The sequence below is a fragment of the Lycium barbarum genome, chromosome 12, assembly GCF_019175385.1.
Source record: "Lycium barbarum isolate Lr01 chromosome 12, ASM1917538v2, whole genome shotgun sequence".
Classification (NCBI taxonomy): domain Eukaryota; kingdom Viridiplantae; phylum Streptophyta; class Magnoliopsida; order Solanales; family Solanaceae; genus Lycium; species Lycium barbarum.
Window position 1 is genome coordinate 70855066 of NC_083348.1, and position 70609 is coordinate 70925674.

General features: G+C 31.9%; 5 protein-coding genes across 5 annotated transcripts in view; 2 read left to right on the plus strand and 3 right to left on the minus strand.

Moving 5' to 3' along the window:
• The window catches only part of LOC132622311 (ras-related protein RHN1-like), a 6798-nt gene extending 5506 nt beyond the window's left edge, over window positions 1-1292 (plus strand). The window contains exon 7 of the mRNA XM_060336896.1: window positions 846-1292. Coding sequence (XP_060192879.1) covers window positions 846-943 — 98 coding nt within the window. The 3' untranslated portion in view covers window positions 944-1292. The remainder of the gene's footprint in view (window positions 1-845) is intronic.
• A 16186-nt stretch (window positions 1293-17478) lies between these two features.
• On the minus strand, window positions 17479-19679 carry LOC132623922 (trans-cinnamate:CoA ligase, peroxisomal-like). Its single transcript, XM_060338736.1, has 2 exons — window positions 19387-19679; window positions 17479-19184 (listed from the first exon to the last, which is right to left on the minus strand). Exons 1-2 carry the CDS (start codon window positions 19582-19584, stop codon window positions 17646-17648), a joined length of 1737 nt encoding a protein of 578 aa, XP_060194719.1. The 5' UTR covers window positions 19585-19679; the 3' UTR covers window positions 17479-17645.
• Window positions 19680-34692: 15013 nt separating this feature from the next.
• Window positions 34693-37328, plus strand: LOC132624005 (trans-cinnamate:CoA ligase, peroxisomal-like). Its single transcript, XM_060338820.1, has 2 exons — window positions 34693-35224; window positions 35406-37328. The coding sequence occupies exons 1-2, from the start codon at window positions 35027-35029 to the stop codon at window positions 36942-36944; spliced, it is 1737 nt and encodes a 578-aa protein (XP_060194803.1). The 5' UTR covers window positions 34693-35026; the 3' UTR covers window positions 36945-37328.
• A 9094-nt stretch (window positions 37329-46422) lies between these two features.
• On the minus strand, window positions 46423-51143 carry LOC132623500 (glutathione S-transferase F11-like). Its single transcript, XM_060338264.1, has 3 exons — window positions 50832-51143; window positions 50628-50676; window positions 46423-47126 (listed from the first exon to the last, which is right to left on the minus strand). Exons 1-3 carry the CDS (start codon window positions 50976-50978, stop codon window positions 46630-46632), a joined length of 693 nt encoding a protein of 230 aa, XP_060194247.1. The 5' UTR covers window positions 50979-51143; the 3' UTR covers window positions 46423-46629.
• A 4590-nt stretch (window positions 51144-55733) lies between these two features.
• On the minus strand, window positions 55734-59768 carry LOC132622287 (phytoene synthase 2, chloroplastic). Its single transcript, XM_060336873.1, has 7 exons — window positions 59443-59768; window positions 58303-59039; window positions 58164-58214; window positions 57204-57376; window positions 56885-57120; window positions 56523-56715; window positions 55734-56105 (listed from the first exon to the last, which is right to left on the minus strand). Exons 2-7 carry the CDS (start codon window positions 58790-58792, stop codon window positions 55926-55928), a joined length of 1323 nt encoding a protein of 440 aa, XP_060192856.1. The 5' UTR covers window positions 58793-59039; window positions 59443-59768; the 3' UTR covers window positions 55734-55925.
• Between the last annotated feature and the right edge of the window lie 10841 nt (window positions 59769-70609).

Below are 70609 nucleotides of genomic sequence, written 5' to 3' on the forward strand. Positions count from 1 at the left end.
AAAAGCTAAATAGGACATTGTCTCACTTGCAAAATCAAATGCTGTAGTTGGAAGTTGGGACACTATTTTTCAGTGTCTCCTGAATGAGATAATATAAGTGAAACTGTTGATTTGTGAATTAACATAGAGCAATTGCCAGTTGCTAGCAGATATTTCATTCCAAAGTAGACGTATGGTTAATGCTCCCTCTATCCAACTATAAAAGATTACCCTTTTATGTGATATTTTTACTATAACATCAACTTTCACTTGAATGTATTTTCTACTACAACATATAATATTCCATTTGTAGCCAGCTTGTGTATTTACGATATACATTATTAACACAAACGGTTTCTTTTTTTTTTTTTTTTTGGGGGGGGGGGGGGGGGGGGAGGGGGGGGAGGGGGGGGGGGAGAGAATAAAGAACGTAGCTATCTATTTATATTCCTGTAATTACAATAGGGGTGTAAGTGCATCATGAGATTCGGGGGTGAAACTGCAGTTACCTGCCATAAGGATTATACCAATTCTCTAAGAGGGGGTTGTAACCTCTAGTAACCTTGGGATTGAGTTGAAGGGGGTAGCAGCTGAGATCAACTGCTGTAGAAGATGCTAGTTTTTTTAAAGTTATATAACTTGTTGAACTTTAGAAGAACAGTTTAGTATATCTTATTGAATTATTAAACTTCTATGTGGCTCTTTGGGAGCTCAAGGTGGGACTAGCAGGATGGATTTCTTAAATTTTTGTTCTTTCAGGGCTTACACTTTATGTATGTCTTTCATTTTTGTTGTGTCAGAACAGTTGAATATGTCTTTTTTATTCGCTTCGATGCCCTTAATCCTTGGAGTTTGTGGTTTTGCAGCTAAACGGTTGCCTACAGCTCAACCCCCTCAAAATCCAGCTGGAATGGTTCTTGACAGACAAGCAGAAGGATCCCGAGCTGCATCATGTTGTACTTGAAGATCATTGTCGTTCATAAATTCATTGAACCTTTTCCTAATCCTTGTCTGGAGTTCACTTGTTCTTTCATGCTGTGCTTGTACTGAACATGAAGTCTGGAAATGGGAGTGGCATGGTTCATAGGGAGAGAGATATAGAGAGTAGAATATGTAAACCATATATTCAGAAGTTCCCTTCATGGAGCAAGCTATTGTATGGAGCACCTGAATTAATGCACATTGGTTTGGTCCTCGCCTCATGCTCCTTGTTTCTTTCCTGTTCTATTTTGTAAATGATTCTAATTTCCATCGACCTCTTCATTTCCAACCTGATCATTAATATTGATAAATGGACGCTGTTACTCCTTAAATTCTGTATAACCTGCTTTGTTTTTTGTTTTTTGTTTTTTGGGCATAATGTTGTGGAACTTGTAATTTGCTTCAGTATAAGAAAAAATATGAAGAAAATGCACTATCTCAGACTATATAAGAGCTGGTCTTATGCACAATGGTTATTATTTCTTAAAAATATGTAAAGTTAAGATGGAAAACTAAAGCAGATTATCAACAAGCTTACACAATTATTATTCATATTGCTCCAATTTTTATGTATAAATTTAACCTGAGATATACGTTGAACTAAAATAAAACCATGGTGGAACAGTGCCTTGGGAATAAGACGGTAGTGTTTTATGTTGGCCATCCCAAAGTAATGCGTGCGATTTCTCTTCTTAGAGGAGAAATGTGACATGTATCTATTTATTTATTCGTCTCATTTTAACATCCCTTTTAGCTTTTCTCTTGAAACAATACTTATTTGGGTTAATTAATACGTCGTTGATATTTATAAATCTACTAGTTACACGAGGACCGTGCTTACAAACTCATGTTACAAAAGTATTAGATTTAATTTTTAAAAAAACACTTGTGTTACATTTTTTCAATTGCATAATTAATTTAATCTATTGGCACATGTATCATTATCTTATTGGTAAGTCTTTATAATTATTAGAGTTTTTCAGTCACATAATTGAATAATTTATAAAAAGTAAATTATTTATGAGGAAGGAAGTTTGGAATGAGAATAAGTAAATACAAAGAAATACAAGATTTGATATTCACTAAAGAAGCAAAACTTTGGAGGTTTAAAACAAATAAAGGGTGGGGTGCTTATCGGTCGGTTTATCGGTTTACGGTTTATAGACACACTTAACCGATAACCAAACCAATAAGATATTTGTTATCGGTTTTAATAAGTTTAGGTCCTTAAACAGTTCAGTTTTCGGTTTAACCGATAAGAATTTTTTTTTTTTTTTTTTGTCTTGTTTTCATTTGTTCATATACATTGCCTTCATGCATAAAAGTCTACACAAATTACAAGCAGAAGCAAATTTCAAGACGTTATTGCTAAAACAAACTTGTGTTCTTTCTGGTCAAGTTTGAGAGAACTAAAGTGTCGCTTACAGAAATACGGTCCTGGAACGAAAGTAAGAATTTAAGAAATAGAGTTTGTATTTAAAAGCTAAAGTCACAAATATAATTAGAGATAAAAAGGTAATTTTAATATAATCTTATTGGGTTATCGGTTTAACCTTTAACTAAAACCTCAAAGCCTAAAACCAGCCCGATAGTCCAATAAAAATATTTACAAAAGTACAAAACCATTTAAAAACCGTTAACCCAATAATCCGATTCGATAATCAATAACATTTTTCTTGGTTCAGTTCATCGGTTAAACCGGATTTTGCACACTCCTAATGTGTTCAGTATAGAGGAAAACATTTCAGAAAATGTTTTTTCAATTTTTTCATGTTTGATTTTGTAGAAAAATAAGTTCCTTAAAAATTAGAAAAATAACTTTTCTGGTGATAGTAGAAAAATCGGCAAGCTAGCATCAACAGGTTTAAAACCCCATGATAGCAATATTGTTTCCGTTTAGAAGGACAAAAATCAGGGGATGAAGAGATAGAGATCAAATTAGGTCTTCCATTGGATATTCTTTTTCTTTTAACAACACCCCCAACCCCTCAAGGCCAGGGGTCCCCCCTTTTGCTCCGTTGATGACTCGACCCACAACCTTCGAGTTGGAGGTGGAGGGTGCTTACCATTTAAGCAACCTCGTATCTTCATTTGGATATTCAATGTTGCAGTTAAAACTTTTTATGTGTTGTACATGTGCTGGCTAGGTGTTGTACTTATTGGAGTGACTGACTTTTAAAAAGATTGGACAAATTGGTCGTGAAATGAAACGGAGAACCACCAAAAGATGTGGTGCAACGGAAGGGGCTACTCCTCTCTTAATTAGAGGTTTCGGGTTTGAGCCTTGAGTATGGAAACATCTTTGTTAGGGAGCGCTTCTCCTAAATGGGCCTTACGCGGCGCCAATCTAAATTTAGCAAGGTTCAATACGGATACCGAACATTGAGTGAAAAACCAAAAAAAAAAAAAAGGAATAGATAATGGGACAACTGTTGTTTTTTTATGAAATGGACAGAGGAAGAAATACACAATAGTGATTTCCTTAGTAAATACACACGTTTATTTAGAAGCTAATGGTGATAGTATTAGACAAGACCAAGTACAAGGTACCATTTACATAGCTCATTGTACAAATCTTCACAGCCTAAGTTGTCTTTTTAAGATAACATCACAACCTAAGCTTTGGGATATATTAGGAATTTCTCCTAGGAGGCCCCACCAAAGGTTTGTGAGGACGACAAAAACTACATGTGTTTATTTAGAAGCTAATGGTGATGGTATGAGATAAGACCAAATACAAGGTATCATATACATAGCTCATTATACAAATCTTCACAGTCTAAATTGTCTTGTTAAGATAACATCACAGTCTAAGCTTTGGGATATATTAGGAATTTCTCCTAGGAGGCCCCCCAAAGGTTTGTGAGGACGACAAAAAATATACGTGTTTATTTAGAAGCTAATGGTGATGGTATGAGATAAGACCAAGTACAAGGTATCATTTACGTAGCTCATTGTACAAATCTTCACAGCCTATGTTGTCTATTTAAGATAACATCACAGCCTAAGCTTTGGGATATATTAGAAATTTCTCCTAGGAGGTCCCACCAAAGGTTTGTGAGGACGACAAAAAATACATGTGTTTATTTAGAAGCTAATGGTGATGGCATGAGAAAATATCAAGTATAAGGAACCATTTACATAGCTCATTGTACAAATCTTCACAGCCTAAGTTGTCTTTTTAAGATAACATCACAGGCCTAAGCTTTGGGATGTATTAGAAATTTCTCCTAGGAGGCCGCACCAAAGGTTTTTGAGGACGACAAAAAATACACTTATTTATTTAAAAGCTAATGGTGATGGTATGACATAAAACCAAGGACAAGGTACCATTTACATAGCTCATTGTACATATCTTCAGCCTAAGTTGTCTTTTTAAGATAACATCACAGACAGCCTAATGTGAAATAGTCCCACATCGGGGCCATCATGGGATGGGTGGTCTCTTTAAATGGCTTGGGCAATCCTCCTCCCTTTGAGCTACCTTTTAGGGTTGAGTTAGGCTGAAGATCTATTTTTAACATGGTATCAGAGCAGGACCCATCCCAATTACTATTACCCGATGTTGGGCCCTGTATCAAATTGCCCACGCACCAAATGTCCAGTCCTGGGAGTGAGGTAGGGTGTGAATTAGTCCCACATTGGGGCCATCATGGGATGGGTGGTCTCTTTAAATTGCTTGGGCAATCCTCCTCCCTTTGAGCTAGCTTTTGGAGTTGAGTTAGGCTCAAGATCCATTCTTAATACCTAAGCTTTGGGATATATTAGGAATTTCTCCTAGGAGGCCCTACCAAAGATTTGTAAGGACGACAAAAAGTAAGGATTCACCCTTATATTAAGTAGTAATTCTTTACTATTAATCATAGTACTGCAATATTTTTATATATCAGCAAATATTTTGATTGATAAGTACACAAATTGGTTTACTCGATCGTAAGTAATATACGCCAAGGACATTACTGGAATATATATATATATCCGGTTCTAAACTAAATGCAATTCAAACAAGAGCAAACATTTGATAACAAACGCACCTCACTAGATAATACAGCATAATGGGGAGAAATTGGCAAAAAGGTATTTATTTGGACCACTAATTAAGTTTTAGCCAGTGTTCCAAAATTATTCGGTATTTAGTCACTTTTTAATGTGGAAATAAAATATTGATAATAATACTCCTAGTTAAAATACGAAAAAAGTACTTTAGGAAACTCGTACTGGAGTTCAAACATTTATTAGCTTGAACTCCATGAATCAATAAATATTTGAATTTCATGAACTGTTCATGGAGTTTGAAACTCCAGCAAAGTTTCAAATTCCAGCACATTGAGTTGGAACTTGTCAAAGTTTTGAACTCCATGTGTTAGAGTTATTGTGTTTTAGCTAGGAATATTTTTATATAAATATTATTTTCGTTATAAAAAAAAAGGCTATTTCTAAGTTACATTTAAAGGACTAAATTGCGTCCGAGCTAATATTTACATCATAATGTCATTTACGTTTATGCATGTACAGCATCGCCCAAAGTCTGATAAATATTAGTCGACCTACTAATTATATTGCGGTAATGGGCCAATGCCTATATACCCAACTTTTTTTTACAAGACATCAATTGTTATGCTTGAAATTCATTTCTCATAGATAAGTGGAAGGTGCTTGTTCTCCATTTGCATGTACTTATGCACTTCATTAACATGGTGGCTTTCACATGCTTTTGAGTAAAGGGGCCAACTCAAATTATATTCGTTGCATTTTATTTTGACAAGTTATCAATATCTCTATCTCTCGAATGACAAAAAGCTTACCTAACTGTGTTGTCTCTTCTTGACCTTTTTCATTATGTATAACAACCATGAAATATGCATAAAAAATGACCCACATTGACAAGGACCGATTTCCTTCATTGGGTTTATTATGAGATGTACTAATCAATGTACTATGTACACACAAAACATCAGTCCTTTAGTCCTTTTGATGAAATATCAGTCCTTTTGATGAAATATGAGTAATGTACTGTGTACACACAAAACATCAGTCCTTTTGATGAAATATGAGTCATAGAAATCAGTGACGTACAGCAGGATTTTTGATAAGTAATGTCACATTTTATATTGAAAATAAATAAATAAAGCACTATAAAGTCGTATTAAAGAAAGAGAGTACAATATAAATAAAACACAGCTCACGTATATTACTATAACTCTTCTCATGAGTATTTACTTTTTGATTATATTTAAAATGACCTCATTAAAAATAATATTTTAATGCTTTTTTTATGTATATAATGCACCAAACTATCACTAAAAAACTCATCATTCATTTGATTCCGCAATCGTTTTAATCAATTTTGTTGGAAAAAAAATGAAAGGAAAAGAAAAAAGAAAAAAAATAGCACAACAAATAGAAAACAACAGCATAGTTTGTGAAAAATATATAATTATCGCCAAAGAAGACAAAAATATTTATAGACTGAATGGTATAGTGCTTTTTTAACTTCTAAGAGGTTGGTGGTTCGAACCTCTCCTATTTAGATGGGGTGCAAATATTTTAAGTTTTAAGATACCAATCGCCAAAGAAGACAAAAATATTCATAGACTGAATGGTATAATGCTTTTTTAACTTCTAAGAGGTTGGTAGTTCGAACCTCTCCTATCTAGATGGGGTGAAAATATTTTAAATTTTAAGATAGCAAAATAAAGCTATGAGGTTTCGAACTCAAGGCCTCCAATCCAAAATAGAGGTGCCAGACCAGCTAACCTATTCTATGTCTAGTAGTGTCATTTTATTCAATAAATTCTTATTTCGTTTCTGCTTTTTAGTTTTACTAGTTTCTGGATACGCACGTTGCGCGTGTAGTTCATATAATGAATATAAAATATTTTAATAGATTACAGAAGTTATATAGTTAAACTTAAAAAGTATGTTCAAACGACTATGATTATGCAGTTTTTCTAACATATCAAATATTTAGCTTGACTATTTTTGTTCTTTTAATTTCAATAACACGGTTTAAATATGAAATTTAGTAACGTTGACTATGATTGCAAGTACTTCACATCTGAAAGACTGTCTTGTCTTCAAGAAAATGTAGCCTCTGCTTTCAGTATATGTATCAAGAAATTGTTGTCGAATAAAAGTCAGTCTTTTGTAAAATTTGTACAGTAATTAGGTCAACATATGTCTTCCTAAAAATGGCTGGTAGATCGTTATCAATTTTACTATTTACACGCGCAAAGAAATATTAGGTAACTGCGATAGAGATACTTAATATTTACCGACATCAAAATCATTGCTGCACGTACATGTGCCTTTTGTCTGACTCAAAATTATGAGTTATGTCATCTACAATTATAAGGAAGAATATTAGTTAATCTGGGCAAATAATAAAGCATAATACTCATTGTTAGGTTGAAAGATTATTTGACTGAAAGAAAACTTAAGGAATGGTAAAAAAGACATCGAACAAGACCTCACTACAACAAAATTACATCTATATATATAATAAAGCTAGGCATAAACAAGATGATGTGACACCTCTCTATGACTATCATTCTTATTTATCTTTTTTCTCATTTTTTTGGACTTTTAACCTTATTTTTCTGATTAAAAATATAATTACTATGTATGTATGGGAATAGAATAAAAGTTAATGTATGGGAATAGAATAAAAGTTAATGTTTACCCCATGACCTTAAAATTAATAGCAGCAATGGCCAATAAAGGCAATGAATAATAATCCAGGCAATTAAGAATGGTAGTAAAGGAGGACACTGAAGAGACATAGCAAATTAGCAATAATATGAAGAGTCCTCTTCCACACGAAGCAGTTGCTGCTCCGGAACCTTTTCTTTTTGGAAGTAAGGAGATCAAGTGATATCAATTACGAGTACTATTGAACTTGCTTTTTCTTCTTTTTCTCTTTTTCTCTTTTCATTAGGAGTATATTGAACTTCTGATTTTAGTTTATGGTGTTTTCAGACGGATCATGGATGCTTAAAGGTATACAAAAACAACACTATAGATACGTTGAAGAAAGAGATGATAAGTTTTCTGTCTTAATTGTCTTTCTTGAAAGCTTCAATTAGGCATAATTTAGTCTTGTAGTTGAATGCAACGTTTCTTTTGAAAGCAATACTAGACATATATAGTGAAAAAGAGCTTCGTGTTTTGGTGATAAATGATTGAAGTTTATTCGTACTTGTAATTTAAGAAATGTATTGCAGGAATTGTTTCAGAAAATACGACACTTACAAAGATCGAAAATTTATAGGTATTTATTTATTATATTTTCTCGCTTCTTCTTGTAAAGTTATGATTAGAAAATATTTTTATTCATGAATATGTGTGAAAAATCATTTTTTGTTAAATTGACGAAATTTTGATGAAAAGTTATACATACATATATATGAACACCCATTTGAATTTGTGTGAGCGTTTGTTTTCAATATTTAAAAAATGATATTTTCTCAGTTTCCATTTAGTATTTGAAAATAATAATTTGCTCTCATTTATTCTTTCATCTCATACATTATTTTGGAAATCCAAAAATTATATACACACAAAAGAAGAGGAAAAGAAGGATGATACAAAGATTTTATAAAAATATAGAACTAAACCTTATTTTGATTGTTTTATATTTATTATTTTTGAAATTAATGTCATATAATAAAAATATTACTTTATTACATATATTAATATATATTGTGTTGGTTTCTAATTCAGTATCTTACATGAAATATATTACATAGTTTGTTTTCTAAATGGAAATATTTAACCATGTTAAAATCATTTGTAAGTAAGATATGTAGGAATGTCATCCAAGTTTGGCAAATGGAAAAACAACGCACCAAAATTAATAGTTAATAATACTTCATATTCATTAAAAATATATTGTCTTACTTAATTATTTAATCTTATTTTTATAGATCAAGAAAGACACTGCACTACAATCAAATTTTTTATATTGGCCGATAAAGTTCTTGAGAAAGAATATGATGTACGCTGTGAGAAAATCTATTCTTCCATGTACAGAATAAAGAAGTGAGGCTGGACAATATAAGAAAATACTACCAACTTTGAGAATGCAATTATATCCAAGAACAATAGATAGTAATATGACTAAGGAATTTAGAGAGATAAAATTGATTAAAAGGTAAAATATAATTTTCTAATAGTATTACAATTATAACAAAAATGAATAATAAAGCTGGGCAATAAGAGAGTGATGTGCCACCTCTCTTAGGTCAGGATTAGTATTTATCTTTTTTCTCAATTTTTTGAGATTTCCCCCCTTCTTTTGGTCTAAAAATTCTGCAAAAAACTATTAAAAATACCTTATTCATCTCTCCCCTCATTATTACTACAATTAATTACTTTTCCTTAAGTTCTTCCTTCCTTCTATACGCGCCGTTTTCTTCTTCCTATTATAGAGTGATTCTCTTCTCAATTAGTCTCATTTAATTTCTTCCCAAAAATCACATCCCACAATCTCTTAATTACACCTCCACCCAATACTCCACGTCCCCCAAATTCTGTTTTCTCTGATTTTTTTTTCCTTTTTTTATTGTTTTCATACATCTACTATATTTAATGTCCACATATTTTTATTGCATTAATAAGGTCCAATCTACCATTTTCCCCTAATTTATATATAATATAAAGCTAGGCATAGACAGGGTGATGTGACACCTCTCTATGATCACCATTTCTATTTATCTTTTTTCTCCTTTTTTTGCTTTTTCCCTTCCTTCCATCCTATTAATTTAATTTAACTTATATTAAAAAGCCTAAATGTCCTTATTAAATTCTTTAAACGTATTGTTCTTCTCCCTTCCCTCTAATTAATTTGTATTTATATGTAGTAATGTGCAGAGGATAGGAGATTAAAAACGTTATGGTTCTTCACACTTCCCTCTAATTAATTTTCATTAATGTGGATTAATGTGTTAAAGATATATAGGAGATAAAAGGACAAGAACTAATTACCTATGCCTATTTTTTTCTGTAACCCTGCTCTTTCTTTGTATGTAAACCTATGAATGCATGTATGAGATTTTTTTTTTTTTTTTATATTGAGAATTAGCTGAATTTTTGTAAGAAGCTACCACAAAAAGTAGTTGTTTACTTTGCGAATTTGATGTATCTACGGGAAATGTTGCTAATTTTATTGTATATTCCTGAAGATTATACGTATTGTAGCTCGTAAGACTTTTATTTATATATGATTCATCCATTGCAGTTAAGGTGCATTAGGAATTTCAGCATGAGGTTCACTGTACCTTTTTTTTTTACTTTGAACAGTAACAATATATTAGTGAGATTCATGTGTTAGTGGATATTTTATTTTGGTTAAGCTTATTTGTATGTGCTATCTTCCGAGCAAATTCAACTGGACCTACTTCTTCATAGGCAAAGGCTAGCCAACATTTTGATTGAAAAGTATACACTTTTGCGTCTCATAATTTTTTACTTAGTATTTGCTAAATTTTGGTGATTTGTGTTATGTCATCTACATCGAGGAGCCTGGTACAATCTGTAGTATCTACCTCAGTGTTGGATGCATCTCAGGTAATTATACACTTTCTAAATTCATAAATTTTTTTCTACTCCTATTAATTTGTTTTAATTTCTTTATAATGCATACTTTTGTTGATTAGTTTTTTCTGAGAAACCCAAAATATTGCATTAATTAGCTTTACCCATTCGATGTACTTATTTAGGCTCTCTAATATTTTGTTTAGCAAACGAAATGTAGTTATTCCTTGATTTTATGCTTTAATTATATCTTATCTTTTTTTTTCTGTTGTTGTTGATACTTGATAAAAGTTTGGAATCTTTTTCATTGTGTATTATGTGTAGGGGAAAGGTGAAAGAAAAATATTCAAGGGAGGAGAATTGAGAACCGTGAAAGTTATACCACTGCGGTAAATTATTTTGGATGCCATCATATGGATTAAAATCATAAACTTTTTAATAATTATTTTTTGAAAGCCAAAATAACGACTACGTAGGGTGAAACCTAACAGAATTTTTTATTTTTTTTTAAAAGATAACTTAGTTTATGTTTCGAAAACATACTTTGTGATTATTTTAGTATTCAGACAACTGGAAATTTATAGTATAAATTTAAGGAGGTTTTATCACCGCGCGAAGCGCGGATAAATTCACTAGTTTTATCAATAGTACGTACCTGCCGCCAAATAGGAGCGTTCCCTTTTTATGGCAGAAACAATTTAATTAATGATAAATATTTGACACATAGAAGGTATTATAGAAGTGGAATGAAATGACAATATACTAAGCAGTTTATAAAGAATGCACAGAATATGAAAAGATTGTGAAACGATACTTTAATAACTAGTGGAAGCTCAAAGGAGAATCAAACCAAAAACGTGGTATTCAGTTACAGAAAATGAATAGAAATTTAATTAGGATTTGATTCAATGCGGCTGAAAATTCACTACTGCTCTTCAACATGTAATTCAAAATATTACTACTTAATATTTAATGAATTAGATATTTTATTACATTTTAATTTACAGCAAGGGCAAATTTATAATTTAACTTTGAGGGTTGGAGCTTCCCACTTTCAGTGGTGGACCCAAAATTTTATGCAAGCGGGTTCAATAAAAATGATGTTTATCGACAAATAAATATCGTACTGGCATGTGAAAGTTTTGATCTTTTGCAGTGATTAACCGCAGATAAATTCCTATTGAATTTTGAGTGAAGAAACCAAACATAAAACAAAATAGAATACAAAGCAGATCATATTTATTTATTCTTTGTAACAGGAAGAAGAAGGATATCCTAACTACAGGTGAACAGAAGCACATTATGATTATGACATTAACTATGCACGTGAAGAGAATAACAACTATGCAAAATGCTAAAGAATAAATGCTGCAAACTGGTATCGAATCCCTGACCTCTAACCGGATCATTGAACCCACTTGCCCAATGACCATCACTACAGGACATTGCTTTGGTCCAAGTGTATTCAAAAAGGTGTATCACCATATTTTTCAATGAAGTGGTTTCATTTGAACCCTCTTGCACCTATGTGGGTTCGCCCCTATTTTAGTATTATATGATATACATGTTTAGTGAAATTTTCTGACAAAGTAGTGTTACGTGACATCCCTCGACGAATGGTAAATCCGCCCCAGATAGGAATTGAAGCGCAACCCTATTCTACATCTAAATTATCAAATCTCCAAAACAATGATCTAATTCTTCTTCCAGAAGACAAAAGAGAAACAAAAATTCTCCCGTAAATATAGTTCAAGCTAGTTTAATTTATCTACATCAACAATCTAAACAAATATTACATTCCAGGCCGGTCACATTACATATGTAGCTGTACAATTTACCTTATTTTCAAGATTACCTAATTTTTATTGAGGATCACATATAAATTTCTTTCGACTGATATGATGGGATATAATTATTTTACAGTACTATGAGTATAAATAAGTTTAACATTATATTTGTGATTGCAAACCAGCGCGATTGGGCTACTCTTCGAGTCTATTCATGAAGAAGGAAGCATTTGAGGAGCTAGAAGAGAAGATCTCAAGAGTCTGCAACATTTGAAAGGTGGCTTGGGAAGATTTGGAGAAGACATCCCAAAGTGGCTAAAAGTGGCTATGAACATGATTTTGATCCTGAATGGTTATATATTTTGATAAGTTCTAACAAATTTAAGGAAGAAGTTCCAAAGCATATGGCTCGTCTTCGGTCTAACTTCATAAAACCTAAAATCTCACCCCTCGCCTTCTCCTTCCGATAGTGTCTATACACTTTATTTAAATAGATAATTGAGCTTTCATTAGCAAGAGCAAACATAAACGTCGAATCAGTCGAATTAATCCTTCAAGTTTGAAGTTCAACTTACTTGTACGTGGATGTACATTACGAACAATAACTCATTGTGCATCTACACCACGACAAAATTAGTTAAAACAAAAGGATATGCTTTTGTACAGTCTCATGCACTTTTTTTTTTTTTTTAATTTTAAATTTGGTTAAACAAGATAATATAATATGCGCCATTAGAAAATGTAGGGTCCTCGTGGGCAACGGAGTCACAAGCTATGTAGCTATTACAGTTAATTTTAATGCTTGCACCAAAAAAAATGATTAATGCGATTAGCCCAAATATTACATAATTGAAATAAGTATATAATTATGTGGCAATTAATAGTTGAAGAATACTCCACTAATTGATATCTGATTTGTCTATTTTTTTATTATTTTTTTATCAACCTCACCAGTCACGCGTCCAAAAGATAGTATATTCACTCTCATTGGTATGTCAATGTCTAGGGGTATAATATACACTAAATAATTTGTGTCAAGTTTAGGAGGAAGTCTCAAAATATTATGCCTATATAATTAATATGCATCATTACAAACACGTAGGATATTTGTAAACAGTGGATTTACAAACTACATAGCTATTACAGTTAAGATAAGTACAATTAGCTGAAACGTTACGTACAAAAAGAGTTCCTAACATATTTAACCATACCGCTTTACTAGCAAACACCAGAGGAACTGATAACAGATCGATGTAGCTTATCAAAAAGTTGTTTCTTTGCTCTTTATTTAGCTAGTAAATCTATCTTTTTCTGGTCCCTCTCTAACAATGTCAGATCTCAGGGCCTCTGAGATGCATCATTAATAACTTGTATTCAGATAAAATAGTTTGGTAAGTATCATTATTGTGTTTAAGTAAGTTAATTACCTCCTTCGAATCTACACATATCTGCAACAGTTGGTAATTGTTCATCTAAGTGATCCTGATCAATTCTTGCAGTAGTGTACACAAACTTTTTTTCCCTATTTGGGACATAAAACGTCATCAACCAAATTAAAGAATATTGGAGACAAAAAAAAATTTCGTTTGGAAATTGGATTTGAGATAGTTGTGTCGTGTCAGAATAAATTCATAAAGAAACTTTTGGAAATTTATTTTTTAAGGCTGGAGATCAGAAGCAACTCCCAGTCACCATGTGGTTTCAGCTTTTCAATGTCAATTCACAATCCCAACACTGGATAAAAATGTGGTCCAACTTACTATACTACTAGTAAAACAGTCCGCGCTTCGCGCGGTCGTGAAGAAATAGACATTCAAAAATACTTCAATTTATTCCGCATCTTAAACATATTAATTCTCAAAAATAAAAATACTTAAATTATTATTAGCCATTTATTGAGAAGCTATAAAATTTATTAGAAACAAAAAATCAATAGGAAGACCAACACCTCGTACCCTTGTAAAATGAATTTAAAAGTTCTATATTGAAATCATTTTTTTTAAATGTGTTGAAATCTTATTTTTTAAGTGTGTGTGAAAAATAAAAAATAGATCAATTTATACGTGTATTATTTTCAAATTTAAAACTAATCGAATGTTAGAGTTATGCTCATTAAACCTATCTCTCATGCTGACTCATCCAATTAAGCTTCTTGTCTAGATTGAATTATACAAATCTTGCTACATATGAAAAGATTAAAAAGAAAGCATCTTTTGCTTTTGTGAGGGTTCTTGCTCATAAATAATGGTGACGATAATGACTAAAGTTAATCCTCATCTTCACAAGAGTAGACATTCTCACCGTTTTAACCATAGATAGTTAGCTTCCCTAATTGTTCGGAAAGAGTGAAACGTTAATTAGTAGTTTTTTCTCTTATTTTAATAACATAAAAGATCTTCTTGAATACAAAAAGTACCACAAGTTAGAAAGAACGACTTTCGAAATTCTCAAAATAAGAATGAGAAATAAACTAAAAAACAATTAAAAAGTGACAGAAAAGATAAATGTGTGTAAAATAAAGAAAAGAAACAATCATTAACAATATATTGCATGATATTTTACGAAGTGTGGTTCTTTGTAAATCGAATAAGTTATAAATTTTGAGATAAGATTATAATTTTGCATAAGTTTATGTGCAAATATATTGCAGCATTTCTACTTTCATGCATAAAAAGAGGGGGAGGAAAATTAGAGCAACATTTCTACATTTTTTTTCTTTTTGCCTAAAGAGTGGATTATCATTAAGCAACAATAACATCAAAACAAAAAGTGCAAAAGTCATTTGAGTTTTAAAGCTACCCAAAAAATAAACAAAAAAGGAGCAAGTATCATGGGGAAAAGAAAGAAATCATATATAAATATATCTAAGATATTACACAGCTTCCCCACCATTAACAACGTCCTTCGGCCATCATCCTCCTCTTCCTCATTACTTCCGCCTTCCTCGTGAGCTTCATACTTTGACTCGTCAAATCCCTCATCTTCCTCAGTACTACTATAATCGGTTGTTCTTGTACTACTATCATATCACTATATTCAAAAAGAGTGATATTCTTAACTAATGTGATCATTTCTTTTTGCAACAAAGTTTACAATGTCTCTATTTATAAGACTACAATATGGAATACCAAATGGTGTCATGAACATGGCTATAAATTATTTAGGGGTTATGATAATAAAAAGTTGTGAGAGTAATGGAAATAAAGACCATTAAATTTTTACATTAAAAAATATGAATGAATAGAGGAGTAGTAATTGACATATAAACAAACTATTAGTTTTCCTCTAATATAAACAATTTAACAGTTGCAAGTTGCAACCATTCAACTAATGAAAAGTATGCTTACGACGGTTAAATTGACATTATGATGGTATATCAATTAGTTCCCTATTTTTTTAATGCACACGTTCCTCTTCCTTCCCCCATTGAAAGCCATTACTTCCGGTTATCACACACTGCATCGTTATTGATTTTGCAAAAGGTCTAATTAAGAGAATTAAGAGGTGTAATTAATACAATTAAGAGAGTGATTTTTTTGCTTTTTAATTAATTTTAAAATGAGGAAAAATTTTAAAAAAGGAGAAAAAAGATAAATAGCATTCTAGGCGTTAGAGAGGTGTCACATCACCTTGTCTATGTCTAGCTTTATATTATATATAGATATGATAGATGAAACATTACAACACCAAGTAGGTGCTCCTCGCTTCAAATAAGTGTCCATTTAAACTTTTTTACACCCCTAAAACATTAACTATTCCTAGAAAAAATAAGTATTTTATTTAAAATACTCTTAATTAATAAGATTCTTGCTTAATTATTGCTTTGATTAAAGAGGGGAAAATCTGAAAAAATAAAGTTAATCTCATCTTGATTTTGTAAGTTAACACTTATTTTGAACCAAAATAAAAAATCTAAGTGAACACTTATTTTGAACCGGAGGAAGTATTTTCTTTTCTGATTCCTAGTAGTTAATGTTGCTACGTTCGAACTTGATTTATAACCTTGATTTTAAATATTTAACCATGTATATAGCTGTACGTGGGAGTGAAAACATTGAATTACATCTTCTATATAGTGACGTGTGCTAGATTTTGCACAAGCAATGCCTATTTATTGTGACTTGTAAGTGAGTATGGCTCTTGAACTATGATGGTTTTAAGACTACTTCTCATCCCAAATTGATATTTAATTTATACTATCATTTTCAAGCGGTATTATTTGTACAATTTCAACGTGGTCCTGGTTGAAGAATCAACTTCCAATCCCCAAAGGTTCATCGTTTTAACCTGCAACAATAGCACTCCATCCGTTCGTTTGGCCGTAGAAACCCCAAAAAAAAAAAAAAAAAAAAAAAAACACTTTTTAAGGAATTTTTGAAGTTGGAGTTCGAGTTATGTTTGGTCATAGTTTTTGCAAATAATATTTAGTTGTTGAAATGTACCTTTCCTAAAAAACTTGAAATGTGATTTATATCCCCTAATTTCTAAAAGCTAGCAAAACCACCCAAACCAATTAATAAACATAACCAGTGCGAGAAATATAGCAATTACACTTGAGATCAGCACATGGAGTGCTCAAAACTAATGATTTCTTTCCATCAAAAGGTTGCAATGGGAGTCTTACTGGTGAACACAAAAAAAAAAATATAACATCCCTAAATATGATTTTGTTGTAAAATTCTCACCTACTTCTTTTCTTTTAGAGGCTTTTTAGCACATGATGTTCAATGCGATTGGAGTGGAGAGCAACTGAGTTGCTTGTGACTAGTCAAAAAAGTTGTATGAACTTTTAGGGTAAAAATTGAGCAACATAAACTTTTGGGGTAAAAATTGGAAACAAAAAACAAAAAAAAGTTGTATTTGAGATTTTTATGGCCAAACACCATAAAGTGAAAAAAAAAATCTGGAAAAAAAGGACTAATTCTGTAGCCAAACGGGTCCTAAGATTGTGACTTGACAACCTTTTTCTCGTCACACGCCAAAATTACGCCAACCTTTTTCTCGTCACACGCCAACCTTATGGTCTAAAATAAGTCTTAACTCTCATTAAGGATAAATTGAGAAATTTCAAGTTAAATTATTTTTAAATAAAAAAAGGTTGCATTCATTTTAGAACATACTAAAAAGAAGTGAGTCACATTAATTGAGATAAAGGAAGTACATATTTAATATTTGGAACTGTGAAAAGAAAATGAAATGTCTTTACAACTATTGTATATAGAAAGCACGTAAGGGTAAGATAATGCATACAGTAAAACTCCAATTAGATACTACTATGTAACTAAAAATTGATTTCGTTAAAAAGTAATCCTTGTGGTAATATTCAAACATTTGTAGGTCTTTCTTTAAGCATTTCTACAATCACTAAAGACGAGACATAGCATGAATCTGCTCATGACTTTGATCGTAAACCCGAGGCTTTTCCCTGTTGACTTGGCTTGATTTCTTGCTTGTTTGATTAGCATTTTCCTTTATCACAAACGTCTTTGCAACTGCTCTCAAAAGATGCTTCTGCACTTTCCCTGTTCCAGTTTTGGGCAACTCTTCCACAAATTGAACCTTCTTTGGCACCATGAATCCCGGTAAGTTCTTCCGACAATGTGCTATGATGTCTGATTCTTTAATCGTGGAGTTGTTCCTCAAGATAACAAAGGCACATGGACTTTCACCCCACCTAGGATGTGGCATGGCCACAACAGAGGCCTCTACTACATATGGATGTTTCGTTATTGCACTTTCTACTTCCACGCTGCTTATGTTCTCTCCACCTGAAATGATCACATCTTTGCATCTGTCTTTGATTTCCAAATACCCATCTGGGTGAATCACTCCCATGTCTCCTGTGAAAAACCAACCATTCTTGAATACTTCTGAATTCGCCTTTTCGTTCTTTAAGTACCCTTTCATGATACTGCTTCCCCTCAGGCATATCTCCCCTGTTGTTTTCCCGTCACGAGGCACGCTTTCCATAGTCTTGAAGTTCTTCACATCAACATCAGCAAGTGTTAGTATGCCCAGGCCTTGTCTTGCTTTTAACTTGGCTTGATCTTCCCAGGGTAATTTGTTCCACTTGGATTGCCACTCGCACACCAGGGCTGGTCCAGTGGCCTCGGTGAGCCCATAGGCGTGGACCACGTGGAAGCCCAGCCTCTCGATTTTCTCGAGGAGTGGTGCTGGTGGGGGGGAACCTCCCACCAGTATTTGAACTGGGGTTGTTATCTGGCGCTGCTCGTGTGGCTTGGCCTCGAGGATTATGTTGAGAACAATAGGTGCAGCACACATATGTGTTACTTTGTGTAACGTTATGCTGGAGTAGATTTCGTGGGCTGTAGTATTGCGGATGCAAATATTGGTCCCACCCCTTGCAGCTATTCCCCATGTGAAAGTCCATCCATTGCAGTGAAACATTGGGAGGGACCATAAGTACACAGGCTCAGTGCCCATTTCCCAACCCAAAATCAAACTCAAAGTGCTTAAAAAAGCACCTCTGTGGCTGTACACAACTCCCTTTGGCTCTGAAGTTGTACCTGATGTATAGCTCAAAGTAATCGGATCCCATTCATCATCAATACTTTCAGGGACATATTCGGGGTTGCCTTGGTACACCAATTGCTCGTATTCGAGCTCCCCGAACCGAATTCCAGTAGGGGAGTCGAGGTCATCAATGACAACAACGAGAGGCATCGGCATTTGAAAGTCTGCCATTAGAATTTCAATGGCCTTTTTAGCTTTGTCGACGTATTCATAGTCAACAAAAAAGATCTTGGCTTCCGAGTGTTTTAGAATAAGAGCAACATTTCTTGGGTCTAGCCTTGTATTGATGGCGTTCAACACTGCTCCTGCCATTGGCACAGCAAAATGCATTTCTAGCATGGCCGGTACATTTGGTGCCAGGACCGAGACCTACATGATCATAAAAATAAACCAAATAATTAACATAGGAACATATTCTCAATTGTTTAATGGAACCAAAAGTCATGTACTTTCTATAACATGTCAATCAGGCAACGAATTAAGAATGTCAACAACTAAGACATACTAATTAATCACGTTAATTAAAAGGTTGAATTGATCGTTAATTAAAAGGTTGAATTGATACACTTACCACGTCGTTCTTGACAATGTTTAAGGATCTGAGGGAGGAAGCGAGGCGACAACAACGCTCGTAGGTTTGGCGCCAAGTGAAGCGGACATTGGCATAAATAATAGAGGTGCGTTTGGCATAAGAATTGGAGGCTCTGTTTAAGAAGGTAAGAGGAGTAAGAGCCACATAATTAGCTCCACATTTAGGTAATTTGTCCATGGGATTCAAAAGGCAAATTGAATTGTTTTCTACTAGTAATAAAATGCTCTGTTTTGGAAAATGTTTGCTACTTTGTATTTGAAGAGCTAAAGATAGGTTATAGAGTTTGTGTAAGAGATACCGTTATTTGGTTCTGTTTATATAGAGAAAATATCAAAGCCAAGAGCTATTAGTCTCCCTGTCCATGTGGACCCCTAAATGGTTGTTTAGATGGAAATAATAGGGAAGTTGCAGTGAATGTGTAACGCTAATACCATATGTTTAACACACATATTTCATAGTTCATACAAGGACTTTGACATTGACTATTCAAGTACTGTGGTGGTTATCACACATCAGCTCAACAATTGAACAATGGCGCATAACCTACAGCCACTTCACGTGTCCCTTTCTCCCTTAAATTTTAACAAACAGAGTAAAAGAAAATTGAACTCTTACTTGTGGTACAAACAAATTTAATGAACATCGAACACCATGCCAAGAAAGGTTGTTAGTATACGCAAAACAAAAAGAATTCTAACGTTACATATAACGTGTGGTGGTTATACAATATGTCTAAAAACATTCAATCGAATTCACATAGCATGAGAGAGTGATAAAAATTGTCCCTTTTGTCTTTGGGGCGGGTTTAAAATACTCCCCGGTTTCAATTTAAGTGAGCTTATTTGACTTAGCAGAAAGTTTAAGAAAGAAGCGGAGATTTTTGAAACTTGTGGTTTAAAACAAGTCGTAGATATTTGTGTAACTATAAATCATTTCAAAAAGTGAATTTGCTTCTAAATTTAGAAAGGGGTCATTCTTTTTGACATTAACTAAAAAGGAAATAGGTTCACATATATTGATAAAGAGGGGGTAGTTTTTAAAACATATTCCTAATAGTTTTGGTTCGTTAAGTTTGTCAAAAGTGATCACTTTTGATTTCTGTCAAATATTTAACAAACTATAGTTGTTAGATTTAACGAGATAAATGAAAAAAAAAATCTTGACAAGAAATATCTGGAGGTCACGTCAAATTTCAAAAACTTCAACATCAAAAAGTGCACAACGACAAAAAATAGCAGAAATTGCACATCAAAAATTTGTACTAAAATTAAATTAAAAAATGGCAAAAATTGCAAAAACTTCACCTTTAAATATGAGATCCCTCAATCTTTCACGGGTTTCATTGAAATTTAACAATAAAAATTTGTTTATTCAAATGTGATGACGTTTGTCTGACTTAAAGGATAAAAATTATTTAAGAGTTTATTTCAAACCTATCTCCAAACATAAGAGATTATTTTTGTCATTTCTCCCGCACTGTCCAAGTGTGGCGAAACTACCACAAGACCAAGAAAGAACAAAACAAATAACAAATTAGAGTAGGAATAAGGATGGAACTATATAGATGGCTCTATTTGAAAGCATTTGATTTTTAATATATTTTCTTTAGTGCGACACTAATTCAATGATAAATTCCCAATAAACATGCTGGATGTTCTTCCGGGAACAAGATACTGCAGACTTTTAAGTTTTCTCATCCATTTTCTAGAAAGGTACTTTTTAAAAGAAATCTTTTAACTAACTTATACTGATCAGTATAAACATTTTTTTACGCTATCTTCTTAATTGTAATAAGTCACTTACCATCTTTCATGGAGTTATCAATCTATGTTTGTCACAGAGAAAACTACTTAGAGGCTGGTTGGATGGGCTTATGTCTATAAGCTGCAAATAATTTATAAGCTAAAAAAAATAAGTTGGGGTAGTCTAACTTATTTTTTTTAGCTTATAAGCTGTTTTCAGCTTATAAGCTGCTTTAGATAAGTTAAGTCAAATGAGTCCAATTATTTTTTTGAGCTTATTTTAAGCACTTAAAAAAGCTGAAAACAATTTATAAGCAACTTATAAGTCAATCCAAATGGGCTCTTACAATTTACTTTTATAGTATATTTTTTGATAGTGTATAGATTTTTTCCCATCAATATATACTACTACTAGATAGACCTTTTTCTTAAACACTGTATAGTGCACCCTGTCCCCCACAGAGAAAAAAAAAGGAGGGGGGGGGGGGGGGGATATCCAACCAGAAAAAGGAAAAGCTGTTACAAGACGTACTTGGTTGCGACCCTGCGTTGTCTGTTTGACACTTGTTCCATTATGATTGTTCAACATAAAACCAGCAATAATTTTGAGGTCGTTTGGTTGCTTAAAAGCTATGCTATTCATGTACCCGCGTCTCAAAATAGTTATCGTGTTAAGAAAATATTGGTAGCATTTGACTATTTTACTCTCTTGTAATATTCCCCATGTGGTATCTCTTCAATAAATATTTATTATATATTTATGTCAACTCCATCAATGATGTACTTCCTCTTAAAGATGTAATTAATACAAAATAAATTAGAAAAAGTTATTTAATTTTATCTTGATTTTTTTAAATGATCAAGTATTTTGAGATGAATCTTTTAGTAAGGAAGGCAAGTATTTTGAGTCGGAGGGGAATGTTAAATGCTCCCTTCGTCTCAAATTATTTGTCGCTGTTACTAAAAACAATTGTCTCAAACTATTTGTCATTTTAGAAGTTCAAGTCATAATTAATTATTTTTCTCCTATTTTACTCTTAGTAGAATTTTGTCATTAATGAAGATGAAAAATAAATAGAGTAAATATTTTATGGAGAGAAATTATAACTTAGACATAAATAAGGGTAAAATAGTTAACATCCCTCCTAATTAATATTTCTTAACGGGCATGTAAAACAAAAAAGCGACAGATAATTAGAGAGGGAGTAATGCATAAGTAATACCGTGTTTGGTAGCATTCTTTTGCTATGTATAAAATTCAATACATTTAATATGGTGTTTAATTGCAATTTAGAAACCTGCATAACTAATACATGTACAAGTTATGAGGGAATCAATATAATATTTTATGATGGAATAACTAATACATGAATAACTAAACACTGCATAACTAATCTCAGTAATAATACATAGATTCTTCGTAACAAATCCTCGCATTCCTTTCAAAATCTACAATGACTCTAAGCAGCAACTAAACGACCCCTAGAGTAATATATCGGAGTAGAACATTTTGTTAATACTATTACAATGTTCAAACGAACAAATTCTCCATTAATTTGGTAAAAAAAAAAAAGTTGGGCTGTAAGTTAAAAATTATATTCAATTTGTAAGAGCACTTGTATTTTATTCACTGATGTCTGACAGTATAAATAAATTTTTAATACCTTGACCAATATTTGAACGTATGCCTCAGTCGTTTTTAGAGAAGAACAAGCAAAAGAGAAATAACATAGTATATACATAGCTAGCGTGTCGGCTGAATTCAGTAGCTTCAATTCGAACCATGTATTTGAATGTATAAATTATTTAATTTAAAACTTAGTAACTTAAAAATATTAAAATTCAGAACTCATAAACTTAAAAAAATCTTTGACCCCGACTATGAGTGTATATATGAAGTCATTGTGATTTCAAAAATGGATTGCAGAAGAAAGAAAGTGGTGAAAGGACAGAATGATCGTTGCTATATGAAGCATAATGTCTTCCACCAATTTTTGTCAAGTATTCATTGTTGTCTGAGAATAATAGTACTTCTAATGGATAGTGAATTTGTCAGAAACTATCCAAGCACTTTGGTGGAAGAGGAAGGGCCAATGTCCAATCCTTCCGTGTTTTCGTTTTCAGAACCTTTTTACCAAAATTTTCCCCTTGAGAATGGAAGATTAATGCAAGTCTCTTTGTCTTTTCCCAAGTATGTTTGCCAAGAACTTTAATGGAATAAGAAAATTATTGAGTTAGGCAGAGATAACGACCAGTCTTCTTTTTTGAGAAAAGGTCCCCTCTTTCGTGATTGGTTGATTAGGTTAGATCATGAGTGAATAAAAAAAATAAAAATGTACATAGATGTTCTAGCTGAAATACTTGAAATAATTCTACAACTTTTACTAGTAGTAGCTTTTTCAGTGCTAGCGGAACACAAAGTAATGACTTTTGTGCAACGTCGAAAGGGTCCTGAGGTTTCGTAAAAGATTAGATAAGTAATTGATAATTCTCTGTAATTTCATTTTTGTGAGAGATCATCAATAGGGCGTCTTTTGGAAACCTGACTAGATTGGTCCTAGTTACTCTTCGGGCATGAGTGGAAGAAGGTGGATTCTCCACCTCAATTCGGGATCTCAGAACATCAACCGTATCGGGAATTGGATCCTAAAGTAGTGACTTCGAAATTAAACATGTTCAAGAGCTACAATGGAAAACCTTTTGAAAAAATCATAGCCATGAAAAGATGATTAAACTCTCCAAATAATTATAGTATTACTGCGTTCGAGACCGAAGCAATACAAAATTCAAGAATACCACTATTTTACGATAACTATCATGACCCAAAGACCACTAAAAATATGCTCCCTCCGTCTCAAAATATTTGTCACATTTTTCATTTACATGCTCAGTAAGAAAGTATTTATGAGGGTGGCATTTTGACTATTTTATCCTCTTAACATATTTCATCATGTTCTCTCTCCTCAATAAATATATACTCCATTAAAGATGAAACCTCTTAAATGTTGGTATGTGAACTCACAAAATCAGCCCATTGATGTAATTAATACAAGGGTAAAATGGAAAAAAAATACTTAATTTTATCTTGGATAAATAAAATGATAAATATTTGGAGATAAGTATTTTTAATAAGAATGACAAATATTTTGAGACTAACGGAGTAATTCGGATATACGCTGATCAAAGTAGAAATTTACTTGGTACTATAAACAAGGACAGTTAATTAAGCATGACTTTCACTGACCAGAGAATTTAGCTTTTAAAAATAGAGTCAACAAATATTTTATTAGTATTCAAAGAAGGGTCAGTAGTTGCATGGCAAGAATTTGACTTCCATATATGCAACAAACTCAAATTTCCTTTTTCTATTCTTACTTGACAAACTTGAAACTACCGAAGGAGAAATGTGGTCTGAGATCGAGACTTGGTCTTTATAATATTTGATATTTCTCTCTTAATTACAGATTAATTATATCACCTACTATGACTTGCCCTATAATTTCATAGCCGATATTTGATGAAATATTTTTAAATGCTCCTACGGAGATAGTCTAGTATTTTAGATGCCACAATTCAAAGCACAGTGTACATGGTCAGAAAGAAATAGTCATCTCATGGTTGTTACTATCCGATTAAGCTTCTTTAATTTACACACACATTATATCTCTGTGGATTTAAATTGTAGAATGTCAATCTAATAACAGGTTAATTAGTTACTTTTTTTTTTGCCATTTTAACTATTAATGCTTATCATAAAAATTTATTTGTAGTTTTTATAAATGACGTGATTGTGCACAAAAACTTAGGAGTAGATTATATTATTATTCCCGTGAAAATACAATTACTGTTGAAAAAATACAAATAAAATAATAATTTTTGGGGCACGAATATGTTGTTATATAATTTTTTCATTTAGGTCCCATTCAAAAATGCATTTTTACATTCATTTGCTAAATATGCAAGTCAAAAATTGTAGCAATAACAATTAAAAGTCTCATAAAAATTCTTTTCCTTGTATGTTCACCCTGAACTTTCATGGAACAAGAAAACTATCGAATTAGACAAAAATATCGACCACAGTCTTCGTCCATTAATTTTGAACCATATCCTTTTTTCCATGATTCAAACATCAAGATTTCTGAGTTTCTTTCTCACTCAATTTGAATTTGCAGAAATTACATAAAATTTTATTTGGAATTATAGATTTTATATTTAAAAATGATTTTAAAAAGTAGCCAAGAAAAAATTATTAGACTCTCAAAATCGTAACTGTTAGAAAAATAGGAAAACATATCTGAAGAAGAAATGGCTTTGAGGAGTGGAAGTATCAACTTTCCTTAAAGAGATATTGCACGTATACATATTAGCGAAAATACAGGCAATTTCCTTCATAATACAACAAAGCCCGTCTTATATACCTGCAAACTTTTCATAGTCACATCATGAAGAAAGGGTCTTATTTATAGAGTTAGAAAAATGACTATTGTGAATAGTCATGACTTTTCGTGAACAGACATGTCCATTTAAATTCAGATTTTAAATAAAATCTGAAAATACCAAGACTTTTAATATATAATGTCTTCAAACTATATCTTTGTGGATTTAAATTGTAGAATGTCAATCTAATAACGTTAATTAGTTACTTTTTTTTTTGGCCATTTTAACTATTAATGCTTATCATAAAAAATTATTTATAGTTTTTAATAAACGACGTGATTGTGCGCAAAACTTAGGAGTAGATTATATTATTATTCCCTGCTGGTGAAAATACAATAACTGTTGAAAAAATACAAATAAAATAATAATTTTTGGGGCACGAATATCTTGTTATATAATTTTTTTCATTTATGTCCCATTCAAAAATGCATTTTTACATTCATTTGCTAAATATGCAAGTCAAAAATTGCAACAATAACAATTAAAAGTCTAATAGGAAAAATTCCTCGTTCAAAAAAAAAAAAAAAAAGTTCTTTCATAAATTATAAGCAAGTCTTTTTGTCTTTTCCTTGTATGTTCACCCTGAACTTTCACGGAACAAGAAAATTATTGAATTAGACAGAATATCTACCACAGTCTCCGTCCATTAATTTTGACCCATATCCTTTTTTCCATGATTCAAACATGAAGATTTCTAAGTTTCTTTCTAACTCAATTTGAATTTGCAGAAATTACATAAAATTTTATTTGGAATTATAGATTTTATATTTAAAATGATTTTAAAAAGTATCCAAGAAAAAATTATTAGACTCTCCAAATTGTAACTGTTAAAAAAATAGGAAAACATATCTGAAGAAGAAATGGCTTTGAGGCGTGGAAGTATCGACCTTCCTTAAAGAGATATTGTCCCTATACATATTACGGAAAATACAAGCTTCAAGATACAACAAAGCCTGTGTTATATACCTATAGATTTTTTATAGTCACATCATGAAGGAAGGGTCTTATTTATAGAGTTAGAAAAATGACTATTCATGAACAGACATGTCCATTTAAATTCATATTTTAAATAAAATCTGAAAATACCAAGACTTTTGATATACAATGTCTTCAAACTCTTTTTGCCTTATGTTGTTCAAACTCTTTTTGTCTTATGTTGTGGGATAATCCACTTCATATATATTACAAATTATCTAACAGTAACAATATTATCCTGTCCAAGACCAAAAGATATATGAATTAAAATTCAAGAATATCTTTACAACAATAACTATGTCTTAGTCCAAACAAATCGAGGTCCGCTGTATGAATCTTCACTTCTTCATTTAAGCTCATTTCGAATTCTAATCACAATTCAAGAAAATCTCTATTTTATGGGAAAGACCAATAAAAATATATAATTCGGATATATGTTGATCAAAAGTAGAAATGTACATAGAGTATTTAAGAATAAACAAGGACACTTATTGACTTTTGCTGACAATAGAAATTACCTTTTAAAATACAAAGTCAGCAAATATTTTAATATTCCCAGTTTTCCGATGTTTGTTTAGTTGGAATAAAAGAAAGTCAAGAAGGGGTGTAGTTGCATGTGGAAGCATGGAATTCAACGGTCTCTCATGCAACTTCTTGCGTCTTTCGATGGCACTTCAATCCCTTTCTTTTAACACGAGTAATAAACTTTAGTGTTAAAAGCTGCATTTTGTAGTCAATGAAAGTCATGCCTAAGTGTACTTTCTCATAGTACTAGATTCTAAATTATACTCCTTCCGTCTCAATACATTTATCGTAATTACTAAAAATACTTATTTTAAATTATTTATTATTTTTAGAGTTTAAAGAATATTAATTAATCATTTTTTCTTATTTTATCTTGGTAGAATTTTTCTTGAATACTATAAACTCCTTCATTAACACATAAATTGATTTGAACACGGGGGCAAACCCACATATAATTTATCGGTGCTCGAGCACCCACTAACCCCAACGTAAACTATTGATATCTCTATAGAAACTTTGAAAAATATGGCTATATTAAATCAGCAGCACCCACCGAGCTAAAAGCTTGGTAGGTGCTTTGGTTGGGAGGTTAGATTAAAAGCCTGATTTTTATGTCAGGTGCAGGGTTCAATACCCAAGGTAAGCAAATGCTTTTTAATAAACTCATTATTAACTTTTACTGCTTGAAGTAAATGTTTTACTCTTTTTTCTCCATTGCAGATTCTTTTTCCTTATTTTTATATTTTATTTAATGGCTTTTCTTTTTGCTTGGTTTCAACTTAGTGATTCTTATTTTTTTAAAACTTCCTTTTTTTCCAATACAGACTACAGAGTCTTCCTTTTTTTTTTTTTTTTTTTTACTTTGTTTACTTTTATGTCTCGTTTTAAATTTGCTTTTACGTTTATGTAATTTTTTTTGTTGTGACAAAAAGAGAAAAAGAATAAACTACCAAGCATATTTTTTGTTTTTCCTGAGAAATCTTGGTGATTTGGCTAAGAAATTCTTCGAGCTAATTCATTTTTTTTTTAGTTTGAAATTTTTTCCTATATCAATACTATTAATCATAATTTTCTCAATACTTGTTTATTATTACTACATTTAAATAGTTGTGCACTTATACAATGTGATTTGTAGCAATTTTATATTTATTAAAAAAGTGAGCATCCACGAGCTTAAAATTCTGGATCCGCCACTGTTTGAACATTTAATGTAGAGAGATAATAGCTTAGACATAAATAAGGTTAAAGTAGTAAAAAAAAACCTTCTAATCATTGTTTCTTAAGGGGCGTGTAAACCAAAAAAGCGACAAATATTTTGATACAGAGAGAGTACTAATTCAGTCAAACTATACACAAATTCGTAGTGGTCTTTCTACTTATAGCCTGTTTGGTCAAGCTTCTAAAATCAACTTATTTTAAAAAGTACTTTTTTTTTAAAAGTACTTTTCAAAAAAACACTTTTGGCTAAAAATAGTTTGTGTTTGGCCAATTAATTAAAAAAACACTTTTGAACAACAATTAGTGTTTGACCAAGTTTTTAAAAAGTGTTTCTATTTGTATTTTTCTCAAAAGTACTTTTAAAAAAAGTGTTTTTGGACAAAAGCAGTTTTTTTAGCTTCTGAAAAACTGCTTCTGCTACTCCCCAGAATCACTTATTTTCTCCCAAAAGCTTGGCCAAACACCTCACTTTTTTTCAAATAAGAACTTATTGAAAAAATAAATATTTTTGGCAGGAAAATAAGCTTGGCCAAACAGGCTATTAGAATGCTGGTTGAACACACACACGTGTGTCTTTTCGGTAAGCACCTTCAGCCTCCAATCTTGAGGTTGTGAGTTCGCGTCACTAGGGGAGCGAAATGGGGAACTCTAAAATATATAGGTCTTTGCTTGAGTTAGTTTTAGCTTGTACACTGTGTTTGTTCTATTTTATGTGAGACACTATATTTTTTAGTTTGTCCAAATAAGATGACATATTTCTCTTTCTGTTATTCCATTTTATGTGAGACATTATATTCTTTAGTTTGTCCAAATAAGATGACATATATCTCTTTCTGAAAATTAGAATAATTAATTTTAACATTATCATTTTACCCTTAATAACATAATTTGTTGGGACCCACTTAATATAAATGATTATTCTTTTATAGGAAAATAGGGAAATAAAAAATGAAAAGACATTTATATCATCATACCCACGCATTTAGAAGGATAATTTTGATATTTTGCACACATTTGACTTACATGTACAAAAATCTTGTTTAATTTTATTTAATTTAGTGCACAACAAATAACTTCACATAAAATAAATCGGAGAAAACACTCAATTTTCGGTGACGAGAGATGTGAAGTGGGTAGTTGTGGCCTTTTTCTTTTCTCCCTCTTTATCTTCCAAAATGTATAGAATGGATAGGCAGTAAATAGTGAGAGAGACTTTTTTTGTTTTTTGTTTTGGAATTTAAATCCCGCAGTAATTTATAAAATGGTGTGAAGTTGCAACTTGCTACTAGATTACAAAATGTTATTTCTGCCTTATCTTTTTCACGGAAGTTCATGGTAGGTGAAAATACAAGGAAAAGAAAGAAACTTATTTTGTATTCCAAAGGGAAATTCTTGAAGTTATTTTGTGTTCAAAGGAATTGAATTTAATTAAGCAGGAATAAGGAAAGTCAAGAAGGAGTTTAGTTACATGTGGAAGCATGGAACTCTTTGTCTTGCAATTTCTTGCATTTTTCGTTGGCAATTCGAACCCTTTCTTGAACACTAATTAAAAAATTGTCGACCCTATTTTTAAAAGCTAAATTTTGATTAGTCAGTAGTCGTTCATAACTGTCCTTGTTTATGGTACTAGATTCTAGATATTATACTTTGGTCAAATTATATACGAATTCTTAGTCGTTATTCTGCTGATGTGTTACTAGTGGTAGTTACGGATTGGGGAAAAAAAAAAGGGGGGGGGGGGGGGGGGGGGGGCATGTAGTTCTTTATTGTAGAAGGAAAAATGGTCAAATTTTGTCTACGTCTTATTAGGTTTTTGGTCTGATATGACTATCGCCTTTAGTAAAAAGTCTAGTTTTCACCCTTGACCCCTAGCTAAGCTAAGATTGCGGTAATTTCAAATCATAATCAACAGTTAAAAGGTAAAATTGGTTTTTTTTTTCTACCAAAATTTCGATACGTACCCATTTCGCGTTGGAGTTTCATATGAGATGATTTGCTAACGATCGACAAGAATATGAATTGACCAAAAGTATAATTGCAGATAAAATTGAGTAATTCTGGATTATACATAAACAAATTCGGAGCAAATTCGATCTTATAAATAAAAACATAGATACAAAAAATTTCGCCTAATGTTCTTCTATTCTATATCTCATACTTTAAATTCTACAATATTTCTTTCCCGGACTTGGATTTCTATTGAATTTATAATATATTAGTGATGAATTCTATCATACACTACTAATAATGATATAATAGGATTATATATAATTTTTTTAAGGACAATGAATACACAGAGCTAGCGGAAGGAGGAGGTGTATTTTTTTTTTCCTTCCTCTCTTCTGAAAATGACATACCTTGGATCGAATTTTAAATCATGCAGCAAAATGATGCATGTAAAATTGCAACGACTAGATTGCAAGACTTTTTTCTCTGTCTAATCATTTTCCATGAAAGTTCATGGTGAAAATACAAAAGGAAAAGAAAGAAAGTTATTATTTCCAATATTCAAAAGAAAAAATTATTGAAAATATAGCTTCAAACAAAAACGCAGAATAAGATGACACCTTTCTTGCATTTCCTATGGCAATTCAAACCCTTTCTTATAACTAATTAAATAATTGTTGACCCTTTTTTAAAAGCTAAATTTTGATAGTCCGTAGTCAATGTCGTTCCTAACTGTCCTTGTTAATGGGACTAGATTATAGATTATACTTTAGTCAAATAATATACGACTTCTTAGTTGCTTTTCTGCTAGTAAGTTGTAGTTATTATTATTGGTAGTTAGTGATTGAGAAGAGAAAAAAAAAAAAAAAAAAAAGGGGAGTAGTTCTCTATTGGTAGGAGGAAAAAAATGGTTAAATTATCAGAAATAATTGAGCAACCTTGTTGTCCCATAAGTTTTCGATCTAATATTATCATGATTGCCGTTAGAAAAATGTTTCGCTTTTGACCTTATCCCATAATGAAATTGAAACCTAAAGTAGTTTGAAACAATACTTAAAATTTGAGAGATAAATTTGAATTTTTTTTTCGCCAACAATTTGGCAGGTGGAATCCACCCATTTCGTATTGAAACTCTGCACATGAGATAGTTTGCTAATGACAAGGATATAAATTATCAAAATTGAGCAATTTTAACATATAGACAAATTTGAATATTTTCCCTTGATAGAATACAGAAAGAAATTAGATGTACTTTTAAACACTTCGTATACAAATATAATTATTTTTTATATGTAATTTATATGTAACTTCTTCAGTCATCCAATTAAGATTTTTATTTAGTATTTTTATTTATTCAAACAATTGTAATATAATAAGATTACAAGGACAGTGAATTCACAGGTAGGAGAAGGGTGAGTTCTGTTTTTTTCCTCTGTTTGAAAACGACATTTCTTGGAAATTTAAATCCTGCACCAAAATGATGCACGTAAAGTTGCACCAACTAGGATTGCAAAATGTTTTTCTATGTTTAAACATTTTCCATGAACTTCATGCTGAAAATACAAGCTGGAAAAGGCAAAAAACATTTTTTTTTCATAATGCAATGGCCTTAATCCTCTTCCACCATAATACTAGAAAAATTTCTGACAATTTCACAGTCCATATTGGTCTCAAGAGACAAGAATGAATAATTGACAAGAATTGGTGATATGCTCAAGAGCAACAATTCTATCTGTCTTTCACCACTTTGTTTCTTCTGCTATTAGACTTTTCAAAGTTCTAATGATATTTTTCTTCTTGTTTCTTCGCCAAAAATTTGGGGTAATTTCATGGATAGTTATTTAACTTTTATTTTATCATGTAAAGTCGTTAAATTGTTTTTTTGTAACAAAAAAGTTCGCTCAAGCTCTAGATATCATAAATGTTACTAAATTATTTTTCGTAAAAATAAAAATCAGTCTTCTTTGCCTATGTTTACAGGAAAACGACCCCTTTATATTTCCTCCGAACAACTATATATGATATTTAGGGGTGTTCATGGTTCGATTTGACTCGATTTTTTGTTAAAACCAAACTAAATCAAATTAATTAAGTCAATTTTTTTTTAATGTTCAAACCAAACCAAACCAAACCAAACCAAACCATTATAGTATAAATTCTATCGGTTTCGGTTTTTGCAGTTTTTTCGGATTTTAAGAATGTATTAATACAAAGAACCTTTGAATTAAATGGTAACTAAATACGGCTTTGACGTGATCCATTCAAATCTAAAAATCTTCTTTATTAATTCATTAATTTTATTTTGGTATAGGCCTATGGCTATGGGTATAGGAATTATAGAAACATAACATCTATTTTTTATAATTCTAGTTACCTCCCTATATATAGCCTTTTGATATTACGCAGTCCTCTGAAATTTTTGTTATCTAGAGCCTAGACTCATCGTGTTTATGAAGCATTGAGAAGAAAACACAAAAGTTAAAACGAAAAATGATAAATAGAAAGACAAAGTCATCTACCAAATCTTTTTAAATTCCAATTGTCATTTTCTTCCCTTTAATTTGTTACGGATAAAATTCTAGTTTATTAGTAGTAATTCAGATGACATGTAAAAGAGGGAACCGTAAAACTGGATAAGGGGAAAAAAATTATTTTACCTTTAGCATATTTTTATTTTATTTTACCTTAAACTTAAATGGGCTACACTTTTTTTTCTAATTATTTGAATTGATATTGGACTTGATCTAAGCTAAAATTTTGAAGAAGATATATATATATATATATATATATATATATATATATCTATCTATCGGTTTGGTTCGGGTTTTTTTTATTTAACACCAAACCAAAGCAAATGTTATCGGTTTCTTAAAATTTAAAACCAAATCAAGTCAAACCAAACCGGTTTTCAGTTTATTAAGTCGGTTTGACTCGGTTTAATGATTCAGATCGATTTTTCGGTCTCATTTGAACACCCCTAATGATATTTATATAAAGTTGACTAACTATTTAGTTACAAAATACTCACTCCAGATAAAAAAGAATGTTCATTTAGCCTTTTTTCTTAAGTCAAAAAGAGTTATATTACACATTGAACACTCTTAATATATATACTATATAAATTCGAACACCTTTGACAAAATTTCTAGTTCCGTCACTGCTTATACATGTGATATATGAATGAAAAGTATTTTTTAAATTAATTGGTCAAACACAAACTGCTCTTGATAATTGTTATAATTTTTTGGAGAGAGATGCCAATGTAGAAAATATGAATGAAAAGTGTTTATATTAATTTTATTAATCATAAACCTTTATATAGGCATATAAATTGGGTGGTAGACTCCTTCTACAGTAAAAGTATTATAACTAAAAAATTCAATATTTTACTAAATCAACTATAGATTTTTTCTACAATTAAACAACTAATTATTCTAGAAAATTATACCAGTAACAGATGCAAAATCCAACATTAATAATTTGTCTTTCTGAAAATTGTAGTTGTGCATCAATGAGAAAAAAATATCCCTGCTCTATCATTATGGAGTAACCATTCTGTAGACTTAGAAATCATAAATAGTGTCAGACAGACGATATAAAGAGCAACAATCAGTTACATCCGTTATATTTGATATTTCCTTTATTTCGTGGATGGGGAAAGTGCTATGGACTATTATAAAAGTAACACTATTTAATCTCAAAATATATGATAAGTACGAAAAGCATTATCTTGTTCCAGGAAAATATCCAGAATCTGTGGTGGGAATGTGTCAGTAAATTATTCTACTAGTGTCGCACTAAAATCATCTTTATTTATTTATTTATTTATTTATTTTTCTTTTGGTAGTTATGTCACATATGGAGCATGCTGGAGTATATGAAATCAATTGACATGTACGTTTAGACCCCGATAGTTTAGTCACAACACGTTATGATATGGGACAAAATAATTCTTTGTTTTGACTTTAATTAACAACCCATTTTACGGCATCGTCTATTAATTACTCCCTCCGTTTTAATTAACATTAACATGGCACCATTCGATTTTTTAGAATCAAATAAATTTTTCTTTTCCCTTAATTTTTTGATATATTTTTCAAATATTTTGACTTGTTAATTATTGTGACTTATAATACTTTTCACGCAGTTTTTTAAATATGTGAATTTTATTTCAAAATTTTTAAATGTTCCATGTCTGAATTTACGATCAAAATTATAAAATAATTGGCTCTCAGAAATTCGAATGTTGCCATATAAATTGGGAGAGATTGAATAATTGTTTGTGTTCTTTTCTGTTTTTTCGGTTTGTCAAAAATGAAGTGGCTCTGGGTAAATTAGTGAGGTCAAGCAGCAAAAAATTGTGTGAAAACTACCAGGTGATCACTAGGATATTTCAAGGTCAAAAGTTGTTATATTTCAAACTGAATTGTTTGTGTGTTTGTGTGTATCTGATTTATAGGTCAATGCATATGGTTTTCGTATTACACATTCACTGCAGCTTCCTTATTATTTCCATTTCTTTTTAGTTTTTTTTTTTCATTATTTCAACCTAAACAACCATTTGGGGACCCAAATGGACATGGGTTGAACTTCCACATTTCTGAGATTCTTCACTATATATAGAGAACCTATTAGCTGCATTTTTTTCACAAACTCTATAGACTATCCTTGCAAATCTTTTCGAAAACAGAGCATTTTATTACTAGTAGAAAACAATTCAATTTGGAGCATTTTATTACTAGTAGAAAACAATTCAATTTCCCCTTTTGAATCCCATGGACAAATTACCTAAATGTGGAGCTAATTATGTGGCTCTTACTCCTCTCACCTTCTTAACCAGAGCCTCCAATTCTTATGCCAAACGCACCTCCATTATTTATGCCAATGTCCGCTTCACTTGGCGCCAAACCTACCAGCGTTGTTGTCGCCTCGCTTCCTCCCTCAGGTCCTTAAACATTGTCAAGAACGACGTGGTAAGTGTACCAATTCAACCTTTTAACATGATATGTATCTCTTGTTGACATATTTTTGGAATTAGTACATGACTTTTGTTTCGTTAACCAATTGGCACATCCAAATTTAAACAAGAATACAAGCTAGCTTTTGAGAATATGGTCATATGTTAATGTTGTTATTTTCTTTATGATCCTGTAGGTCTCGGTCCTGGCACCAAATGTACCGGCCATGTTAGAAATGCATTTTGTTGTGCCAATGGCAGGAGCAGTGTTGAACGCCATCAATACAAGGCTAGACCCAAGAAATGTTGCTCTTATTCTAAAACACTCGGAAGCCAAGATCTTTTTTGTTGACTATGAATACGTCGACAAAGCTAAAAAGGCCATTGAAATTCTAATGGCAGACTTTCAAATGCCGATGCCTCTCGTTGTTGTCATTGATGACCTCGACTCCCCTACTGGAATTCGGTTCGGGGAGCTCGAATACGAGCAATTGGTGTACCAAGGCAACCCCGAATATGTCCCTGAAAGTATTGATGATGAATGGGATCCGATTACTTTGAGCTATACATCAGGTACAACTTCAGAGCCAAAGGGAGTTGTGTACAGCCACAGAGGTGCTTTTTTAAGCACTTTGAGTTTGATTTTGGGTTGGGAAATGGGCACTGAGCCTGTGTACTTATGGTCCCTCCCAATGTTTCACTGCAATGGATGGACTTTCACATGGGGAATAGCTGCAAGGGGTGGGACCAATGTTTGCATCCGCAATACTACAGCCCATGAAATCTATTCCAACATAGCGTTACACAAGGTAACGCATATGTGCGCTGCCCCTATTGTTCTCAACATAATCCTCGAGGCCAAGCCACACGAGCAGCGCCAGATAACAAACCCAGTTCAAATACTGGTGGGGGGTTCACCCCCACCAGCACCACTTCTCGAGAAAATCGAGAGGCTGGGGTTCCACGTGGTCCATGCCTATGGGCTCACCGAGGCCACTGGACCAGCCCTGGTGTGCGAGTGGCAATCCAAGTGGAACAAATTACCCTGGGAAGATCAAGCCAAGTTAAAAGCAAGACAAGGCCTGGGCATACTAACACTTGCTGATGTTGATGTGAAGAACTTCAAGACTATGGAAAGCGTGCCTCGTGACGGGAAAACAACAGGGGAGATATGCCTGAGGGGAAGCAGTATCATGAAAGGGTACTTAAAGAACGAAAAGGCGAATTCAGAAGTATTCAAGAATGGTTGGTTTTTCACAGGAGACATGGGAGTGATTCACCCAGATGGGTATTTGGAAATCAAAGACAGATGCAAAGATGTGATCATTTCAGGTGGAGAGAACATAAGCAGCGTGGAAGTAGAAAGTGCAATAACGAAACATCCATATGTAGTAGAGGCCTCTGTTGTGGCCATGCCACATCCTAGGTGGGGTGAAAGTCCATGTGCCTTTGTTATCTTGAGGAACAACTCCACGATTAAAGAATCAGACATCATAGCACATTGTCGGAAGAACTTACCGGGATTCATGGTGCCAAAGAAGGTTCAATTTGTGGAAGAGTTGCCCAAAACTGGAACAGGGAAAGTACAGAAGAATCTTTTGAGAGCAGTTGCAAAGACATTTGTGATAAAGGAAACTGCAAATCAAACAAGCAAGAAATTAAGCCAAGTCAACTGGGAAAAGCCTCGGGTTTACGATCAAAGTCATGACCAGATTCATGCTATGTCTCGTCTTTAGTGATTGAATTTTTTTAATTTGTAGTTAGTGCATGTTAGTAAATTTGTATTCAAAACCAGTAAACCGGAAACTTGAATATATCTTGAAAAATGTAAAATGCATAAAACTGAAAATATTCGAGTCCACAGAATTCACTGTGTCCTTAAGGAATTTAATCCCTCACTGTACCCGAGGTTATAAATTACTTCCTCCCAGGATAAAACGGATATACTTGTTGATGGAGTAGCGGTACCTCAAACCCCACCAACTTTATCGAACGCTAATTCGGCAACAAATCACACGACTATACTATAATTTGTTTTGAAGGAGAAAGAATTCAGATTTTTGTATCTAAAATCTGAGGCAAAACCTTTGAATTTATAGACAATGAAAGGCTGAAATGGAGATGTGCTATCTAAAAGGTGCCTTTTGGGTGCATTAAAAAAGGTAACTTTTCTCATTTCTCATTCACACCTTAAAAATCCTAGCAATCCCCCACATGAATGGAAATGACTCAAAGATTAAAACATGCATAAAAACTATGTGATTTGTAAGCCAGGATTAATTGCGTCTGGATAAGTAGGTTTTCCTTTGAACTTTCCGTATTAAACATATGTCAGATATACTCAGTCAATCGGTAAATTTGATATCTTTGAACTGCCGAGCTTTGGTGTATACCTAGACACCACATGTCACACAACTAACCCTTTAACCGTCTTTAGTTCTCACCATTGTGTTCGTTTCAGCCATGAACACTGCCTGATTTAATGAGTGCGTAGAGCATGGGCCTTTACCTAACATACTCCTTGAAGCAGCTTACACTTCACACAACTTAGAAACCATTAAAAAGCCTAAGCTTTATTAACTCGTTATAAAACCTTAATGCTTTATCCTTGTTTCTAAACATTGTCTTCGTTATGAGAATAGGTTGAGTTAGTTGACAATGTTGAACTGTCATTCATAACTTTGTTTGATCTCTTTGAACCTAGATTTTAGGATCTCACGTCTACTAGGTAGGGTTACCACCATGAAGACGTGTCCTAGGCCTTAAACCCATTCCTTCGATGATCTTTCAACCAACTCTCTAGTTAGGCCTTTTGTAAGTGGATCCGACACATTATCTCTTGACTTTGCATAGTCAATTGTGATAACTCCACTAGAGAGTAGTTGTCGAACGGTATTTTGTGTCCGTCGTATATGAAGAGATTTCCCTATACATAACACCCCCTACCCTTTCCTATTGTTGCTTGGCTATCACAATGTATGCATATAGGTGCCACAGGTTTGGGCCGGAAAGGAATATCTTCTAAGAAATTCCGGAGTCATTCAGCTTTTTCACCGGCTTTGTCTAGAGCTACGAACTCAGACTCCACTGTAGAGCGAGCAATACATGTCTGTTTGGACGACTTTCATGGCAGCTCCACCAATACAAGACAAGTCGATTTACTAAACCGGTGAAGTTTTTATATCTTCAAACCAACTAAAGTTACTAACTCAGTAAAATTTTTATATTCTTTCAACTGAACAGTAACTTGGAGTAGAAAACCACGTAGACTTTAATCTCCAAATAGCGGAGTAGAAAACCACAAAGATTTTAGTCTCCAAAAAGAGTAACTTCCCTTTGTCTGAAAAGAGTACTTCTTTTTCCCTTTAAATGAGTTACTTTCTTTTCTCTGAAAAGAGTAATTTTCTTCTCCAATTTTCATAATTTAATTGTATTTTACTATGAAGAACTCGATTGAGTATGAGGTTAGCTATAAGAATAGCTTCCCCCACAAGTTATGGGATAAACCAGAAATTCAACAAGACATTCATCATGTTACATCGAGTTACGGTTACATTTTTGCCATCCAATAAGTGTATCAAAATTTAAAATTCACGCAAGTACACTTACTGATAGAAGTTTAAGATGTACGTTACAATTGATAGACCATGTAAAGTTTCAATTATTTCTATAATTTATGGATCTTTTAGACCATTGTCTAGAAATCTATTTCGACAAATTGAAAATCTTACGAAAAAAGTTAAATTAAGGTCTAAAATTTTATAAGTTTTTGCGAACATTAGAAGACAAAATCAAATATTTTTTTAATAATATTGAGCAATATATAAGCAGAGAGTAGACCCTAAAAAATTAATTTCTTCATGAGCTATATTTACACAACTTTTAAAAATAGAGAAAAATCTAAATAATGACCTAAAAAGGAAATATTTTTGTAAATCAGCTAAGCAAAGAAGCAGCTTGATCACTGGGCTGGGAGAAATCAGGAAAGTTTGCCATTTTCAGCTGGAAAAATATATAATCACGAGAACGATTATATAGTAAGAAATATTCTAAAATTGGAGTAATATAATATAGTATTCCTTCCTAATACAATTTGCAGTCAATAATTATAAGATATATTTATTTATTAGTATAATCGCGTAAATCTCTATATAGGTATGTAAAATATGTATATATAATATAAAAAATACACTATGAGGGGGAGTCTTAGCGTAACTGGTAAAGTTGATGTGATGTGACCGGAGGTCACGACTTCGAGCTAAGAGAACATTCTCTTACATAAATGCAAGGTAAGACTGAGTATAATAGACCCTTGCAGTCCGGTCCCAAAACCCCGCGCATAGCGAGAGCATAGTATATTGGACTATCCTAATGTAATATATACACTATCTATACACTGTGTACACATTTTATAAACTAGATAATTGTATGGTATTTGATTGTAATTTTCTCTTCAATCAATATTATCAACAATAGTATATCGCAATAGTGAATACTAACAAATCAAAAGAAACACTTAACTAAGCCATCTCCACATGTTTAGCTGTAAAGACCAGATTCTTCTTCGAGACTGATAATGAAATGTACGATTTTAGAAAATGAGTGAATAGGTACGTTTAGGGCTGTTCACAGTTCAAACCGAAAATTTAACCAAACCGAATAAAATAACCGACATTTGATTTGGTTTGGTTTGATTTTAAATTTGAAAAACCGATAATATTTGGTTTGGTTATAGTTATAGTAAAAAATAACCGAATAAATAACCGAACCAAACCGATAATTATATACATAAAATTTATAATTATTTATATGTATAATATTAGCTTTTCATAAATAATTAAAGATATTTTATACCTTTTAATTATTAATTTAATTTTGGTCTACTTATTTTTAAGGCCCATGTCTTAAAAGAATATGTCCAACAATCCAAGCTCAACTCTAATAAGTCGTAAGCATAAGGGTTGTTTATATTTTGAAACCTCTGTTTGACTTGTTCTTTTGAATCTAAACTGCGTTACAAGTTTGGTCCACCTGATTTGCCAACAGCGTGTCTTTCCCTCAATATGCAGCAAAGTTCACCCTTGTGGGCCGTGAGGAAAAAAGAGCTTCATAAGAAATTTGAAGAATGTAGAGAGAGAATATTTAAATTGTCACGGCTAGTCATAAACCGAAAAACCGAACCAAACCGAACCAAACCAACAATAACCAAACCGGTGGTTATTATTTTACTTGGTTTGGTTATGGTTTTAGACATTTAAAAACCGACTAAATTGATTTGGTTATGATTTTAACCAATAACCGACCCAAACCGAACCATGAACACCCCTAGGTACGTCGCCTTTTTGAGTGGCTAAAATCCTTCACATTAGATAAAAGGGGGACACAACATATATACTCTAGATACAACATCGACGGAGACCGCGTACCTAATAGTGAACATACAAACTCCATATAACACCGATGGAGACCTCGTACATGTAACTATCAGGTAAAAATATATTCTTATCCGATAGTATTTTAATTACATCATATAGATGCATGGTATATGTTTCTAATAAATTATTATTCAATTAATTATGAATAATTAATGATAATATATATATTTATTATCACCTTACTAAATCTAATCATAGTAAATTCGATATAATTTGATATATATATATACTTGATCGATACGGATAAGTAGTATTTACTAAACTATTAAACCAATAATAGTGATGACACTGGCTCTCATCATTTAGATCGTGTGATATGAATTAAACTAGAGTGAATGTATCCGCGTTTCGTGCGGTCATAGAAATATATATTCTTAAAAGATATTAGCTGTATTAAAAATTTCGGGACAGAGAAAAAAATTATTAGTAATTATATGTTGTTCGAAAACAATATTATTAGTTATTGTAAATTTTAATATTTATTATTAATTATATTTAGAGACTTCTGACTTTTAATAATGAAAAATTTACTGATTTTAATTATTTTGTACAATAATATTTTAAGACAATAATATTTGAAGTAATCCTACACAGATATTTGGGGCTTATGCATGTCATGTCAACTTCCCAGTCCTCATACTGTTTAAATAAAGATCATCAAAAAATATTACTTATTTTAAATTATATTTTTTTTAGTAATTGTATTTGGACTCTTGCATATAGATAAAAATGAGTGAGACGTTCCTATTTAGTTCTTGTTAAAAAGTTCTTCATGGATAAAATTAAATATCATAAAAATGTAAGTCTATCATTAGTCATATTCATATTTAGATGAGCTTTAATGGGCAAAAGAAAAAAAACATCGGAAAATAATAAATATGTCTTTTGGTCTAAGAAGTGCCACTTCAACTCTTCAATGTGAATAAAATCCATTGTGAAAAATACTTTTCAAAAATATTTGTTATTTTTCTAAAAAACACAATCACTATTTTTTAGTATACTCTTGACAATTTTCTAAAAGTTTTTCATTGACATCCAATTTTCAGTTCTCACACCCTTAGTTGTATCTTTAATTTTAAAAGAGAAAATTTGGCGGACAAATTGGAACAATAAAACTCGATAATCCCACATTCTTATTGTGATATCCAACATGGGACTCTTTAATAGTATTATTGTAATTTTCTTAACTTTCTTTTAGCTTCAGATGAACTTTTTAGAGAGCAAGATTAGTACCCTTCTCTTTTAAAAAAAAAAAAAAAGGATCACGATTAAGCACTCCAAAAAAAATAAAAATTAACGGAACATAATTATTTTTGCCAATCATCGGGCTTTCCCTTAGTCAAGAGATTTTTTAAAAAGCGATAATAAACTCAATTAAAAAAAAAAAAAGACAATGCAACATGTTTTGCTAGCAAATAATTGCAACTTTATTCCTCAAAAAGGAAAAAATAACTGCAATTTCACTAATATTAATACAAAATGAAAAAACATAATTTATTCATGTTGGGCCCATCACAACTTAACTACTTGGGCAATTTGCAGGATTGTCCTTCGCTGGGGTGGTCTTTAATTTTTACCCCTCAATTGGTGACCTTTAATTTTTGCCCGTCGCTAAAAATCCCTTGGTTTTGAGTTCGAACCCCCGCTCAGTCAAAAATTTTAAAAAAAATTCGCAAGTTAGAGTTTTGCCTTCAAAATGCAAAAGTCTGCCTTCCGAATCAAAACTCTACCTTGTGTATTTTTTTAAATTTTCTGACTGAGGGGTTCGAACCCGGAACACACGAGTTTTAGGCGAAGGGCAAAAATTAAAGACCAACAATTTGAGCGGCAAAAATAAAAGACCAGTGCATTTGAAGGGCACTCCGCACAAAAAAAAAATGTAATCACTTCACGTGTGATTCAAAACCAATGCAGCTAGTTTCTTTATATTAGTTGACAATAATATGTAATATCAGCAATATAATAATGTGTAAAGTTGAAATTTTGATTCCATGGGCCTCTGATATTGAGTCTTTTGTAATACTTTAATATATGGTTACAAAATAATTTCTATTGTAGCGTCTTGGAGCAAATAGAGCTGATCATTATTCGACAACACCAAACATACAATCAAACCATTTCTTTGAGTGAGATTATAGGCTTACATAATCTCTTTTGTAACACATAGAAAACAAGTCCGGATTCGTCACTATATATATATATATATATATCTGAAATGACAGGCAATTAAGTTCTCTCAAAACTTCTATGTGATGTGGATTAGTATCCAACTATCTCCAACGAGACAATTAATGGTACAAAATAATAGCTTTGAAAACAGAAACCTCAAAACATGATAAAAGGCCAAAGTGTGCCTTTTGCGACTTTATTTTAGAATTTAAGTTTTGTGTACTGTCAGTGTACAAGATTTTTTACACCATCAGGTAATTTTAAAGGTAATAATATATATATTCTTTTATGTAATTATAATTTATGACAAAGAACATGTTAAAGGAAAATTAAATCCTAATAATAAGTAAAAAAAATTCTTTCCTTTTCCAACATTATGTACTAAAATCTGACATTTTTCCTGTTTTTCATCTCAGTAACGTAATTCTCAACACCAAAATTATTTCATAATTGAATGCTATTTACTAAAGTATTATTTCTTTCAATATCATCGTAAATCAACCATCAAGTAATTTTTCAAGCCTCAAACATTATGAATCTTAAAAGAAATAATTCTACAATATCTTAAACATCTAATCCTTGGGAACTTTTCTGATTTTTCATAACAAAGTGCTGCAAATTCTTATGAATCGAATTTGTAGCGTCAACGATTTCTCCATTAGCACTCTAATCTGGAGTTTCTCGATCAGTTTGTATCCTCAAAGGTGTAGGACAAAATGGTGATGGCATCATCATTCTGAAGTCCCTCAAAAATACATATTTGAGGAAGAGAGAGAGGTTAGGGAAAAGCCAGAGAGAGAAAATGAATTAACAAATTTGAGGAAGAGGGTTTCAAGGGAGAGAGGTTAGGGAAAAAAAAAAAAAAAAAAAACAGTTTCAAAATTTGGAAAAAGAAAAAAAAAATAGGAAAAGTTAGTTAGTTACCTGCTAATGTTATGTGATGGTGTAAAACAATTGTACACCGACAGTGCACAAAACTTAAACTCTTATTTTATTAACTTGTAATAATAAAGTATGGATCTAACTGCAACACTACATTCTTCCCTGCGAAGAACTGGTAAATTCCTGCAAATGTGGTAAGTTTGGTATGCTATGTAAACTACCAAATACTCCGTTTCAAATAAATTGTGCCTTTTGAGTTACAACGTTCTTCTTGATGACTGCAATAGTCAGTCAAATCCCAATTGCAATCTCAATTCTTATGCGTGTGTACCAAATACCCAATTTTATGACATGCAAATACGATATACTTTGTGATCATCACATAATAAACGGCTACCCTAACATTTATAAAAACTGAATTTCATAAATCATAAAGGGTAGAAAATTAAAAGTCGAGCAAGGTAAAAAAATAGAACCCGATTTTTTTGTTTGTTTAAATAAAAAGCCCATACGGGCAACAAATTTATTTAATTAAAAAAAAAAAGTACAACCCGATTTTATCGCCACCGAATCATTTCAATCTTTGCGTGATTTCGCCTTGCGAAAGAACTAGACACTTGCTTTTTCAAACGACATAATCTGTTGGTGATTAAACCAGTAAATCAAACTTCAAGGCCACTGTGATTTTCAGAAGTTCGCCTTTAAAATTTATTCTCTGATAAATTTGACATGCTTAACAAAACAACCAGAAGATACAGCCAGCAGTCTTTTTTATTACTCACTTGATCATAGCAAACAAACAATTTTCTCTCCAACTTTTCTCTCTTTGTTGGATCGTCACTTATTTGTATCATTTTAGCAATTCCCGTGAGAAAAATCACGACCTTTGCAATATTTGTGTCGGTATATCACATCCTTTGGTGCGTTCTCTGATTGTATTATTTGCAATTGCCATCATCGTTAGGCTACCAATAAAGACAAGTAATTGGTTCAAGATTCTTTTTTCCTTCAACGTTTCTATGCTATCCATATACCTCTGCCATCAAATGGAGATATAAAGGAATATGATCCTTTTTGCAGAAAGTTGTCTTGGCATGTACTGGAACGCACATGTATTCAGCAAAATCTTTCACACTAGTATGGGCGTAGATATGTTGAGTCAGATTTTACTGCCTTCAATAAATTGGTTTCTTCATTGGATTTCCTTCACTACCATACTTTAGTCCTTCAACCAAAGTTCTTCGTAGTAATAGGAATATAAGGAAAATTCAGTAACAAAAATGTCACTTTTGGAGATTCAGTTGGTGGATAGAAAACAGATTTCACTTTACCACCGAAAAGTATTAATCAATTCTTCCCCCATCAAATTACTTAGATCACAGTTAGATGCGGGAAATTTTTTTTGCTTTCACGCATGTCGAAATGCCGCCGAAACAGAAATCAAACACAGTTTTATTACTAAAAGAGTGCTTTATTATCTTCTGAAAAGAGTAAGTCCGTTGTAGATTAACAGAAAAGAGATAGAACATAGAAATTATATTAAATTCCTTAAGTTCGTTAGTAAATTTGTGTGTTCGAAACCAATAAATCAGAATTTGAATTATTCTTGAAAAATGTAAAATTCATAAAACTGAAAATATCCGAGTCCACAGATTTCTCTGTGTGTCCTTAAGCAATTTAATCCCCTCACTGTACTTGAGGTTATGGATTACTTCCTCCCATGATACCGATGCCTCAAACCCCACCAACTTCATCCAACGCAAATTCGGTTGAATATATTACCCTTTCTTTTGGCTGCCATTGATTTTCTAAAATTGTGACACCACCTACATATATCTGCCGTATAACTTTCTGAATTGTACTGTAATTAAGTATGAGACAAATTTTGTTTATACAAATTCGTCGCATGGAGCTTCTTTTTTGCAGCTACAATTGCCTCGGAAAATTGAAAAAAAGTTACAGCCGATTATTGTTTTGAAGTATTTAAGTTCCCTAAAATACTGTCTAAGAGCCTGTTTGGATGGGCTTATGTCTATAAGTTGTTTGCAGCTTATAAGCTAAGAAAAATAAGTTGAGGTAGTCTAACTTATTTTTTTGGCTTATAAGCTGTTTTAGATAAGCTAAGTCAAATGGACTCAATTATTTTTTTGAGCTTATTTTAAGCATAAAATGACTTTAAACTGGCTAGCCAAACACTCAAAAAAACTGAAAACAACTTATAAGCCAATCCAAACGGGCTCTAAATTTGTTTAGGTATCGAAATCTTTTTTTTTTTTTCTTTTTTTTCTTCTGGTCTGTTGGATCTACTTATAATAGTTGTGAGCTCATTCCTTAAAAAAAATTCAATTGATAAACGTGAGCCAGTGATAGCTATCTGGGCCATGACCAAACCTAACGAAAGACCATAAGTTAGGTTGATTCTCTTTAAGCCCCAATATTTCCCCTTGTTGGTCAGTATAAAATTCAGATGGATCTGTTACTCTTTAGAATCAGAAAAAATTCAAAGCTCTTAAGTTGACAAGTGACAACAACTATCCAACCAAACTAAAGAAAAGTATGTTAATAACAAGTATTCCTCTATTTTACATATTATAATAAGTTTTATTATATTTTCCATGTCATGTAATCATATTTGTTATAAAAAGTTACCGATTATTGCGGATATGTAGCCATGATGTGATGGTATAAAATATTTTGCGTACTTAGTCAATGTGCAGAGAACTTAAACTCATGGAGTGAATTTAAATTTATTTCCAGTTTACAATACAACGAAACAAAATTATTCAACTCCAAATACTTTTTAGACTTTATTCTAGATCAAACATACAATACAAATAACTGCGCTTGACTAATCAGACTCGATTATATGAATATTCAATATCCACAACGCTCGTGACGAAATCAAGATGAAAGCACAGTTGAGTTGTAATTTTTCTTATACTTTTACTTCTTCTTTAGCTGGGCCGGTTGACATATCTGATTTCTTCATCATCATGAGGTCCAACACTTTTTTCCAAGAAGGCCTGCTTGAAATATCCAAATACCAATCATGCAAACTCTTCCTCTTAGTAAGCAAATGTGCAAAGCCACCTTCATTCATCACAAACCTAAGGCTAGGGAGGTGGCTTAGATCAGCTAAGGAGAAAAAATCTCCTGCCAAGTATTTGCACTTGGACAACCTTTGTTCATATATGTCGAACACTTTTTCTAGCTTGTCAGCACAATTTTGTACCAATGTCAAGTCACTTTTGTGTCCCATCTTAGGGAATACGAAGAGCTGGAGTACCATGTTGTATACCAAGTCATTGAAGTTGTTGGATTCCACTTCTAGCCATTGATCTACAAGAGCTTTCTTTTCTAATGTGGTTCCTGTTAGTTTAGTTCCCTTGTCTTCATATTTTACTGCATAGTACCTTATTATTGCTCTGGATTCTGGAAACATAAAATTAAAAAAAGATGTCAAAAAGAAATTAAAAAAGAAGTAATTGCACGGTTTTCCCTTCCAATGGACTGGTCTTTAATTTTTTCCCTTCAAAATCAATGGTGGTTTCCCGTGATTCATTAATGTATGGTTTTCTATGAAACCATGTTTGTTTCCATTATTCTTAAAATTATGTAGTATGCTGTTGTAAACCCGTGGTTCATTCCATAGTTATATAACCAAGAAAAGTCTCAATTTTTGTAATCACGGATTTGGTGGTTTTTCCGTGGTCATGTATTATATTTCTCCATTATACCTCACTCACCACCATCCACCCCACCCCACTCCCACCCTACCACTCACCCACCCCACCCCACCATACCACCCTCAACTACCCCACTCTTCTGCCACCCACCCCAACCACCACCCACTACCCCTCACCACTGCCCAACCCCACCCTACTACCCACCCCTCCACCACCCCCACCCACTACCTACTTATTTTTTAAAGTTTCTATTTTATTCTTTACCTGAGTTTTATATATATATATATATATATATATATATAAATTAATTTCTAACTAAGAGTTAAGGGTATTTTAGTAAACTTACAAGTTATTATATAATACCATACGGTCAAATTAAACAATACAAATGTTATTAAACCACAACAAACGATACAGTCTATCCAAACATTGTGTTCATTAATACAGTACAATACAATACAACACCATACTGTACCATACCATATTGTACATTAATGAACCACGAGAAACAACCATCCAAACAGAGGCTAAGGGTGGGTGCATAATTTGTGAATATTATGATGCGTAAACTATGCCCCTTTAGACATAAGTTCGATTTTGAAGAGCAAAAATTACAGGGCAAAAACGTTTATGTACATAGTAAGAGAGTATATTTACATAATATGACGATACTTATCAGTTTACAAAATATATCAATAGATTTCTTACAAAATCTATACGAATCAGGTAAATTAAAAAGAAACAAATAAAACACAGTAAATAATGTAAGAAAAATGCTTCCCTTATTTTATCCACTTTTCTCTCCCATTCAAAATTAAGAGATATTGTTCCCTGATTTTCTCCAACTTTTGCTCTCTTATTATATCCACTTTTCTCTCCCCGTTCAAAATAAAGAGATATTATTCCTAATTTTCTCCAACTTTTGCTCGAAAAGTCAATTCTAATCGGTAATTCTCTCATTCAAAATTCATACACAATTACTTTCTCTGTATGAATCAAATTCCATACAAAGTTTGTTATAGTTTTTGTAATTGATACAAATCAGAATTCATACAAAGTTCATACACCCAAAAACAAATATGTATAAATTTTGTATGCAATATGTATATATAAATTCGTTATAAGTTTTATGTATGAAATATGTATAAAAGATGTATGTATATTTTGATTATGATAAAGTACATATCAATTGTATAAAATCTTATCAAAGTATGTATAAATTATGAGAAAGTATGTATAATAGATCTGTAATTGATACAAACCAGATTTCATACAAAGTTCATACACCAGAAAATAAATAAGTATAAATTTTTGTATGCAGTATGTATAACTGTATAAATTTGTTATAATTTTTATGTGTGAAATATGTATAAAAGTTGTATGTATGTTGATGTAATTTAGTACTTCACGAACGACGATGATCTGGAAATTAGCACGAAACTGTAAGAGAAATGTTTTGTTTTGCAATGGAACTTCAAACATTTTGGATAGATGCCAAACCATCTTATAGTATTTGTAAAACCATATGGAACTTGAACTATACTCTTTAATATTGGGACATTAGAATGAAATATGATATGTGTTTGCAAATGGTATCTATCAATGGTCGTAGAGGGAGAGAGAGAAATCTTTTTTTTTAAAAAAAAAGAAATTGATTGGTAACTATCCTAAAATTAAGCTCACATTTAAAAATCAGATTCTCTGTCTATAAAAAAAGTCCAAAGTCGTGGGTATCCCATTAAACTCAAATCTGATATACTTTATAATTTTATTGGTATGTTTTGAAAATAAGAAAAAACATCCTTATATTTTGTAATATAAAAATCGGCCCATTTGAAGGACAAAAATTAAAGACCAACACAAAATAGGGTAAAGTGCAAATGACCCATTAAAAAAATAGTCCGATCCAGTTTGGCTCGCTTAGTAATGGGTTTTGGGCTGTGATAGTTTGCCTGCTTTAGCAAGGAAACCTGTTTGCCAACCCTTCCCATTAAGGGAAGTCCAACTCGGCTTGGTAACCGATGGGCTCTCCCCTAATGGGCCGAGTTGACAGATATAGTTAAAAGGGGGAATTTTCATAAAGAGCACCATTATGCCCCCAAATAACAAACTTTTTTTTTGCGCGGATTGTTATTCTTTTAGGGTGGTCTTTAATTTGTGTCCCTCAAATTGGTGGCGTTTAATATTTGTCCTTCGCTAAACACCCAGAGGTCCTGGGTCAGAACCCAGGCTCAATAAAAAAAAATAAAAAAAAATCGCAAGGCATAAGTTGGGATTCGCAGGGCAGAAGTAGGGATTCGCAAGGTAAAAGTTTTGCCTTAAGGCTAACTTTTACCCAAAATTAAACCTTAAGGCAGAGGTATGCAAAATGCAAAAACTTTTACCCAATATATATATATATATATATATATATATATATATATATACTTGTTATTAACATATTTTCTTTTCTTTTTTTGCCTTAAGACAGAGTTTGAAACCCAACGCCTTAAGGCATAAGTTGGGGTTTAACTTATGTCCTGCGAATCCCAACTTATGCCTTGCGATTTTTTTAAAAATTTTTTACTGAGCGGAGGTTCGAACCCGGAACCAAGAGGCTTTTAACAAAGGGAAAAAATTAAAGACCACTGATTTGAGGGACAAAAATTAAAGACCACCCCCAGCGAAGGGCACTCCTGCAAATTGCCCAATAACAAATTATGACAATATTATGGAGCATTTAAAACATAGCAACCATTTCTTTTCAAAACATATCATACATACACACATACACTAGCCGGCATGCATACACACAGAGATGCATACTTACATACACTAGTCGTCGTACATACATACGTCATATATACATACACTGGCCGTCATGAAATTCTGCTATAAAATGAAATAGTTATTTTTTCTGTAATTGTTTAAAAGTATTGCTAAACCAATAATTAATGGGCTTAAGTCGTTATATCACGTATTTTTCCGTAAAAGGCGATAATGCTATGCTAATAGTGTATAATAATGACGTATTGCATGTAGAGTGGATTTAGGATATAGAGTATCTTTACACCTATAATTTTTTTTGTGGTTGTGTAAATTTGAGCTTGGCATAGCTATTACTATTGCACCACTTTGATTTTATTGTGAAGGAGTTCTGGTGTGAGCACAAACATTTTGATTGAGAGTTCTGATGTAAGCACAAACACTTGACACTTGCAACTATTTTTACAACATAAGTAATACTACAATGTTAGTAGGTTCTTACCGAAAAGCCTGAAATCACCATCTTCAATGACAGGAACCTGTCCAAATGGCTGCAAGTAAATAACAACAGCTCAAAACTGTAGAACAGTTAATTACTGTCCAATAATTGTTGATTTTTTCCTCCACTTGATTGTGTTAATTTTCTTATCACTGGTGATTTTGAAGGGGGGGGGGGGGGGGGGGGGGGAGATTTTTTTTTTTTTACCTGTAAAACAAGAAACTCAGGTTTTTTCTGCTCGAGAGAATCAAGATCGACATGTATAAGCTCAAAATCGACCCCCAACTCTATAAGGCAAACCATGACCCTTTGTGGGCATGCAGCCATTGCTGAACCATACACTTTCACTACCATATTTTTTTGTTTTTGTGAAATCCAACACTTTGAAAATTCCAATTCTCTTCTTGTTTATCACTTATTGACTATACGTTCTCCTTAAATAGACAATTTCATTTGCATGAAAAAAGAAAATATAAAATCCATAAGCTTAAAGAAAAAGAGTAGTGGGGGTTGTCATGTGAAAATTATGTATATGGTCTGTTAATTCTTGTTCTGCTCTGCAGATAGACCACATATCGCTTGTATTTCAACAGTACTAGTAGAAATTAAAGTGCTTATACAGTAGTACTTGCTGCTCATATGTTTGTACCTAAATTTGTTGACTTGATTTAACAACAAATTCTTGTATTGGGGGTTGGCACGTGAGGACGAGCAGCAACCAGTGGTTGAATGGAAAGTCTGACTTACCAAAGGACTGAAATAATGGATGTGCAATAGTGGGTGCGTGGAGACAGATCTAATACTCATGAGTCATGACTCCGTCATCCGTGAGTATTAAGGTTATGTTGGGTAATTATTTGAAAAAATGTTTATATAAAATGGTAATTGAATTTGTTATATCTGTCATGTAGTGTAAATCTTTCATTTAAAAGGATGAGAAAAGGGAAAGGCTTAGCGAGATGAAACTTGAGATGTACGTGAGGAGAGAAATCCAATTTGGAGCCTAAAATCAAGGAATACGTGTTCTCTTTAAGTGGTTATGTCTTATACCATCTTGTTGCATAGGATAATGAATTTGAAGTGTAATAAGAACTCATACATCGTTATATGGTGCAAAAAATTCGAAGTATTATTAACCACCCAAAAAATATTCACTCATATTCTTCTAATTTATATACATAATGATAATTTGTCTGGAATACAAGAACCCCCATCAAGAAAACAAAAATTAACCCGTTTGGCTATAGATTTTGGTTAGAAAATTTGTAATATTTGGAGAATGTTTCAACTAATCATTTATCAATTTGGCCATAATCAACTTCAAACTTCAACTATGGAATTTAAAGTATGAAATGATAAAAAGGTTTTACGAGTTTTTCAATTTTTCATTCACAAAACTTTAATTTATTTACATGTTTAAGCACATTTTCAATTTCGAAATACACTTTTTAACTATAAATTCTATGTTTTTAACCAAATCACGTCCAAAGGCCTACTTTGGCAAACAAGGTCTTAACAAGTACATAACGCTCACATTTACATTGTTGATTGGAAGCACATAAGTTTTTTCTATCGTCCATCGCGCGGAACGGATCGGAGGTCGGGGGTTTATTGGAACCTCCTTCATAAAAAATACATTATATGTATATAATGTCAAAATTGTTTTGTACGTACATATAGTAGATCGAATCCTCTTGGTTTATTTCTCTATAATTAAATCCCCTTAATGAAAAATTCATCCGTCAATGCTTTCCTGTATAGAACCATCCATGTTGAAGTTAGACTTCAAGTTTTAAATTTAATCTTACATTTTTAGGATTTAGTGTCCATTTGGATTAACTGATAAATTTTAAGTTTGGAAAGCATTTGTAAGTGCTAAAGCCGGTCTTTATAAATAAGCAGTTATGTGTTTGAATAGAAATCTTGACACTGATAATAGGCAATTGACCTATTTGGTGAAAAGAAATGTCGATAAGTCAATTTTTTGTTAAAATGCCTAATATATTCTTATAATTTTTACAAAACTTACAAATCTAAAAGTATTTTTTTAAAATAAAATGAGAAATGAAGAATATCGGAGAACAAGAAGTTAGGGTTTTTGTTTTGGAAAAAATATTTTGAAAATTAAAGAAAAATATTAATGATAAATAAAGAAGTCTGGGTCAAGCTAAAAGTGCTTATGAGCCGGAAAATCATAAGTTAGGAAGTAAGAATTTATGATTTCGATTGATTTTAGCTTACAAACGCTTTGAATATTTACCAAATACATAAATAAGACAAAAAAGTGTTTAAAAACCAATTCAATTTTCGAGTCAATTCCTCAAAAGGTCACTCAACTTAAGCAAACTACCTAGTAAAGTCATTTGTCTATTTTTTGTTCCTAATATGGTCAATGAAGTTTATACATTTGCCTTACTAAGTAACAAGGGCTAAAGGTCACTATAAAAATAAAAGAAAAATGATCAAAGTAGTCCCTTAAGTTTGAATTTTCAATTAAATAGTTCTTATTCTTTAACATAAAACACAAACAACCTTTTAATGATATACAATCTTAGTTCAACTCTAGCTGTGGTATTAAAAGTAACGAAACACACAAATAATTGTAATTGATAACTTTTAAAATGTAAAAAAAAAAAAAAAAAAAAAAGTTCATTTTATCACCGCTAAAAAAAGAATATGAAATAGCCTGTGAGTACTGTACTTGCTTGGAAACTTAGGAGTTCAACAATAAAATAATGTTTTCTATTTATTCATTTTATGAGTATCTTTATTTTGATAAAATGTTTAAATTAGTTCTTAGTTTCTTCTACGATAGACATTATTGCCAAGAAATTCATACATTAATAAGGAAGACGATGAATTCCTTCAAACAAAAAAAACTAGCTAGGTCCTAATAGGAAAATTTATATGTAAAGACTAATCATAAAGGGTTTTTGTAAGGAAAAAAACATAGATGCATATTGAAGGATATCATCATAATAATAAAAACCAGTTGACATCACATAAAATGAGGAGATTCTATTATGACTGTGTGCTAAATATTTTTTAAGGTTTTCAAATATTATTTTTGTCAATCTTGTAATTATTTGGGTGAAAATTATTTTCCCCCTCCAACCCTGCTAAAAAAATTAAATATGTCTCCCAATGTCGAATATAGTTGTTCCTCGCTTTTATCTCATTAAAAAATTTTAGTGCGTATTTTACCGTCTACATTAACACTCTTCATTTTTTTTTTTTTTTACTTTTAAACGTTATGATTTGTTTTTTTTTTTTCAAAATCAATATTATCAACTTACATATAGGATGAACACAATCTAATTACGAAGTAAGAAGTTAAAAATAATTGGAGGATTATTATTATTCAGTGTTAAAAAATAAGAGATGTTTTAACTCATGTCTAAACTTATGGGACTATTTTGACCCTTTGTCTTTTATTTTGAAAGTGAATTTTGACTCATGATACTTTGTAAGGCAAATATATAAACTTAAATGATCATATGAAGTATAAAAAATAAAAAAATAATTTTACCGAATAATTTTTCTAAGTTGAATGACCATACGAGGAATTGACTCCTTGTTTAGCGAAACACAATTCCTGCCTTTTCTTTAAACTAACATAGATTTTTATTTTATTTTAGAAACTTTTGTAAGCAATAATTAGACGACGGTTGCCGAAACCTCGTCAGCAACCTTGTCGTTCTTGGATTTTGTCTCCTTATTCTCTAACAAGCTTTCATCAACTTGGTTGACCAATTTTTGACACTCTTCGATTTATTTTGTTCAGATTCATTTATAGCCTGTTTGGCCAAACTTCTAAAATTAACTTATTTTAAAAAGTATTTTTTTTAAAAGTATTTTTCAAAAAAGCACTTTTAGCGAAAAACAGTTTGTGTTTAACCAATTAATTAAAAAAACACTTTTGAGCAGTCATTAGTGTTTGGCCAAGCTTTTAAAAAGTGCTTCTATTTATATTTTTCTCAAAAGTACTTTTCAAAAAAGTGCTTTTGGGCAAAAGCTATTTTTTTTAGCTTCTGAAAAACTGCTTCTGCTACTCTCCAAAAGTACTTATTTTCTCCCAAAAGTTTGGCCAAACACCTCACTTTTTTTCAAATAAGTACTTATTGAAAAAATAAGTATTTTTGGGGGGAAAATAAGTTTGGCCAAACAGGCTATTAATCTAGTCAACATTATATTCTCAAGAAATTTAAGAAAGATCTTAGATAAGATTTTCTTTTCTATCGATCTCTTCCATTTATCAGGTGTAAATGTAAACATAAAGGTTTCCAAAAAAGAATTGTTTTAATGATCTTATGTGGTTACTATTGCAAGTACTCATTTTTTCGAAGTTGTTCGCTTCGATTCAAAGGTTGACGTAGCAAATTCTTAACGAAAGAGGATTTGGTACTCCTAGCGATATACTTCATCATTACCAAACAAGTCATGCAACACCGGCGCTCTTGGTTAATTTTGGGAAAGATTCTTTTAGATCGTTTCTCGCTTACTAATGAGCTTGGCAAAAGACTATGCATTTGATGCCTTGATCTTAGGTCAAATCTATCGACAGACCCTTGTAGTCGTTAAGATCTTGCACTTGGATACCTCAACTAAATTTTATTTCATTTAGACACTTGAGGTAAGCCTAGACTGTGTCATTAAGACACTTTTTGTATTATCAGTCAAATATATAGAGTGTGTATAATACACTCGCTGATGACGTGTCAAAACAGCGAATTAAATGCTTACACCTAATGAAGTTGGACTTCAATAGTGCAATTGGACTTGAAGAATCCGTAATTCCGTATAACTCTATTGACCCATAATGTTTTCTAGGATCAATATTTCTTGAATTCACAATGCACATCAAAAATTTGCATGGATTCAATTCAATAAATTTTAAGCGCCTACATCAACTGACCTATTTGTTGCATTAAATGAACCTTGCAATTTCTCTGGAAAAAGTAAGAGTTTAGAAACTTAAAATAGTGACACTGTGGTAGGAGATTGGAGTTACAGTATAGTGATTGTAACTTTACTTTGTACTATTTTGGTGCAAGGTTCAAATCTCCCAAAAAAAAATGAAAGAAGAAGAGAATAAACAGTAGGAGGAAGTTACTGAATTCTATGCATGAACAAGTAATTTTCTCAATTGAGGGTTTGAGTGTGGAGAAACATTCTACCGGGAAGTTGTCATATTGAATTTACAATCTACTTTTGATGATGATACACATGTAGCAAGATATCTCATTTACAAGTGCCTGATTTTCTTAAGTATATATTCCTCATTGTCTTCAACAAATTCATTCATGTCTTTGCTTGTGGAGAAGAAGCTATCTTTGGGGGAACAAGAGATCTTGCATAAGCAATGGGCAACATGAGAAGCTTTTTTGGCTTGCTCACATAAGCCCTCCTTGTGAAGTTGTTGTAGTCGTTTGCTTCAATCTCGTCCAATATCTTGCGATACAAAAGCAACGATGCCAACACCTGCAACAACAACAAAAAAAAAGCTCATTGCCATACTAGAATAAGGATTCAGAATGTGACCTCAATGCAAAATTTGACCATCAATGCATAGGTACGTCAATCAAGCTTTATTTCCTCCCATGTGATGTAGGAACATAAGCAGCACATAACAGAGAAGATTTGAACATCACCAAAAGAGAATGCTGTTGAAAATTGGAAACTACGACACCATTCAATGTCTATCAGTATGACGATTAGTCCATACTAACTATAGCCAAATGCAGGAACATAGTTTGCTTACCAATGTGATGGAATGTGTCACTACAAAAAGACTTGGTTCATGTTTCTTTTTTTACTCACTACCATAACAATAAAAGAAAACTACTGGATATGAATGATCAATTGTAATAGTAGTTGTGTAATTTTATGACTACTTACAGGCCATCTACTGGCAGAGCTCAGTTCTAAGACACCTTTCTCTGCCTCATCAAAGAATTTCCTTGCCCTCTGAATTTGCTTCTTCATAAAGTTCCTCCATTTATCGGTCACTCTTCCAGCAAATATGTCTTCATCTGAGAGCCCGGCCTGTGCTAATTCATCTTGAGGTAAGTATACTCTTCCTCTTCTTGCACTGTACAACATGAAATATGTAAGGCATTTTAAGCACTGCATACATTGTATTTCAAAATCCGGACATTACGACACACTTATATCTGAGAAATAGAACTCCTGCGACAATTTTTTGGCATGTTAATTACTTAGGAAATGTCAATGTGTACTAAATGTAGCTTCATACTTACTCTTCTCCCACATCTCTGAGTATATTGGTTAGTTGATTTGCAATCCCTAAAGACAAAGCGGCATTATATACACTCTCTGTCGTTGCCTTTGATTCAGGTGCAATGCCCATAATTGGAACACTCATCAATCCTACTGTACCGGCAACATAGTAACAATAGAGATAAAGCTCATCGAAGTTCTTGTATCTGGATTTCCACAAGTCCATACGCATTCCTTCAACCATATCTCTGAATGGCTGCACCAGGTAGATGAAGAGTCAGACACTTCACATGATTAGAATTGGGAGAATATAATGATGATCGAATTAGAGAGACTAACCTGAATATCAACAGGAAATCTGGTAACAGTATCGGATAAAGCTGCATCAAGCATATCAAATGGCCGGCCGTTGAAAATATCTTCTAGCCTGGCCTCCCACCTATCTAAAGCTTGTGGAGTTATGTGTGATGCATTAGGGCCATCAACAAGCTCATCCGTTCTCCTGCACCACACTGTTTAAAAAGAACACAGCTTTCAAACGACAAAGCCATTTATACACGAGCTAATACAAAAATCCCTGTCAATTTCTTCAAGAATCAGCATTCTTGGACTAGAAAATAATCTAAGGGGCAAGCCAGAAACATGCTACCAAAAGGCTAAATTTAGCCATATCTAGCCATTCTTGGACTTGAGTGCTCTTTTTTGGTAATTGACCCGAGTGTTCTCAATCGCCGTAAGTTCATTTTTTCAATTTTAGTGGAAGTTTCTCACTGACAAGATATACCATAATTGACCATGCGCAGAGCTTGACCAAACTTTGAAGACTACCAAACAAAATGGAAAATGAATCAGATCACAAGTTGCACCTAGAGCAGAAAGTTGTAAATAGGAGTTGCCAACCGCATAATGTTAAAATAATCTGAATTATACTTTCTTAACATTTTGGACTGTATAAAGAGCATAAGATTTTGAACAAAGAGCCAAATTATCGGCCAGCAAAAAGTTGAAATTATGTCAAAGATTCCCAAGAAAACTGATAAAACAAACAGTAAAAGCATGTTACACTTCCGCCGATCCAGTCAAATAATTTTAGCACTTCTTCCACAAATTTTGACTGTTGTGTAAGGTATAAAAAATTAAATCTCCTCTTTATGCATAAAATAATGTCTCACAAGCTAGTAGAGCTCAACTTGCACCTATAATATTCCACGTCTAACTGAAATATAATTCACCTTTTATGTCCCCAGTTAAACACAGATATACATAAGATACTATATGTCTTGAAAGTTGAAACATCACCATATATTGCCCATATAGCTCTTCTTCTGTTTGGTGTCATTAGCTTGGTTCCTGAATAACAACCAAACAAAGATCAAATTTTGTCACCAAGATTTTGTAAACTAAAGAACAGATTAAAAAAAAAATGGCTGAGACTGACCTAAGTAAAATGTCTTTGCATACTCTGCGCATATTTCGCCACAACGATCATATGCTTCACTCAACAAGCCTAAATTCCTGGGGATAACGATATCCGGCTTCACTTCTAAATCATCAGTAGATCTCAGCTGTCTCTTCACTAAAGCTGCCTGCTTCAATACAACATCATACACCTTTTTTTCTGATGACACAGCCATTTCTCCAGCTGGACTAGCCACCAAACTGGACTGTATAGAAAAACTGCTTCCATCTTCATTTCTTGATCCTCCCAAGCACGAATATCTGGAATCTGCATTTAAAGACCCAAAATTCCACCTCTGTCTCCTACTTTTCTTGATTCTCCCCTTCCACATCGAATTCCTGTCCCGAGCTGGGAACCTGGATGATTCGAAAAGCCGGTTCCCTTCCCGGACTGACTCCAAGAATCCTGTCCCATTTGAGACCTCGGAATTCGGAGAAACAACCCACAACAAAGCAACAGACATGCTCATACAAACAACCTCGGTGGGCTAAAACAATTCCCAAGTGTTTGTCTTTCCTTCTCAGTTCTCACCTCAAAAAGAAAAAGAAAAAGAAAAAAAGAATACGTAGATCCCCACTAGAGTCTATCCACTAATTTTCAAGAAACATCAACGATTATAAAAATCGCATAATAAGATAGTGAACCGACTTTGGCTTACACAAGCAGAGCTATAATGCGCGCATCAACAAGAAGCAAAACCTTGTCTTTCTGAGTTTCTGCACAATGAGATAAACCAAATACACTCTATATCATACTGGTTATACAGTTATGACCACTCAAAAGTATCAATATTCAAACTTATTTTATGTAAATAAAAAAAACCCAATACCAAGAATCAAATCAGCAACAGCATCTGCCAGCAGCACAATTAAAGCAAGGATCATTAAAAAATAACTGAACGCACAAATAGAAAAACTTCCAAATGAACATGCTTCACACTTTTTTTCAAGTAATGGAGGCTTTCTATATATAGTCAATTAGATTATAATAAGCTCGCTTTCTAACTATAATACACGTAGAAACTGTCTAGAAAAGGAAAAGGATCTTCAAATCTTTACTATAATACTATAATGCAAAAACCAGAATAATGAAAGCTACAAGGGAATTTAAAGAACCAACCTGCCAATTAGTTGGAGAAGGTTTTTAACATACCAACATCAGTTGAAACAAAGTTTAAATGGCCACCTTCTTGCTGCTGATCTCTATAAAAGTTTTAGCAGCATTTCCTTGTTTAAAATACTCCTATATATATTTTTGAACAGTTTTGTGCCATTCAATAATCAGCTGATTTACTGATTAGAATTGAGTGATTCAGATTTTACCCCCTTCAATTCTCCAGTGTCCACCTTTTCACCTTTTCCCACACTAACACTAAATGTTTTTGGCCAGAACACAGACACGTAAAATCTCATAATATGGTCCCACTACTGGATTGTGTCTAATTATAGTTCTAGTAAACAAGCAGACCAAGTATATCCTTTTATAGTCAAACTTTTATATTTAAAATAAGTATTAGGTATTTACGTGGCTGTAAATCAATCTCATAAAGTTAAATTTATTTCTAAATATAGAAAGAGAACAATCTTTTTGAGATATATTAAAAAAGAAAGAAGGACAATCTTTTTTAGGGAAAGAGGTAGTACATTTTATGTAAGAGTACACGTTACATCTGACAAAATGTACAACTTCTTCGGCTTAATTTATATGACACACTTTTCATTTTAGTCAATCCTAAATAAAATGATATATTTTTTTATTTGACAATAATTTATTTTTTATTTTTTACGCTTAACGAGACATTTATAACTACGTAAATATCTTTGACTTATTTTATATCATAAAATTCAAAAGTCATTTTTATTTTTTAAACTCTTTGTTTAATTAAATTACATCACATAAATTGAAACGGACTGAGGGAGTAACATTTTAGTAAAGAAGGGATTAGGAGTTTTATTGGATAAGCAAAGCAAATTGACCCGATTCCCAGTTTTGTGCTGCTTTCATAGCATAATTAACTTTCGAGAAAATATAAGTTATACAGAAAAGACCCCATTAGCTAGCCTAACACGTTACAGCTACATTTTCCAAATAATAAGTGGAGAGGAGTTGAGGTCGCGCTCATTACAAATCGAGTTTTGAATTGTGCCCTATTGACCTTTAAGCAATTCTTTATTATCAAGAAAGTGATGAAGTTCAAACGCAAGGTTGAAATGTTGAAATCTCGATCTTAATTTAATTGTGATTATTCAACTTTTTTAAACATAGAATTCAACAACAACAACAACAATGAAAAAGAGTTAGTTAAAATTAGAATTCATATTTAAAAATATAAACATAATAAAAATTACAATTTTTAAAATCAAGAATATTTATTACTTTTGAAATATTGTAGGAAAAAAATTGAATTCCCAAATTGAAATAGTGTGATGAACATCAACTTTTATTATTTTTATCATGACATGTGGTGGAATTGTACAATATAATTATCTGTTAATTCTTTTTTTTTCTAGTTGTAACATGAGCATTATTGAGTCCATTAGAGTAATTAGGAGGGACAACTTTAGTAATGGGCTAAGAAGATGTGCGTCAAGCCGAAACGTGTAATCAAAGCCCAATCAGTGGAAGATAACGTTATCAAAATAAAAGTGGGCAAGCTGATTACGTACGACGTGGCACTTTCTAATTGGATAACAGAACTCTTACCCTCTAGCCCAACTATGAGTCGGAGTGGGCCCACAGACGAAAAGTGCCCATGACAAAGTCAAGTGGACTGTGGGCCCATATCGCTATTTATAGACCAAAAGCTCCGGACCTAATTTGTCTAAATTAAAAACATTTGTTTTGCACGGATTGTTCCTTAAAACGCACCGGCCTTTAATTTTTATCCCTTTTCAATATATGTGGTTTTAAAGTTTTGCGCTGCTACTTATTCAATAAATATATCCAGATCTACTTTACAAGGCATAATTTATAACAATTTTTATCTTTTGAAATTAAACTTTCACCTCGTTTGACATATATTTTATAGAAATTAAGTTATGCGACATAAATTTTGTTGTATTTTTCATATTATGTTGTGTGCTGAAAGTTTTGCCTTTCTTGGCATAAATTTTCATAGATGTTATGATATATATGCCGAAATTAAACGTAAATTATGACTTGTGAAAACTAAAACTATGTCGTTTTTCATGATATGTTGAGTGTTGAAAATTTTGTCTTATCAGACATAATTTGTGTGGACGTTATGATACATATGCTGAAGTTAAACGTAAAATATGTCTTGTGAAATTTAAATTATGCTGCTTAAAAAATGCTGAAGGGAAAATATTAAAGATGACAAATTTTGAGAGGCAAAAGTTATAGACCACCCGAAAGAGGGGACATCTGTGGGAATGACCCAAAAAAGAAACATTTTTTTGGTCGGATTGCCCTTCTTTTGGGGTGGTCTTTAAATTTTGCCCCTTATATTTGTGGTCTTTAAATTATGCCCCTCATATTGCTGGTCTTTAAGTTTTGCCCTTCGCATTGAAACTCTAAGCGTTCACGTAGAAATCATGAGGTTCTGAGTTCGAACCCCCGCTCAAGCATAAATTTAAAAAAAAAAATTGCAAGGCAAGGTTTGGGACGCGAGTATGCCGGACCCGGCATACACTTGTTAAGAAATTACTAAAATTATGTCGGACCCGGCATACTCATGCCTTATGGGCAGACTTGGCATAAGTATGCCGGGACCGGCATAACTTTGATAATTCCTTAACAAGTTTATGCTGGTGGGGGCATACTTATGGGAAAACTTTATGCCGGACCCGGCATAAACTTGTGAAGGAATTGCCAAAGTTATGCCGGACCCGGTATACTTATGCCAAGTCTGCCTATAAGGCATAAGTATGCCTGGTCCGGCATAACTTTGGTAATTCCTTCACAAGTGTATGCCGGTGAGGGCCTAGCGAAATTTAAACTCTGCTTTGCGAATTTTTTTAAAAATTTTAATTGTGTGGGGGGTTCGAACCTGGAACCCATAGATTTTAGCCCAAGAGCAATTTAAAATTTTCAATTATGAGGGGCAAAATTTAAAGACCACCCAAAAAGAAAAAAGGGAATTTTAAGCATGGGCCAATAAAGCCCAACGATGAATAGGCGTGTGCTATCCTCAACGAGTTCGGTTGAGGTTTATCGCGTGCTCTACATTTGACACGTAGCAGCTTGCACTTTCTTTCACTATAATATATTGTCTTCCTTAAAAAAGAAACTGCATTTCGTTCATAATTTGTTTGTTTTATTTGGCAGATACAGATATAGTTAGTTGGGGCCATTCAACGGTGTAGAATTAAATGCCACTAGAGGGGCACATAAATATGCAGTTAAGATTGTAATTTCTTAACCACCTAATTAACTAGATATTCCTTCAGAATCTCAAAAAGTAAATTTTAAAATGTAAGGATCCTTAAATTTTAAAATGTAAGGATCGTTATAAAATGGCAGTGACTTTTTTTTCTTCATAAAATGGCAGTGACGTGAAGTGTAGGAGTACTATGTAATAGGATCCAATAGTGCTTCACTGATATGACATTTTATAGTTAGTCCTTGAGAGGTTGATTGCACGCCATCTTTGATGTATATATTTTGGATTCTCTAAAGGCCTGTTTGGAAAGTCATCCAGGTAATTAAAATTAGATGTAATTGGGTGTAATTACATAATTTGACCTGTTTGTTTGATTAAATAATTTTTATTTTTAAAAATTACAACAATGCTCTAAAAAAGGATTCAAGTCTTTTTGTTGTATACTTGTCAAATTGGCAATATACAATGACTTTTTGTGTACTTCTCCTATATATTTGCACCCCCATTTAAAGACTAAATCTATCTCTATGACCTAAACTATTTTAAGAAATAACTCAAAATGTATTCATTTTGAATTTCTTTAGGCTACTATATATTCTTCAATAGGCATGTCATATCATTGCCCTATTTTAATCTAATCAATTTTTTTAAATGTTAATAATTTGATGAAGTTATCATGTTTTTTACTAGAATTTTCTAAAGTATCATTTTTATGCAACTTTCTTAATCCAAGTTATAAAGTATGTAAATTAATTAATTTGGCTCCACTTGGGTTTGAAAAGTTACTAAAGTGCAAATTTCATGTAAGGGTATAGTAGTCCTAAGCGAAGGAAAATAAGAAATTAGAATTGTCATTTTCTTATTTATATACTCCCTACATATAGTTAAATTTATCCTTATTTAGATAAGTTAGTTTTCATATACTATTAGAAACCATATAAAATTGATAATATTAAATTAAGGATAATTTAATAAAAAGACTTTTTAATGTCTACGATGCGTGATTTATTAGAGCCAAATTTTATTTTCCAACTAAAGCATTTATAGGTCTTACTTTACATTTAAACGTGACGATACAAAAAATAAAAATTATTGAATGACATTGTTTAATGTTGAAAATGAAAGTAGCTTTATCAGTTAAGATTAGATTGTCTTTAAATCTCTTGTTTGATTAACAAAAAAACCAATCTTTTCAAGCATGAAGCATATATGAATAACTAAATTGATTCTTGAGATTCCTTTTATGAATTTAGGTTATTTATTGAATTTTGTCTAAAACTACAGTTAAAAAACATATTTGACTAGCACAAAACCTTGACTAAGGACCGGTTGCGCTGACACAGATACATTGGAAGCTGGAACGAAGAATGGAGATGGGTGATACAACAGGCAAAGGGCAAGAATCTAAAAGGAATTATCTTAAAAGATGGTTTTGCTGTTGTGATATATAATATTTGGATTGAGAGGAGTGCACGAGTATTTTCAAAACAAGTCCAGACCCATAGATATGCTGCTTCATCAAATCAAGACTGGAATTTGCATTCGAGTTAGGAGAAATCAAAGGCCGTTTGATTCTATATGTATTTTATGATCTTTATTGGTTCTTAGATGCTTAGTTTTGAAAGGTTTGTTTGGATGACACTAAGAAGGGACAAGCATGGTATCGCTTCACTGCTTGCTTTATATTGCAAGCCATGATGGTTTCAGAAGAGGTAGGTGTTAGGCCGAAGAAGTATTGGGGAGAGGTGATTAGACAGGACATGGCGCAGTTACAGCTTACCGAGGACATGACCTTAGATAGGAGGGTATGGAGGACTCAGATTAGGGTAGAAGACTAGTAGATAGTATCGTTTATCCTTTCATATTAGTAGTCACATTATTGCGATATAAGTTATAGTGCTTTGATTTCTGCTACTATATGTTATTCTGTACTTTGATTATCGTATTTTATTTGTGATAGCTACTGCCCCTTTGCAAACTGCTTCATCATGGCTTAGCCGCTTTCATTATTTTCATTTCGATATCGCTTTGAATTTTTTGGCCTTATCTGACCTCTTTTTATGCTTTCTATTGAGTCGAGGGTCTTTCAGAAACAACCGTCCTACCTTGGTAAGAGTCAGGTCTGCGTACACTCTACCCTCCCCAGACCCCACGTTGTGGGATTTCACTCGGTTGTTGTTGTTGGTAGTGATATAATCTATAATTGCCAAAAAAAAAAAAAAAACACTTGACTAAACACCAAAGCAAATCTATTTCCATCTTATAATTAAAAATTGCATTTGCAAAGGAAAATGTTTTTTTTTTTTTAAAGCATCAATTTGGGAAAAGGTCAACTTTATTTTCAAGAATGGTTAATCGTAGATGGTTGTGTACTTGTATGGATATTGTTTTCATCGTCGTTCTGCAGTAGCATTCTTTTTGTTTCCGTCACATATTAGTTTTCATTAAATCTATTCAATGCCACGTTGATTACTTCGACAAAGTGGCACATATGAATAAAAAATAATAATGCAGTGAAAATGCATATGGTAAGCGCTAATTAAAGAGCGATAACATATTTTGGTGTAGAATTAATCGTATATATAAGATAAGCACACCGCTAGAGGGACACATAAATGTGCAGATAAGATTGTAATTTCTTAACCACCTAATTAGCTAGATATCCCTTCAGGATCTCAAAAAATAAATTTCAAAATGCAAGGATCATTATAAAAAAAATGCAAGGATCACTATAAAGTGGTTGTGACTTTTTTCTTTTTTTCTTCATAAAATGGCAGTGACGTGAAATGTAGGAGTAGTGGAGTACTATGTGATAGGATCCGAGAGTGCTTCACTGATATGACATTTTATAATTATTCTTTGAAAGGTTGATTGCACGCCATCTTTTACCTATATATTTTGGATTCTCTAAGGGCTTGTTTGAAAAGTCACCCTGGTAATTAAAATTGGATGTAATTACATAGTTTGATATGTTTGTTTGATCAAGTAATTTTTATTTTTAAAAATTGCAGCAATGCTCTAAAAAAGGATTCAAGCCTTTTCATTATATACTTGTCAAATTGGCAATGTACCTCTCCTATATATTTGCACCCCCATTGAAAGACTAAATCTATCTCTATAACCCAAACTATTTTAAGAAATAACTCAAAATATATTTATTTTGCATTTCTCTATGCTACTATATATTGTTCAACCCGCATGTCATATCATTGCGCAATTTTAATCTTATCAATTTATTTTAAATGTTAATAATTTGATGGAGTTATCATGTTTTTTACCAGTATTTTCTAAAGTATCATTTTTATACAAATTTCTTAATCCAAGTTATAAAGTATATAAATTGATTAATTTGGCTTCATTTGGGTTTGAAAAGTTACTAAAGTGCAAATTTCATGTAAGAGTATAGTAGTCCTAAATGAAGGAAAATAAGAAATTAGAAGTGTCATTTTCTTATCTATATACTCCCTATATATAGTTAAATTATCCTCATTTAGATAAGTTAGTGTTCACATACTATCAGAAACCCAAATTGATAATATTAAATTAAGGATAATTTAGTGAAAAGACTTTTTAATGTGTAGGTATGCGTGATTTATTAGAGCCAAATTTTCTTTTCCAACTAAAGCATTTATAAGTCTTACTTTACATTTAAACATGCCATACTGTAGTACTATTGATGCGTGATTTATTAGAGCCAAATTTTCTTTTCCAACTAAAGCATTTATAGGTTTTACTTTACATTTAAACATGCCCTACTGTTGACACCTAAGTTTTGACCTCCCATAACTTGTTTTGATTACCCAGAGTCCTTGAATATTAAACAGAGTGAAATATGTGTTTTTGAAAGTCAAAATAATCTTATAAAATTATTTAGATAATATTTTAACGAATTTTTTGCTTGATAAAATAATCTCTATAATATTATAAATTAATCTAAGTATTTTACAATTAGAATGTTTCAGTAAATTAACCAAGAAAAAAACAATTTACAACAATTATTTACTTAAGGGTTTAAATTGTCAAATTGTCAATTGTTAAGTATTTCACTCTATTTTCAAGGAAATTGATTAATTAAAATAAGTAATATTTTTGCCCCTCAAATTTCAATTTCTGCATAATCAAGCCATAATGATAATTTTTAAATTAATCATTTTTTGTTTAGATAACTAATTGTGATTATATTTAAATTGCTTATGATGTGTTAATTGCAGATACATTTGAAATAATTAATTGATTAGTCAAATAAGGATCGTACTTGAAATAATCAATTTCATGAAATCAGTCATGGTTTTATATTAATGGATTAATTAGTTTTAATTAAATTGATTTAATAATCACCCTCTTTAATTTTGTCTATTTATTAATTTGCACTAATATATGTATTCGCATAAAATATGTGTGTGTATATATATAGACACACATACACACACTAGTCTCTATGAAGGTGCTTCACACGTTAATCCATGTCAATCATAAAAGATGTTAGGTATTACTGTTAATTTGAAATTACATACGTACTATTTATTTCATGAGGTACAAATTATTATTTGGTTGTAGCCACTTAATACTTCTCAAACGTGCAGTTGCGCGTTATTCTCAGTCAATCTCAATCATACTAAAGAAATATCAGATAAAATTATTTGTAATTATATAAATTTATTTTGTGAGTTACAAAAATGTTACTATAGTATATGTTTTATTGTACCTACGTTATACTTCGTTGAAATTGATGTTCTCAGTATTTAACTTTTTCTTCTTTTTCCTCATATACAAAACATGTCACGACTAAGATAATACAATATTAGAGAATAAGTGACCATATATTTGTTTATTGTCATTTACAAATACAAAGATGTTGAAAATCATTACTAAACAAAATTACGTTACAAGAATATCAATCAATTTAAAAATTATTTAGTTAATAACTTAAAAATAAAGTGATCACTAAAATAAGGTATAATAATATTTTCTATTAAAAATTCAATTAATACATAAAAAAATACATCCAACCAATCCGTAAATAAATATAATATCAATTCAAGAATTAGCACCTCATGAAAAATAAATTAACATAATTAAAAACCACAAAGAATGTGTATAGGGAAAAGAAACTCGTACCATATTCTACACAATGCGGACTATCAAATTTGTAAAATAACTAAACAAACAAAAATTGATATGCTGGTAGTCTCTCTATATGTTTTACGAATTGCATACCTAAAATATAAACCTTCAACTACAATTTTTTCTCTCGTTGATTTCCGAATATTTGAGAACTCCCTTCCATGTCCTTTAACCTATTAAAAATAGAAACTTAAATAATTAGTTCCTTAAAACGTACCTTAATTTCTCGAAAAGGAGTAATTAATTTAATGATATTATATTATTAATTGAATTCAAAGTCCCAAATATTGAATGAAATATTTAATATTATAATTTTATTCAACGTTTACGTTACTCATTGTTTTGAAATTAATATGTTACTCTAGTTTAACGAGTCTTATTCTGTCTTTTAAAACCACACATATAAAGTAATCTAAAAATACCTAACCCTATCAGATTATGGTCTAATAATTACCTAACCATTTTATTTGTTAGACTTCAAATTCTAACCTGCACAAATAACTTTCGATCACACACTTACTCCATGGAAAATAAGGACATCCGTTTGATACTTCTTAATTTGAATGTGATAACAACTCTTTACCTAATCTGATTCGAAATCGAAAATTAGAAGTAGTATTTGAATTCAAAGGAGTAATTAATTTCTCGAAAAGGAGTAATTAATTTCTCGAAAAGGAGTAATTAATTTAATGATATTATATTATTAATTGAATTCAACGTCCCAAATATTGAATGAAATATTTAATATTATAATTTTATTCAACGTTTACGTTACTCATTGTTTTGAAATTAATATGTTACTCTAGTTTAACGAGTCTTATTCTGTCTTTTAAAACCACACATATAAAGTAATCTAAAAATACCTAACCCTATCAGATTATGGTCTAATAATTACCTAACCATTTTATTTTTTAGACTTCAAATTCTAACCTGCACAAATAACTTTCGATCACACACTTACTCCATGGAAAATAAGGACATCCGTTTGATACTTCTTAATTTGAATGTGATAACAACTCTTTACCTAATCTGATTCGAAATCGAAAATTAGAAGTAGTATTTGCTTTAAACTCTAGTTTTAGTTGTGACACTTTTTATATTTACCAAAATAGTTAATAGAAATATAGTAGAGATAGACTAAAAAGTTATAAAAGTCATTTAATATTTAAAGGCTATTTTTGGTCTACCAACATCTATATTCATGCTTTTAAAATTATTATAAACGTGCAGTTTCACGTCATTTCAAGTCAATCTCAACCATATTAAAAGATATTAGATAATATTATTTGTAATTATATATATATATATATATATTTATTTAATGAGTTACAAAAATATTACTGTAGTATAGGATTGTATCTACTTAATACTTCTTTGAAATTGATGTTGCCGGTATTTACCTTTTTCTTCTTTTTACTCGTATAGAAAACATATTACAACTAAAATAATTCAATATTAAAGATTAAGTAACCATAAAGCCGACACGTGGCAACCACTGTCTAGAGATTAATTAAAATTAGATAATTCACTTGTCTGTGACCTTATTTTATGAATTCAATCGTTAATCTGTAATCTAGATTTCAGGTTAAACATTCCAATAATATTTGCCATAAAAAACTAAATACAAATATTTCTAATCTTATATTATCTTTTAACCTGGTGAATATCAAGGACATGAGATATATCAAAGTTCTTACTTATGACAAAAAAGGAAAGAAAACACTCCTAACGTCGATTCTTCATTGACTTATTTAATACACTATGTTGGCTGTAATAGAAGTCACATGGGTACAGGACTACTATCCTACCTATTACGTTCTAGCATATTTATTTGCTAATCATTCTCAACATGTTAGTCTTGGACCCTATCTCTATATTGTAACTTGGACTCTATAAGTGATACATTTTTACTTTTTTGATCATTAACGTTATAGAGATAATTTAATTAATAATGAGTATAAAGATCAACCAACATTATTATTCGTTTTACTCAATCAAAGTAGTAGTAGTAGTACCCAGTTTTGAATATATACATCATAGGGGGTAAATAGGAATTCCATAAAATAGGAGGTCTAAGTTTTTAATTTTAAAATACAGGGGATACGGAACTAAGTCATGTTACATTAGTGTTTAATAGTGTAATTAGTCCTTAAATTTTCAGCTCTGAAAATTTGTAGAAAATAATAAAATTGTTTGGCTCCTTCGTTTTCTAAATCAATTCATACAATAGGCTCATGTCAAATTAAAAAATACGGTTCAAATTGAAAAAGGATGGGAAATCAATTTTTCAGTCTACTATCGTCTTTGATGTCCATAAACAAATAGGATTATATCCTGTATCATGCACAATGAAAGTAAAATTTGAAGGATTCTATAGGCGGTGTTTGATTAAGATTAGAAGTTTATGCGAATTCATATTCGGAGAAGTTATTAAATTTACAATTTTATCCATTATAGAATTATTTTATTAAGACTCAATTTATCTTTAAAGGGTATAAAAGTCGTTCAATATTTGAAGGATATTTCGGTCTACCAACATTTATATTCATGCTTTTAAAATAATATATATATATATATATATATATATATATATATATATATATATATATATATATATATATATATATATATATATATATATATATATATATATATATATATATATTGTAACGACCCGTTTAGTCGTTATAGTGTTTTGACCCATTTAACCTTGTGACCCTTTCCCTAAGACCCGTTAGTATGATCTATGACTTAATAAAGTCATTGGGTTGGTTTCCGCAAGGTTCGAGGGTAATTGAGTCATTGATGGAGAAACTAGTT

What these genes read in the sequence shown, in the direction of transcription:
- LOC132623922 (XM_060338736.1), bottom strand. Translation starts at nt 19,584, where the DNA reads ATGGACAAATTACCTAAATGTGGAGCTAATTATGTGGCTCTTACTCCT. An exon ending in ACATTGTCAAGAACGACGTG is followed by an intron (nt 19,185 to 19,386) that starts GTAAGTGTATCA and finishes ATGATCATGTAG; the next exon opens with GTCTCGGTCCTGGCACCAAA.
- LOC132624005 (XM_060338820.1), top strand. Translation starts at nt 35,027, where the DNA reads ATGGACAAATTACCTAAATGTGGAGCTAATTATGTGGCTCTTACTCCT. An exon ending in ACATTGTCAAGAACGACGTG is followed by an intron (nt 35,225 to 35,405) that starts GTAAGTGTACCA and finishes ATGATCCTGTAG; the next exon opens with GTCTCGGTCCTGGCACCAAA.
- LOC132623500 (XM_060338264.1), bottom strand. Translation starts at nt 50,978, where the DNA reads ATGGTAGTGAAAGTGTATGGTTCAGCAATGGCTGCATGCCCACAAAGG. An exon ending in CTGAGTTTCTTGTTTTACAG is followed by an intron (nt 50,677 to 50,831) that starts GTAAAAAAAAAA and finishes ATTTACTTGCAG; the next exon opens with CCATTTGGACAGGTTCCTGT. An exon ending in TGGTGATTTCAGGCTTTTCG is followed by an intron (nt 47,127 to 50,627) that starts GTAAGAACCTAC and finishes TTATGTTTCCAG; the next exon opens with AATCCAGAGCAATAATAAGG.
- LOC132622287 (XM_060336873.1), bottom strand. Translation starts at nt 58,792, where the DNA reads ATGAGCATGTCTGTTGCTTTGTTGTGGGTTGTTTCTCCGAATTCCGAG. An exon ending in GATTTCCTGTTGATATTCAG is followed by an intron (nt 57,121 to 57,203) that starts GTTAGTCTCTCT and finishes TACCTGGTGCAG; the next exon opens with CCATTCAGAGATATGGTTGA. An exon ending in CTCAGAGATGTGGGAGAAGA is followed by an intron (nt 56,716 to 56,884) that starts GTAAGTATGAAG and finishes CATGTTGTACAG; the next exon opens with TGCAAGAAGAGGAAGAGTAT.